This window comes from Impatiens glandulifera, chromosome 5 (genome assembly GCF_907164915.1).
Source record: "Impatiens glandulifera chromosome 5, dImpGla2.1, whole genome shotgun sequence".
Taxonomy (NCBI): Eukaryota; Viridiplantae; Streptophyta; class Magnoliopsida; order Ericales; family Balsaminaceae; genus Impatiens; species Impatiens glandulifera.
The window spans coordinates 11,948,838-12,020,926 of record NC_061866.1 but is presented as its reverse complement, the minus strand read 5'-3'; the positions used below and the strand labels follow the sequence as shown (position 1 = coordinate 12,020,926).

Below are 72,089 nucleotides of genomic sequence, written 5' to 3'. Positions count from 1 at the left end.
ATGAGTACGAGTTTGTTCGTGGATCATTGCTCCATTGTCATCCATTGCCTTCGTTAGACATAACTATGAAGGAGATCTCTTTTGAGGCTACTCGTCTTGCCATACTTCGATCTCCTACTACTGATTCTGTTATGGTTGTTTCATCTTCTCTATTCGTGTTTCCTCGTAAGAATGCGCAGAAAGATGCTCGATCAGATAAGTCTGTTAGATGTCGTCGTTGTCCGAATGCTGATCATGTATACACTCATTGCCCTAACATTGAGTGTCGTTATTGTCATCAAAAGGGTCGTGTCCTTCAGAAATGCCCAAAACTAGGTCATTCATCTTCTTCAGTTGGCTCTTCCTCCTCCATAGTCCCCGCCATAAATGATTTGCAGTCGCCTCAGTCCACTACTCCCACTCTTATGGATATTCATAAACTGCTCACTCGGGTTTTATCTGTCAATCCTTCATTAGCCACCACATTAGGTAATGAACTATGGTTCATAGACTCTGCTTGTTGTAACCATATGACATTTAACATTAATTTGTTGCATTCCTTAAAACCTCTCACCACCTCACCTCTCATTCACACAGCAAATGGTGCAACTATGCACATCATGTTGTTTTTGGCACAATTAGAATCCCACATCGGAAGATGATTGGAGTGAAAGAAGTTTCTTAGTATATAAAAGAAACTATATTCACAATTAGAATAAATCCCACATCGGAAGATGATGGGAGTTGGGGAAGTTTCTTAGTGTATAAAAGAAACTCTCCCCTCTTTGGTTTATTGCACCCAATATTTGTATCTCTTCTTCCTTATTAATTGATAGCCTTAGTGCTTGGAGACGTAGGCAACATTTTGGCCGAACTCCGTTATCAAATTCTGTTAGTGTTCTTTCAGTTTGTTTTCTTCTTTTGTGTTTCTATCAGGGTTTTTCCCAACAAATGGTATCAGAGCCTAAGGTTCGTCCTTGACATGGTGGATTCTTTAAAAGGGGCGTCAACTCCTTCGTCAACCTGGACGAGGACACCGATGTCGAATTTGAAGTTTGCGGTGGAGATCTTTGATGGAACTAGGCATTTCAGCATGTGGCAATGTGAGGTTCTAGATTGTCTTTTTCAGCAGGGTCTAGATGTTGCTATTGAGGTCGGAAAGCCAGATGGTATAGAAGAAAAAGAGTGGAGTATCATGAATCGGTTGGCGTGCGGAACAATTCGATTGTGCCTGTCCAGAGAGCAGAAGTATGTTGTGAAGAATGAAACTTCTGCACAGAAACTGTGGCAAACATTGGAGGATAAATTTCTGAAGAAGAGTGGTCAGAATAAGCTCCTTATGAAGAAGCGATTGTTCCGGTTTGATTACCAATCAGATACTACTATGAATGAACATATTACTAAGTTTAATGAATTAGTAGCAGATCTGTTAAACTTTGACGTTAAGTTTGAGGATGAAGATTTTACGTTGATGTTGCTATCGTCCCTTCCTGATTAATTTGAATACTTAGAAACAACGTTACTTCATGGGAAGGGAAATGTTTCTCTTGATGTTGTAAGTTCTGCTTTATATAGTCATGAATTGAGAAAGCAGGATAAAAGGAAAAACAAAGTAGGTACAACAGATGAAGCATTGATGGTCAGGGGCCGTCAGCAGAGCAAATCAAAAGGGAAAGGAAGAAGATCTGAATAGAGTTGCCAAAGATGAATGTGCTTTCTGTCATGAGAAAGGACATTGGAAGATTAACTGTCCAAAGTTGAAGAAGAAAGAGAAAGATTCTGAAGATGCAAATGTTGCATAAAACAAAGGTGATGCAGATTCAGAATACTCTTTATTGATGTCACACACAACATCACATCCTGACGCGTAGATATTGGACTCAGCCTACATTTATCATATGACACCAGTTCGAAAGTGGTTCTTTGACTTTAAGGAACTGGATGGTGAAGTTGTTTACATGAGAGATGCTAGTACATGTAAAATAAAAGGGATAGGTTCAATCAAGCTGAGAAATGATAACGGATCCACCAGAATTATCAGAGATGTTCGGTACATACCGAATATGAAAAAAAATCTTATTTCTTTGGGGGCCTTGGTGTTAAAAGGCCTACAGGTGAAATTGGAAAAGGGAATTCTTAAGGTAATCTTTGGAGTGCTAGTGATGTTGAAAGCTATCAGAAAAGTAATAATTTGTATTATTATCAAGGTAGTACAGTTAATGGGACAACAGATGTAGCAACTTCCGGGAGCAGTAAGGAGTTAGAGGCAACAAAGATATGGCATATGTGATTGGGGCATGCTAGTGAGAAATCTATGCAAACTCTTGTCAAGCAAAGATTGTTGAAAGGTACAAAAGTTTGTAAATTAGATTTTTTGTGAACATTGTATTCTGGGAAAACAAAGGCGAGTAAAATTTGGCACTGTTAATGCATAATACCAAGGGTATTTTGGACTATGTGCATTTAGATGTCTGGGGACCTGCCAAGACTCATTCTCTTGGAGGTAGACATTATTTTGTTACTTTTATTGATGATTTTTCCAGAAGAGTATGGGTGTTTATTATGAAGAATAAATGTGAAGTGTTTGAGATTTTTCTTAAATGGAAAACTCAAGTTGAAGAAGAGACAGGAAGAAAGATCAAAATTCTCCGAACTGATAACGGTGGAGAATACAAGAATGATCCATTCCAGAAGTTATGCCAAGAGTGTGGCATAGTTCGACACTTCACAGTCAGAAAAACATCACAGCAGAATGGAGTATCGGAACGTATGAACAAGACATTGGTGGAGAAAGTTCGATGTATGTTGTCTAATGATGGGTTAAACAGGAAATTTTGGGCAGAAGTTGTGTCATACGCTCAACATTTGATAAATCACATACCATCATCTGCACTTGGTGGCAAGACTCCATTAGAGGTATGGTCTGGAAAACCTGCAACTGATTATGATTTTTTTGCATATTTTTAGTTCTACTACATACTATCATGTAGTTGAATCAAAGTTGGATTCACGAGGAAAGAAGACTCTTTTTATGGGATTTAATACGGGAGTTAAAGAATATCGCCTCTGGTGTTTGGATGCAAAGAAAACCATTATCAGAAAAGATGTTACTTTTGATGATTATTCAATGTTGAATAAGGTAACACCAGACAAGATTGATTGTACTCCACAAAAGGTGGAGTTTTAGTAGATAAAGATAAGCCCAACTAGAAGTGACTCTCCGACGACAGACGAAGAGTTAAATGTGGAAGAGGTTCTGACCCAAGAACCTTCAGAACAACGTGAATCAATTGCTGTAAACATGCCAAGACGAGTTACTCAAAAACCAGGTCGGTTTGTTGACATGGCGGCCTATGCACTTCTAGTCGTAGATGATGTTCCATCCACATTTTTAGATGTCAGTCGAAGTACTGAAAATGGAAAAGGGAGAGGTGTTATGGAAGATGAGATGTAATCTCTTCAGAAGAATGAGACATGCAAGTTGACGCATCTACGAAAAGGGAAGAAAGCTATTGGTTGTAAATGGATCTCTGCTAAGAAATAAGGATTTCCTGAAAAGTTTGATGTTCGCTACAAGGCAAAATTGATAGCTAAAATCTACGCTCAGAAGGAAAGAGGTGATTATAATGAGGTACTTTCTCCTATTGTTAAACACTCTTCCATTGGAATTTTGTTGGCCTTGGTAGCGCAGATAAATTTGGAGCTAGCTCAACCAGATGTGAAGACTGCAGACATATACGGTCATTTGAACGAGGAAATCTACATTTATCAACAAGATGGATTCAAAGTTTCTGATAAAGAAAATTGGGTTTGCAAGTTGAACAGGTCATTGTACAGGTTGAAGAAATCGTCGAGACAATGGTACAAGCAACTCGACAAGTTTATGATGGAGCACAAGTACACAAAAAGTAGATTCAGTTCATTTGTGTATTTGCGCAAATTGCAAGATGAGTCTTACATCTATCTACTCTTGTACGTTGATGATATGTTGATAGCATCAAAGTGCCAATATGAAGTTGACAAATTGAAGGCTCAATTGGGTAAAGAGTTCGAGATGAATGACATGGGGGAAACCAAATCTAATTGTTTAAATTTGGTAAACATCTTCCGTGTTTGAGTCGGCGCTGAAGAGCGCCAATTGGAAGCACTGAAGGTTTATTTTTTTAATATTGAAGATTAGTATTTGGATATTGTGCCAAGGTGGAGATTTGTTGTTTTTGGCACAGTTAGAATTTCACATCGGAAGATGATGAGAGTGAAAGAAGTTTCTTAGTATATAAAAGAAACTATATTCACAATTAGAATAAATCCCACATCGGAAGATGGTGGGAGTTGGGGAAGTTTCTTAGTGTATAAAAGAAACTCTCCCCTCTTTGGTTTATTGCACCCAATATTTGTATCTCTTATTCCTTATTAATAGCCTTAGTGCTTGGAGATGTAGGCAATATTTTGGCCGAACTCTGTTATCAAATTCTGTTAGTGTTCTTTCAGTTTGTTTTCTTCTTTTATGTTTCTGTCAGGGTTTTTCCCAACACATCACACATACCGGTCATGCCATTTCACCGTCTCTCCAAGATATCTACTACATTCCTCGTTTAACATTAAACCTTGTTTTCTATTGGTCAGTTGGTTGAGCAGGAACTTACTGTTACTTTTACATCTTCTGGTGTACAGGTTCAGGATTCACAAACAGGTCGGATTCTTGGGACAGGATGCAAGACGGGTCGCCTATTTGAGCTTTCTTCCCTTCAACCTTTTCCTTCAATTTCTGTTGCCATTTCTCCTTCCTCTATTTATCAGTGGCATCTTAAACTTGGACATGCTTCATTAAATAAACTCCGGTCTCTTGTTGCTAAAGGTATTTTGGGTCCTATTAAATTTGAGTCATTTGATTGTGTGCATTGTAAGCTTGGTAAACAACCAATAATTTCTTTTTTGAATAATCATTATATTGTTGATAAACCTTTTTTGCTAGTTCACTCAGATATTTGGGGGCCCTCCCCTATTGGTACATTTCATAGTTATCGATATTTTGTGATATTGGTTGATGATTATTCACGTTTTACTTGGATTTATTTTTTGAAAAATCGTTCTAAACATGCCTTTAATTATTCAATTTTTGCAAAAATGATTCAAACACAATTCTCATGCCCTATTAAAACACTTCTTACCAATAATGCTCTAGAATGCAATGATTATACCTTTTTTAGTTTTCTTTCTGCCTAGAGTACTGTTATTCAGCGCTCATGTTCTTACACCTCACAACAAAATGGTAGGGTTGAACGTAAATATAGACACATTTTAAATACTATTCGTTCCATGCTTCTTTCTGCTTCATGTCCAGATCAGTTTTGGGGGGAAGCTACACTTACTACTGTCTATACAATCAACTAAATGCCATCTTCTGTACTTCAGGATGTCACTCCTTACCAAAAACTCTTTGGTCAACCACCAGATTACTCTATTCTTCGACCATTTGGTTATGTCAGTTTTTCCACCTCCCCCCCGCATGAACAAAACAAATTGGAGCCTCGAAATCGTCTGTGTTGTTTTTTGGGATATGGGGTAGAGTATAAGGGCTATCGTTGTTGGGATCTTGTGTGAAATCAGATTCATGTTTCTCGTCATGTCACTTTTTGGGAACAAAAGATGTTCTCTTCTAAGTTCAAGTTTGCCACTCCTTTTCAGACTGATTCCCCATTTTTGTTTTAGATCCATCCTTCTTGTACAGGTCTTAAGATCACATAAAATTCTATTGACACTATCGTTTCTTCCTAATCACCCCCAGGTGACCCACTTGCATCTCCTGAACAAGTACTTGATCCACCTGCGTCTTCTAAACAAATACCTGATGAAATACCTCAAGTCCTTGCTGCCACTGGTCAACATTCTACCCGGGTACGTTGTCTTCCTCATAATCTCCAAGATTACCATTGCTTTTCTGCCATTCTAGCTAACCATGAGCCTAAGACCTTTCATGAGGCAAATTGTGATCCATTGTGGTGTGAGGCTATTTCAGACGAACTACAGGTTCTTGAAATGACTGGGACTTGGGATATCATTGATCTACCACCTGACAAGAAATCTATTAGTTTCAAATGGATTTACATGATCAAAACAAATTTTGATGGATTTGTTGAGCGCTACAAAGCTCATCTTGTGGCCAGGGGTTTCTTACAATAGTATGACATTAACTATGAAGAGACTTTTGCTCTCTTTGCCCGTTTGACTTCTATTCTTTGTCTTTTGGCTATTGATGCTGCTCGTTGATGGTCTCTTCACCAGTTGGATGTAAATAATGCTTTTCTTAATGGAGATCTTTCTGAGGAGGTTTATATGAGTCCACCGCCGGGTTCAGACATTTCAGGGAAGGTATGTAAGCTGCGTCGTGCTCTTTATGGTCTGAAACAAGCACCACGAGCTTGGTTTGCCAAGTTCAGCTCAACACTTATTTAGTATGGGTTTACTGTCTCTCCCTATGACTCTACTTTATTCATTCGCCGCTCTTCATCTGGGATTATTATTCTATTATTATATGTTAATGATATGGTGATCACTAGCGATGATGCCTCTCGTATATCTAATTTACAGACATTTCTTTATCAACATTTTGATATGAAGAGTCTTGGTAAGCTGCGATATTTTCTAGGTCTTGAGATTTTCGACACAATAGATTCTATCTACTTGTCTCAAGAGAAGTATGCTTCTGACCTCATTTCCCGTGTTGGTTTGACTGATAGCAAAACTGCCTCGACTCCACTTGAGACAGATTGTCTTCTTACTCCTCTCGACGGAACCCCTCTTAAAGACCCTGCGCTCTATCGTCAGTTAGTGGGCTCCCTGATATATTTAACTATTACTTGCCTTGACATAGCTCATGCAGTTCACATAGTTAGTCAATTCATGACTAGTCCTCATGCAGCTCATCACTCTGTTGTGTTACGTATTATCCGCTATATTAAGGGCACTCTCTTACATGGTCTTTACTTCTCCGTTGATTCATCATTGGTATTTAGTGGTTACTTAGATGCTGATTGGGCAGACGATCCCACTAACTGACGCTCCATAACTAGTTATTGTTTCTTCTTGGGTGATTCTCCTGTTTCCTGTCGAAGCAAGAAACAGACTGTTGATTCCCGTTCCAGTGCTAAGTCAGAGTATCATGCGCTTGCTAATTCTACTTCCGAGTTTCTTTGGATTCGACGACTTCTCTTAGATCTTAACGTTCCTCAACTGCCAGCCACCGATCTTCATTGTGATAGTCAGAGTGCTATTCAAATTTCTAGGAATGAAGTGTTTCATGAGTGCACTAAACACATCGAGATCGATTGCCACTTTGTACAACATCATGTTAGTGCTGGTACTATACAATTACGGTACGTGTCTACTGAACACCAGACTGCAGGTGTCTTCACGAAGTCTCTCTTGTCGGGTCGTTTTTACATGTTATTGAGCAAACTCAAGTTGATATCTACTCTACCACCTTGAACTTGAGGAGGGGTGTTATAATATATTATGTGGCTCAACCCATCTACAAGTTACCCTAACTTAGGCGCTAAGATAAATCTTGTATATATATATATATATATATATATATATAATAACTATGTATTATCAATCATTTAATACAATCTTTTTTCTCTATATTATTACAGACCTAAGCATGGAAAAAAATTACAAGAATGACTTCAGATGTTTTAGAGATGGATCCTCTTGAGTGGAATTTTAGGGAGAGCGGTGTTAGATATATTTTCTTTTCTTGTTTTAGTCTAGATTATTTGATAGTTTTCTTTAGTCATGATCTATAATCATAAATATTATATTAGTGTTTATCTAGACAAAACAAGATCATGATTCTCTATGTCAATAAGTCAAAATGATAAACTAAGCGGAAGCGTACCTGATGTTATTGCCCGAAACTATTGAGTTACCATAGGTTGGACCTTCCAATTCTATAGACAGTCTCTTTTGCTTCTCTCTAACGATGGAGGTTATGAGTAATGAAACTAACGCATATGAATCGGGGACCACAACTCTATTTATAGTGTCTTTTGTTTATTATTTAATGCATCATAAATAATAAATAAATATCCGGTTTCCACACATAATAAATTATACCATACTAATAATCAAACATGACTTAACCCAATAACTAAAATAATTTAGTAAATCACTTTATTAATTGGGTTCTAAATAAACAATAGCCCAAACACATTATTTATATATACTAGGAAGATCCCCGTGCGATGCACACGGATAAAAATATATTGTTGCAACGTCCCGCGTTCATCAAATTTGGTGTTGAATTAAAAATATAAAGTGTTATTAGCCTAGTTGGTTAAAGAGTTGTACTTATTTTGTTAGGTTGCGAGTTAGAAAAATATCTATAGCATTTTTAATTTTATTTTTAACCGTTTTAAGTTTATGGGCGGGTCAACACAGAATCCGACTCAAGTATCTATTTACTCTCACATATATATTCAAATTAACCACAGCTCTCGACCCGACAATCCGGACACTTTCAAAATTAAGCATCATTATATCTATATAGATTAGTTAGTTAAAAAATTGAACTTATATTGTTACAACATCCTGCGTTAATCAAATTTGGTGTTGAATTAAAAATATAAAGTCTTATTAGCCTATTTGGTTAAAGAGTTGTACTTGTTTTGTTAGGTTGCAAGTTCAAAACATACCTATAACATTTTTAATTTTATTTTTAACCGTTTTAAATTAATGGGCGGGTCAACCCTGAATCCGACTCAAGTATCTATTTACTCTCACATATATATCCAAATTATCCACAGCTCTCGACCCGGTAATCCGGACACTTTCAAAATTAAGCATCATTATATATATATATATATTAGTCCAATAAATCTAACAATCTCCCACTTGGACAATATATGTAATTAAATGTGTTCCTCTTTATGTGCAAATATTTTAACTATCATAATTTAAAGTCACTTTAAATCAATCTCGTCCATTAATTATATAAACATTGGACCAAAACGATTTTAATTACATTAGTTTGTAATTCAACCCATCAATGATCACGAATATCATTATAAGTAAATGAAATAGATCATAGTATGCATGTGTAGCATATAAATGACATCTAATGTGATCAATCATGTCAATTTCTAACTGGTCCCTAAAGAGATCAAAGTTTTCAAGAAAACATAGTGTAACAAAATTCTTTATTATTCATAAATTGCAGTAATCAATAAATCTGTATTACATATATATAAAAACAAACTCCTACTAAAATTGAATATTTTTAAATGACATAACATCAATTTGAGCAGTATGCTCCAAAAAGACCTTAGGTGGTAGTCCCTTAGTTAATGGATCCGCAATCATAGAGTTTGTACCAATATGTTCTATATATAAATGACCACTCTGAACTCTTTCTTTAACAAATAGGAATTTGATGTCAATGTGTTTTTACTTGGTTGAACTCCTATTGTTGTTCGAATACATGACTGCTGATTTATTGTCACAAAATAACTTTAATGGTCTTTCAATTCCTTCCACAATTTTCAGTCTAGTGACAAAATTCTGCAGCCATATTCTATGATTAGATGTCTCATGACATGCTATAAATTCAACGGCCATAGTAGAGGAAGTTATGAGTGTTTGTTTAACACTTTTCTATGAGATTGTTCCTCCAGCAAGTATTAAGATATAACTTGAAGTGGATATCCGACTATTTTGGCATCCTGCAAAATTCGAATTTGAATATCCAATGATCTTCAATTGGTCCGATTTCTTATATGTGAGCATGAAGTCTTTAAATCTTTTCAAATACTGCATAACCCGTTTGACTCTTACCCAATGACCCGTACCAGGGTTACTTAGATATATGCCCAGCATTCCGACAATGTATGCAAATTTGGTTGAGTACAAACTTGTGCATACATCAAACTCCATATTGTAGATACATAAGAAATTTTTTGTATTTCTTTAACTTCAATATCATTCTTAGGGAATTGTTCAAAACAAAATTTGTTTCATTTAACAACGGGGTAATTCACGATTTATATTATTGCATGTCATATGTCTTTAGTACATTTTCAATGTAGTTCTTTTGTGACAGTCCAAGTAAACCTTGAGAACGATCTCGATTTTTCTGTATTCCTAAAATAAAAGAGGCATCACCAAGATCTTTAATCTCAAACTTAGTTGAAAGAAATCTCTTAGTTTCATGCAGTAAGTCAATATCATTGCTAACAAACAATATATGGATTTTTTTAGTTTACAAACTATTTTGTTTGGTTTTCTTCCAACACAAAATTTTCTGGTTGGATCATAAAAATTGTTTCATCAATGTTACCATTTAGAAACGCATTCTTAACATTCATTTGATTTAACTCAAGATCAAAATGCGCCACTAATGCCATAATCGTCCTAAATAAGTCATTCATCGAAACAGGGAAAATGTTTTTATAAAATCAATTCCTTCCATGTGAGTGAACCCCTTTGCAACAAGACGCGCCTTATATCTTTCTACATCATCCTTTGAATCTCTTTTGGTTTTAAATATCCATTTACAACCAATTGGTTTTGCACCTTCAGGTAATGATACTAAATCACAAACGTCATTGTCTTTTATGGACTTAATCTCTTCATTCATGACAATAATCCATTTATGAGAATTAGAACTATGCATTGCTTTATGTAAGTTGATAGGATCATCTTCCATCATCCGAAATAACATTTATCATTTCTCTTGTGGATCTTCGTAATGACATTTGTTCTTGAGATTGTTGAGTTTGTTCTTCAAGAATGTTTACCTCATTTTCAATGGAAGATTTGTATTAATGTCTTAAGTTCTGGAATTTCTTCTTGATTAATATCATAAATAAATTCATGATTATCATCAATAGCAATAATATGAATTTGAACAAATTCCTCTTCAAATACAAATTTCTTAGTATCTCTCCCCTCAAACTCAAAATCCTTAAAGAACAAAACGAAGTTAAAGGATACCATAAACTCTAATAAAGTGAAATGTTACCCTAACCTAAGTCAAGAACTATGTATCTTTAAAAATTACGATACACAAGCCTCTTGTGAGGCTTGTAATGTTTGATCTCTATCTTTTTTTACCGTTTTAAAAAAATAAAAATAAAAATCCGAATAAATTGGGAATTATAATGAAGTTTGTATTAGTCAAACTTAGATATTTGTTTTCCATAATGAAAATGTTATTCAAACTCTGTCTAAGATGAACATTTTATAGACATCTAAATTTTAAATCCCAATTTTTAATTAACAAACAAATAAATATAAAAAATATATATATTATTTATTTGTTTTATAAGAAGTTAATATAAAAAAACAAGACATGAGTCATTTGACTCAAACTGTATATGAACTGTCTTGGTAGATTGTATCTATAGACTGAATATCATATAAACCAGAAATCTTATTTTTAATGTACAATGAAATGTTGGAGTTCACATTTCTAATGCAACTTGAATAAGAGTACACAAACATCAATTTAAACAATGTTCATAACGTTTCTGAGGAGCTCATGTTATGACAAACTGTGTCCTCTCAAGTCCCAAATACTGACTTCAGATGGAATTGGCATCCAATTTTAATATCTCTTTACTTGAAAATTTGTGTTTATACATTAATTCTAAATCAATAATGGACATCAAAGAAAATTAAGCTTTCTAAGTGGAAATAAACTCTTTGATGAACATTATTGTAGAAACAATCACTATTCTCCATTGGTATTAAATCATTGTGTGAAGAAACAGATAAGATTAAGCAAGTTATAACAAAGTATATTAAATTCACTGTAAATCCGTCAATTGTTAAAAAATAAATTAAGGTCTAATTAAACTAGATATTGTTTATACAAGAAGAGCTCTAATCATTTTGTAAAGAAACAGGGTAAGATTTAGCAAGTAGGTTATAAATTCACTGTAAATCTATCAAATGCTAAATATTTTCAGTGTCCAATTAATCATTGTGTGAAGAAACAGTGTAATATTAAGCAAGTAAGTTATAACAAAGAATCTTAAATTCACTATAAATTCATCCACTGCTAAATATTTTCAATGTCTAACTAAACAAACAAGATAGAGTTTATACGTGAAGAACTCTAATCATTATTAGAATAATACCGATTGGTTTTAACATCGATCACAATAAATAAATCCAAAAAAATCCGGCAACTAAACGGGCCGACGCTCGCCAGCCTGTTTGCTGTTGACATACGTCGACCCGCGAATCAAACTGACCTGATCTGTGACCCGCCTCCAGAACCATATTCGAAAAAGCCCTTGGACTCATTAGCTTTGGGCCTTAAAAATATCTGAAAAAGCCCTTTGGACACATAAGTTCTGGGCTTTAAAAAAATTGTTTTAATTGTTGATATGGTAATTAATTAAAAAATAGAAAAATATTAAACAAAATAAAAAATGTAATATATAAATATATATTATATAATCATAATTAATAAATATATCTTGGAAATAGAAACTTTGAAAAGGTAAGAAATAATAATTTACCTAGGAAATAATGATTTAGCTATTTAATATTGATAGGTAAAAAATAATAATTTGTCTAGAAAATGATAACTAATTAATAAGAGATAAAGTTTTACATATTTTATTCTCTTACACTAAAATCTATAAACATTTATATGATTATAAATAAATATACTAAAAATAATAATATAAAAATTAATAATCATCTAAAAACTAACTTTTGTTAGTTTATTATCTTTCAGTTATAAAAATTGATCAAATTATATATCTTCATATCTTTATGAATTAGTATTTAAATTATATGTAAAAATTAAAAAGGTAAAATAATATATTTTAAATTGGCCAAAATTTTAAAATAGAGACTATCATCCTATGGGCACCGATGAGTAAACGTGAGAACTATTTTCCGAGTAAAATCCAATTCTAAAACAAAAACAGAATTTCTAAAACGTGTTTAGTTACACAAAATATTTTTTTAATATTAGAAAAATAAGGTGTCGACTCTATACTCCAAAGGTCAATTCCCGATTTGTTTAAAATATTCAAAAATGTTTCCTAAACAAATTCGGGAATAAAAAGACTAAATAATTTTTTAAATAAATAAAAAAAAATTATAGTGTGAAAATAATTCAAAAAATCAAAAAATGAGAATTAATATTTTATTTTTACGAATATGTTAATTAATTCAAAAAAAATATGTTAAAGTAAGAAGACATGTTCTTCATTTGTGATTTTTTTTAAATGACTAACATTATAATAGTTGGAGCCTCATATGGCTGTAGCATCCGGATATTCCTCATCTCGAAAAAAGCTTGAGATTTTAAAATTTTCGACATCGATTTACGTGTTGAAAATCTTCTAATAAAACATTATTTTAAAATTTTATTAAAAAATATATTTTGATATTTCAAATTAATTGTAACTTAATTATTGATCAATTCTAAACCATCTTTTGGATTTTAAAATAATTAAATAACAATTTAATTATAAAATTATATATATTAAATTAATTAAAAATAATTAATTTAAAAAATTATTTATTTAATGAAAAAAATCATCAATTAATTTTAATTTAAAATCAGTGAAACATATTATATTATATTATATTATATTATATTATATTATATTATATTATATTATATTATATATATATATATATACATATATATATATATATATATATATATATATATATTTGATCAAATATTACTCTGAGTTCGATGTTTAGTGATACTAGAAAAAAACTTTTGCACTATATCATCTGTACCCGTTAAAGAACGGTCTCTAATTTATAAAATTTTGGCTATTCATTTTAAGTTTGGACTTTATTATGTTTTAAAATTATTTTTCAAACTCTAGACATTTATGGGTTTTTTTGCTTTTAAAATTATAAAATTATATTTATATACTGGTATTTGTGTTTGATGTCGAGATTATTGAAAATATCACTTGAAAAATATTAGGTATTAGAAATTAAAAATAAATTCAAATAGACATTTTTCAAAAAAAAAATTATAAAATATCCTAAAAATATTTTTAAATTGTTTATATTTTGTGGATTTTTTAAAAATAGTTTAGGAAATTATTAAAAACAATTGGAAATTAAAATCCCAAATAAACAGGTCCTTAGGCAGGTGTCTAGATCGCGAACTAGGACAAATATGCGGGTTTTGACTAGTTTTAACCTGAAGTCAACGGGTATGGCTTCCGGTCAACACGGAGGCTGAGCTTTGGTCGCGCGTGTTGATCCTCGATTGAACGCGTAATTTTTTGGTCGAGGTCAAGATTTCCCGGTCGAAAACCAGACCCAAACAAAATCCTTAGTCGGATGCTTAGATTCCTCGGTCGAACGTCAAGAACACCAACTACAAGTTTTGAGATTTTGATTGGAGCTTTTATCCTTCGATTTGAAGGCATGAAAAGCTTCATCTAATCTTAATGATTATTTTTAATATTATCCTGATGTATCAATCGATCGGGAAGATGTTTCATTTGATCCGAACAGTTTTTGGGCAAAAACGGGATTTTGGTTTTTAAGATTCAATCGGGTATAAGGAGTTTTTATCAATAACTTCCTTATACATATTCAGATCAACTAGAAACAAAACATGAACACTATCTATCTGTTTTGACCAATTCAAAAATTGAATTTTTAGATTTTTGAAATTTTAGTTTTTAAACAAACATGCTTAAAAGTTATTGGAATTGATCCAAATTTACTAACCTCGTTTAGAATATGTTACGAAGCTTTTTAAACCATAATTCTTGATCTAGAACTCATGAATAAAAAACTGATTTTATTTTTTTTCAAAATCAAATTTGTGTATTTTATTTTGCTTATTTCGTTCAAATTGAATTAAGCATAAAAACTTTTAAATTATCTTAGGGTCGAATTCAAATCCATAAAACAGATAATCAATCATTATTCAAATACTGCAAGACTGGTCGAACTAAAATGTAAAAATTTTACTTTGAATTTGTAATTCAAATTACAATAAAAATTAAAGTTTACTGTGAATTGAAAAATACTCTTGAACTCTTTATGAATCTTTGGGATTATCCTAAAATGAATCTTAGTGTAAGAAATTTTTCAAAAGTTTGAGAAAATTTTAATTTTGAATTCTTTAAAGTTTGGATTATAAGCTTAGAATTCTCATCCTTGATTTTGTTTTGCCTGAGGGGAGTTATTTATAGCCAACTAAGGCCGATTGTATGATTAAGTGTAAGGATGACAATTTGAAACCCCCGCGGTAACCAAACTGGATTGCCCCGTTTGGGACGTTTTTTCCCCAAAATCGAACGGGCATGGGTGGGGTTGGTATTTGTGTCTTCCGCCCCGATATCACCATGATTCTGCCCCGAACACTATAAACATAATTAAATATATAAAATCACTAATATATTTATTTATTCATTATATTTTATAAGAGTTGTAAATTTTTTTTTTAAATAATATAAAATTTCAATATATTACAATATATATTATTAAAATATTTGTTTATACAATTTTATTGTATAATTTTATATTTTTTAAAAATATTTTATAAACGGTGTCCCGCGGGGATTTCTCAAAACCAAACGGGGCGGGAATGATATTACAAAAATCCCCGAAATAGAAATGGGGTAGGAATGATAAATGTATTTCATCAAGGATGTTCTTTAAGTATTGCATCTATGAACGTAGACAAAATGATCACCATGTTAAAGTGGTCATTTTAGTCTTTGAAACATGAAATTTAGTTGAGTATCAGTCGATTTCCACTTTTGAATAATCAAAAGTTTCGACTGATGTTCATAATATTCATCGCGAGGAAGAAGACAAGCTAAAGTTGAAACGTTGTCGTTTCAGGAAAAAGCGTGAATGTGCGTCTAGATGGAGCATTTTGTCTTCCTCCGTTGGAGATTGAGCATTCCATCTGCGTTCGAGCTAACGGCGTTGAGGTGCGCGTTAGTTGATTTGGTGTTACACGGAAGTTCTTAGTTTCTGTTGTAGCGGGTGATGCATCCCTCTGATGTTCGTTGGATGATGCATGGGCGCTCATCTAATAGTTGTGTGGTCTGTTGTAGCCGATTCTTTTATTTCTGTCTATCCTGGATCACATTTCGTTTTCTACCTTGGTGCTTGTTTGAAAATTGTTTTTTCTTCACTCCTTTTGACTTTATTTTTAACCTATAAAATACACAAAATATTTAAATAGGCATAAATATTTATTTGTTTATTATTTTATTTTATTTTTATATTTTTAGTTAATTTGAGATAAAATGTGTATAACATTGATCTCAAATTATTTATTTGATTTGCTTGAGCACTTCAAAACTAATTTGGGGTAATATTTATCCCATATTATTTTATTTATTTTTCCCGATCTTTGTTTTGATTAATTATAATTTAATTATTATAATAATTAATCCAATTAATTATTAAATCTTGATTTGGACTTAATTTTGATTATTTTAATATTTATAAATTAAGTAAGTAAAACTTTAATCCTTACGACACAATTCGTAATTCAAGCTCTATTAAATAAATAAAAAATGACCCAAGTTCGAATTCCAACTCACAATTGGACCTTTAAATAATTTACATTCTCATACAAATTAATTAAATTAATTTATTTATTAATTAAACTATTTTATATTTATTTTCCTAAATAAATATTAATACATTTTAAATTTTAGATAACTCTAATTTTCATAATAGCATATCAAACAATATTATTTAAATAACTTAAAAATTATTTAAATAATTCAAATTAAAAAAAAAAAAAAAACAGAATAGAAAAATGAAAAAGTTTAACTTTAAACAAGATAAATTAAGATTTGCAAAATATCCCATGTACTTTTAAAGTTAATTTTTTTTGAATCTAGCTTTAAATTCATCAAATTTGATTATACTAGTAATATAAATCAAATCAAAAAGTGTGAAAATGCACATAGAACGATCTAAAAGGAAATAAGTCTAAAAATTCCAAAATAATCTAAAAGGGCTTAAATCAACCAAATATGATTGCTGTTCAGAAGGCGGCTTATTCGAGTTTGAAAAAATTTTAATTGTGAATTCTTTGAAGTTTGGATTGGAAGCTTAGAATTCTCATCCTTGATTTTGTTTTGGCTTTGTTTTGGCTGACGGGAGTTATTTATAACCAACTAAGGTCGATTGGATGATTAAGTGTAAGGATAGCAATTTAAAATTCCCGCGGTAACCGAACCGAATTGCCCCGTTTGGGGCGGTTTTTCCCCGAAACCGAACGGGCATAGGGTGGGGATGGTATTTGTCACCATAATTCTGCCCCGGACACTATAAACATAGTTAAATATATAATATCACTAATATATTTATTTATTCACTATATTTTATAAGAGTGGTAAGTTTTTTTTTCTTTATAATAATATAAAATTTCAATATATTACAATATATATTATATTAAAATATTTGTTTATACAATTTTATTGTATAATTTTATATATTTTTAAAAATATTTTAAAAACGGTGCACCGCGGGGATTCTCCAAAACCAAATGGGGCGGGGATGATATTAAAAAAATCCTCAAAATAAAAATGGGGTAGAGATGGTAAATGCATTTCCACCCCGAATCGCCCCATTGTCATCCCTAATTAAGTGGATCGAATTCGAGACAAAAGATCATTAGTAGTTTTTGTTTGTATTTGGTCGTTCTCGTCCAATTAGGGCATCATTGTATCTATGAACGTAGACAAAATGATCACCATGTTAAAGTGGTCATTTTAGTCTTTGAAACATGAAATTTAGTTGAGTATTAGTCGATTTCCACTTTTGAATAATCAAAAGTTTCGACTGATGTTCATAATATTCATCGCGAGGAAGAAGACAAGCTAAAGTTGAAACGTTGTCGTTTCAGGAAAAAGCGTGAATGTGCGTCTAGATGGAGCATTTTGTCTTCCTCCGTTGGAGATTGAGCATTCCATTTACGTTCGAGCTAACGGCGTTGAGGTGCGCGTTAGTTGATTTGGTGTTACACGGAAGTTCTTAGCTTCTGTTGTAGCGGGAGATGCATCCCTCTGATGTTCGTTGGATGATGCATGGGCGCTCATCTGATAGTTGTGTGGTCTGTTGTAGCCGATTCTTACACTCACATTTCATTTTCTACCTTGGTTGGTGCTTGTTTGAAATTTGTTTTTTCTTCACTCCTTTTTACTTTATTTTTAACCTATAAAATATACAAAATATTTAAATAGGCATAAATATTTATTTTGTTTATTATTTTATTTTACTTTTATATTTTTAAGGTTTTATAAATAATTAATTTGAGATAAAATGTGTATAAAATTGATCTCAAATTATTTATTTGATTTGTTTGAGCACTTCAAAACTAATTTGGGATAATATTTCTCTCAAAATATTTTTTTTATTTTTTCTGATCTATGTCCTAATTAATTAGGATTTAATTAGTATAATAATTAATTTAATTAATTAATTAAATCTTGATTTGGATTTAATTTTGATTATTTTAAATTTATTTATTTAAAATAATTATTTTAATATTTATAAATTTAGTAGGTAAAACTTTAGTACTTATAACACAATTCGAAATTCAAGTTCTATTAAATATAAAAAAAATAACAACTCCGAATCCCAACACACAATTGGCCTTTAAATAAGAGGAGTGATAGAGTGAGGGAATTTAGTGAGGGAATTTGGTGAGGGAATGACGTGGCATTACCCTCATTGGTTGGAAAATGTAAAAGTGGGAGGAAAGAGAGAAAATAGAGAAATTATTTGATTTTTTCAGCGAATAAGATTATGCCACATCATTCCCTCACCAAATTCCCTCATCAAATTCCCTCACCTAATCATTTCTCTTTAAATAATTTACATTCTCATACAAATCAATTAATTTATTAATTCAACTATTTTATATTTATTTTTCTAAATAAATATTAATACATTTTTAAATTTTAGATAACTCAAATTTTCATATATCAAACAATATTATTTAAATAACTTAAAAATTATTTAAATAATTCAAATTAAAAAAAACAGTCAATAGAAAAATGAAAAAGTTTAACTTTAAACAAGATAAATTAAGATTTGCAAAATATCCCATGTACTTTTAAAGTTAATTTCTTTTGAATCTAGCTTTTAAATTCATCAAATTTGATTATACTAGTAATATAAATCAAATCAAAAAGTGTGAAGAATGCACATAGAACCATCTACTAAACCGAAAAAGAGCACAAACCATTTGAAACATTTTTTTTCTTATTTTTATTAAACCGCATATAATAATATAGTAATACATGAATCCGCCAAGATATTACGCTTACAATAAGCATTAGTTATGCAAAGTTTATACTAGATAACATATTATAAAGACATACTATAGAGAAATTAGTCCCACTGCATATATATGATCTTAGATAATACTTATAAGCAAATTAAGAAGTTTAACAACAATTTCATCATTTGGTGCCTGTGACTCCGATCCTCATTAGGGCAATATACGCAATAACTCTATAACCAACCATCATTATCAACAAGGCCACCACCGGAATAACTGGATTTCCAAGCCCAACCGCCTTTATAGATGGAAAATCGCGAACAAAACATCTCCCATTACCAGAATTGCATTGGTAAGTTTCTTCTAAACTGAATTGAGAATCCATCAAAACCTTGTAAGTATAGTTACTCAAGGAGATATACTTGACCCATGCAATAAATTTTGGCACATGTTGAACATAAAACCCTCCAGCTAGAAGAAACGCGAGCATTAGGACTGAGCCGACAGTCGCGGCTGCCTGCTGGTCCAACACAAGTGCCCCAATGGCTAGACCAAGCCCGCTTGAAACCACCACCGAGAGTAGTATGGAGAACAATGTCGCAAAGAAGTGTAGGGCTGTAGGTTTGAGCCCGGCCATCCAGTAGATTATGGTGACATAAACTGTGGGAAGGCAGATCTCCATCGGCATGTCTCCCATGGTCCTTGCCATAAAGTAGGACGAGAGCTTGTACATCCCCGATGACCTTTCTTTCTCCAACATTGCACGTTCTTTAGGAAACGTGAAGATAGCTTGAAATAACGGGTAAAATCCCCAAAATCCCACTATAAAGAAGAGTAGACCAGCCTGATTCAAAGAGTGAAATAAAAAGACATATTATCTTCTTTTCTTTCTTTTTTTGTATATATAGTGTACAAATATTTATAAACAAAATTTTGTGTTAGTAATTTGGATGTCAATATTTACCTGGTCTTGTATATTGTTAGGATTAGTTTTCCACCATAGGAGCCCCGCAAGTAAAGATACCAAGATGATTTGAGTAATAGTAAGGGCTGAAAATGCCTCGTGCCTCTTTTCCTTCATCCCTCGTCTAAGCAACACTGTGAATTGTTGCCACCATGTCGTCGCCCACCTTCCAAATTTATCCTTTTCTTCCGATTTGTCATGGAAATTGTTCTCCGACATTTGAACCTCTGCCCTCATATCTTGTTCGTTATTCTTGAAGGCTAATACCAATTCTTGCTTAACAACATTAACATCCTTTTCAATTTCATCGGGTGGTATGCCTAAAATTTTCAAAAAAAATATATTAATAAGAAGCAATAAAGAAAATGTTTAGTAATTAAGATTGAGATTCGATATTACCATTAGCGATATCTAGCATAAAGTCAGCAGGATTCATGGCAAGCGAGGGAGCGTAACCAACCCTAGCAAAGTATTCCATTGCATTACTTCCTTTACCATAGTACATGAGATTTCCATCGGATAACAATATCACCTTATGAAACATGTAGAAAAGCCTACTCGAAGGTTGATGGATTGTCATAAGAATGGTCCTCCCACCACCATTAGCCAGCTCCCATAAGGTTGACACAATCCTTTGTGCCGTGGTTGAGTCTAGGCCAGATGTGGGCTCGTCAAGAAACATAATGCTCGGATTGATTAGCAATTCTTGCCCTATACTAACCCTCTTCCTTTCTCCCCCGGAAACTCCCCTAAGAAAAGGTCTTCCAATTATGCTATTCTTGCACCTTTTTAGGTCAAGTTGTTCTATGACAGCCTCGGCATGGGCCGTCTTTTCTGCTTTCGTGAGAGTGTTGGGCAGCCTGAGTAGGGCAGTGAAAACTAGGGTTTCTGTAACCGTGAGGTGGGGATAAAGAACATCGTCTTGAGTGACAAAACCAGTGTTCCTCTTCATACGATTAGTGAATGGACGCTCATTGAATGCGATCTTCCCAGTGAGCCGCCCAGTGCTGAGGCGGCCACCAAGGGCAGTGAGAAGCGTCGTCTTACCACTGCCCGAAGGGCCAAGCATGGCCAACATTTCACCAGGACGAACAACTCCACTCACTCCCTTCAAGATAATTTTCTCTTCTGATTTTTGTTTCTTTAATAATCCACCACCTCCAACCTTAATCTTGTAAACAACATCTTCAAACTGCATAAACAATAATCATGTATTGCAGATTAATAACTCAGTAGTAAAACACAAAAATTCATCTCCGCCTTTCGAGTTTTACAAAAGAAAACTTTAACATAACTTTCAAGTTTAAGTAATCGTGATTTTTATTTAAAAAAGAATTAACAATACTATAGTGGTTTGAATTAATTTGATTATCTTATAAGATATTTAACTTGTATTTGATTACTTTAATTTAATTAGATTAATTCATGTCAAATGAAATAATAGTTTGGATTTTCAACATATTTTATCAAATAAATTAAATTATAATCAGTATATAAATTTAACCAAAAGGTTTTAAAGTAATAGTTTATTTTAAACTTTTTACACATTTGATAAGTGTAATTATATATTTTATATTAAATAAAATAAAATAATTTTTCTGTTTTTAAAAGTGATTAATTAGAATTATAATAAAATATACCTATAAATCAAAATCTTATAGAAAAAATGGTAATTACTTATAAATAATCAAACAATATTTGTAAATGATATTTTCCATAAATTAATAAATATACTACACAATATATGAAATCGATATTTTATTATGATTTTAGTGATCAACAAAAAAAAATCTTCACATTCATTTCTCAATTAATTTCTATTAAAATTACTTAAAATAAATATATCTTTCTATTATTAGTCTATGAAGAATAAAGAAAATTCCATCTTTCTTTTTATTCTTTTACACTAACAAGGTAAAATTTTTATTACACTTCTCAGCAAAATAAGAACAAAACAAAACATATAGTAATTGTATGAACAATCAATCTAATGAAAAGAAAAACAAATCAAACCAAATTTTGACACGGCTTCGATCATTCACACAAAATTGCAAAAAAAAAAAAAAAAAAAAACTAAGAACAGATTGAAGATTTACCTTCAATGTCACAGGCTGTTTTGCTTTCTTGAAAATGGTGGATCCTTCAACAACATCTACAGAAACCTGCTCCATTCTCTCTCTCTCTCTTTGAGTTTTATTTTAGAGAGAGAGAAAATTTCAAGAAGAGGAGAGAGAGATAATTAGATATGAAGATGTTCTATTAAATAGAAAATGAATTGAGGCTAGCTATGAAAAAAAGATTTCATGAATCCAGAAATTTAGATAGACAAGAGGCAAATAAAGCATATTTATAGGAATATCAAAAGTCACATGTATTCAATACAATGTATGTAATATATAGGACCTATAATCTAAATAAAATAAATGCTCGGTTTGTCTTTTTAGACCTTGTTTGATTTTGGGTATTATTTTATTTTATTTTATATGGGATTTAATTAAAAAAAAAAATTTTTTTTGTTAAAACTAGATTTTTAAAATTTAATAATTATTTTTATTTAATTTATATGATATAGGGAAAGATGAAAAATAAAATATTAAATAAAAATAAATAAAAAAATTATTTCATGCACTTTTATATATACATCCATTCTTTAAAGTATAAAAAATTATTTCATACACTTTCTTATCATTCACATAACTAATTCATTAGTTAAAATAATAAAAGTTGTATTATCAAATTTGGGTGAAATTGAATTTCGAACATCTTATTTTAAATCTTTTAACGTTTTGACTATTGAAACCAAGTTTACAGAGTTTAAATCATTAGTATAAAACTTGTTTTTGTATAACTTTAACCATAAGATTCTGAAATTGTAAGATTTAAAAAATATATTACAAATTCTAATGGTTCCCAATAAAGAGTCTAAATTTGAAGATTCAATTAAATATTAAAATACACTAAATTTTTTCTTTTTTTAAACTATTTTAACATATTAAAATATATTAAATATATATTTTTTAAACTATTTTAACATTATGTATTAATATTTTAAGTTATTTTATAAAAATATATATATTTCCTCAAAATCACTCTATTTACATTTTTTAAATAACCTTTAACTAAACAACAAGGTCTATGTTTGTAATCTTTATCTACTTTGTAGCACATATATCTTAAGACGCCACGCAAGTGTGATAACGATTGGCATGCATTAGGATTGTGATTTTTTATTTTTATTTTACCTATATTGCTTAAGGTTATTTTTAATAATTTTATATAATTATTCAAATTTAATTGTGTTAGTCAAACTTATTTACATTAAAAAGTCTTGGGAATATTATATATAGTTAAAGCATAATTAAAAAAAGATTAAGGTAATATTGGATAGTTAATTAAAAATAATCTTGAAAAACTTAATTAAGTACAGCTTGTTAGCAATAATGCTTCTGATTAATTTTTATCTTGGAAATTGAATTTATTTTTTATGGATTGTTTATTTAAGGTAAATTATTAAAATATTATTAAGAATATTTTAATTCTTAAATGTAATAATAAAATATTATATTAATATATATATATATAGATATATAATGGTGGGAGTCTAACTTTTTCTCACTCACATTTTATAAGGAAAGTTTATTAAAATTAAATAGAATTTTATATTTAGAAAATTATATAAGATTGAGTGAATAAATGAATGTCACTACTTTGTAATATGCTCATAACAAAACAAAATAATTTTGATATTTTATATATTATTTAGAATGATTTATAGTAAAAGAATTTATTATATATTTATTTATATGAATTAATGACATTTTTCAAAGAGCTATTTTGTTAGGTGTTTCACCCAAAAATGAAATCATCATTAGCTAAACCATTTTTTATCACAATAAAATAATTTGAAAATATATAATACTTTTTACCTACTCAACTAAAATAATAAAGCTCCATTTAATTTAATATTTTTCAAACAAAATTAAATAAAATTATTTTTACTTTTTTATTTTTAATAATTTAATAATTAAAAAAATATTTTTTTAAATTATTAAAAAAAATTTAATAATATGTCTTAAATTTGTTTAGCTTCAAACATTATTTCACTCCACTTTTATCAATTATATCACTAAAATCATTATCAAAAATATTAAAATACTTTATATTTTAAATTATTACTTTATATTTTATTATTATATATTAATAATCTTTAAATTATTTATCAAAATTATTATTACTTTCTTAAAATCATAACTAATTATTATTTATTTTGTTGTGTACAGCTGGTCCATTCTAACCGAGTGTGAGAGAAAAATAAACCGGTCCAAGACCGGTCTACAATTAATGGGCCCTGCCTGGATCAACAGCTTATGTGTAGGCAATATGCTTTAAAATTTAATGGGCCACAAACTGCCTATTGGACTTTCTCTTCAAGTACAAATCCAACCGAATCATTTTAAAATTAACTCAAATCGCATTAAAATTGGAATATAATCTAATGTCACTTTTTTTTGGTACACAAGGTTCCATTGCTCTTGAATGCTTCACAAATAAACTCACAAATCCAACTTAATTCAAGGTGTAATAGAAAAGTTAACCTAGTAGTGAACTCACCGATATAAATGGGAATGAGTCTTAACTATAGGATGTAGATAGAGATGGTAATTGATTATAAACTCAATATCCGAAGTACCCCTACGGTTGAGTTTGAATAATTTAAATCGAGTTCGAGATTGGGATTGGGACGAGGAATGTGGGAAACTCACCCTAAATTGTGCATGTTAAATTTTGGTGTTAGTGGTCTATGGTTTTGTTTTTCTCCCTTTTGTGAATTTTAATTTTATTTAGTTACATTTCAACCTATCTCAATTACATTTTGGAGTGACAAAAGAGATAGAAGGAGAAGGTGAAACTATAAAAAGAAATACAAATTTCTTTTAAAAAAAGTCCATTGCATTGGGCTGCGGGAAAATGGGCCTTCCCAAACCCGTAACCCATGTGTTTGCTCTTGTTATTATTAAGAAATTTAAATATTTATTTTCTAACTTATTGTTTTAATAAAAGGAAAACTAGGATAGTTGAGTTTTTATTATTTTGTCACAATAATTGTTGGAGATTCTTTTAGAATATATATTTGGATGAGTGTAATTCGAATTAGAATTCACATTATATAGAGATTTTTTTAAGTTTCGATTTTTATTAACAAAATTTCAGTTTAAAATGTTAACTTCATAAATTAAAAAAAAAAATAAAAATTGGTTTGACATTTAAACTTTTCTAAATTCAATAACAAAATATCAATTCAAATGTTAACTTTTTAAATAAAAAAAAATAGTTCAAAAGGTTAACTTACTAAATTAAAAAAGAATAAAGACATCGGTTCAATATTTTAACATCCTAAATAAAAAAAATAACGAATCAAAATTTTTAATCGTATTTTAAATAATAAATAATTTTGTTTGAAAAGACATATAAATAGAATTAAAAATTACAATTGTTGTATTGCTAGTTAGAGTCTACATTTAATGAAGTTATGGAGCTAGGAGTAGGAGTAGGAGTAGGAGTAGGAGTAGGAGTAGGAGTAGGAGTAGGAGTAGGAGTAGGAGTAAAAGTAGGAATAAGATCGAGTAAGAATAGGATGATCCATAATCTTAGAAACACATTACCCATTAATGTGATAAGTCAATATATATAATATATGTAGTACACTAAACATGAACCAACCATCTAGGGAGCCATTGCCCTTAAAGTTTTCAAACAACTCATATTGTGACACTCAAAACCATATATATTTGTGTGTTTACTTATGTGCAATTGTGACTATTTGAAAATTACTATATATTTTTTAATTTAACATAATTTGTTGATGTTAAAATGTGTTTGGTATATATATATGTTTTCATATTATCTAAATTATAAAATGTTAAATTTTATTTTATTTGATATAGAGATGATTGTTTAGTTATGTCATAATTCAAATTATTGTGTAAATTTGTATTTTAATTTATATAAAAATTGTTTTTAAATTATTATGATTTTTGACAACCAAAATAAATGTATTTATTCTTATATCATGGTTAGGATAATAAAATGTTATAACAAATATGGTCACATACAAAATAAATTTCGTGTTCTCTGATGTCATGGGTTTGAGCCCGTCAGACTACAAGTTTTGTCTCTGGTTAAATTGGTTGAGTAAATTTACAGGTTATGTGTTTAATCCGCAGGAATTAGTCGCACTTCGAAGGAGTTGTGTGGAAACCCAACATTCTAAAAAAAGTTGTTTTCGTGTGTAAATGTAATATTTGTCTCGGTAATGATGTTGTGATGCTTTTTTTTTTCTAGGAATATAAAACATAAGAGCATCTCCAGCGCATGACCTGTGCCCGCATAAGACAACTTGGAATGGAAAAGGGCAGGTCATTGCTTTTTTTCATTATTTTCTGCACTGTAGATAAAAGCAAAAGGAGGGCAGTACCCTCTATAATATAGAAATATAAATATTAGTTATATATTTAATTATACTAATATTAAATAAATATATATTCTAAAATTTTACTATAATATATGGAAATATTAATTATATATTTAATTATAAAAATATTATAATATATTTTAAATTATAAAAATATTTTATATTTTATTATAATATAGAAATATTAGTTATTATAGGAATATTAGTTCTCAAATTTATTCTTGTAATGTTTTTAATATTATAATATATTTTAAATTATAAAAATATTTTATATTTTAATTTATTTAATATTAGTTATATATATATATATGTATATTTAATTAATATATATATATATATTTAATTAATAAATATATATTTTAAATAAATTAATATATTTTTCTATTAATTATATTGACATATTTTATATATGTTAATATTAGTTTTTATGATGAAATATGTTTTATATTTGTTAATATTAGTTTTTATGATGAAATATTTTATTTATGTATGTCATTTTTAATATTATAATATATTTTAAATTATAAAAATATTTTATATTTTTATTAATTACATTAACATGTTAACATGTTTTAAGGATGAATTTTTCAAATTTTCCTATAATATATATAATATAGGAATATTATTTATATATTTAATTAATAAATATATATTTTAAATAAATTAATATTTTTTTTATTAATTATATTAACACGTTTTAAAGGTTTAAATTCTCAAATTTTCCTATAATATAGGGGAATATTAGTTATAATAGTATAAATTAGTTATTAATTTAAAATAGTATAAATAAAATTCATATTTAAATTATTTAAATAAGAGGATTTAAATTATTTAAATAAGAGGGGCGGAAGCATTGAAGTGTTTTGCCCAAGTACAACATGTGTCTGCATTATGTTGAGGTGGAATATTAATTTGATAGAATAAGAGGGCAGAGGTCTTGTGCACTGCTATGCTCTAAGAACATGGTTGGAGATGTCTTTTTATTTAATTAAATGAATTGAACTTTATTAGTTTAAAATAAATATGGTTATTTCCTCCCTTTTCTTGTTTTTTCATGTCCTATGAGGTTAAAAGATGACACTTAAAATATTAGCAAATAAAGAATAACTAACCAACATATAAGTTTGAAGTAAACCGTTTGATAGATTTGATAGAGAACAAAAAAAAAAAAAACATACATATCTTGAGTCAATTAATGAATGAGAGAATTATGATGAGTGATTTGTTTGCATGCATTCTTTAGTGCGTTTTACTTAAAACAATATGAGAAATTTCAATGACAATGCATCTAAATGTAATCCTTTAAAGGTTCATTTATAGTGAAGTCAATGGTGAATTAGCAAACTCAAATTAAATGATGGAATCTGGACAATTTATTCAATTTTGGCTATAAGAATTTTTTTTTTTTGTGTGTTATTTTGAATTTTATTGTCAAAATATTTTAGGTTGTGGAATTAGATTGGAATTTAGATGTCATTTTCATTATTTGGTAGACATCTTATAAGAATTAAAAATTAAAATTAGAATTTTAATAAATTTTAAATAAATTTAATTTTATAATTCTCAATTCTATTATTTTTAGTTCGAAATTTTAATTTTAATTTTTTAATGTTTTAAAATAAAGTACCTTATTATTTCATCATTTACAATATGTTTTAACGGGTTGAACCAATTATTTTTTTTATTTAGGAAGTTAAAATGTTGAATCGATTTTTTTATATATATTTAGGAAATTAACATTTCAAACCGATTTTATTTTTAAAAAGTTAACTTTTTGAACCGATATTTTTTATTATTTTTAATTTACAAATAAAAATATTGGTTTCACAAATTAATAAATTAATATTAGATGATATTTAGACCTAGTTGAGCAAACTTTGATATAAAATATATTATGGCAGCATTGTTTATGGATAAACTTTAAAGAATAATTAATTATTGTAAGTATGATATAATTGAGCTGAATTTTGAATAGAGACTTAAATTGAATGTAGGTTTTGTATATTTGAATTGGCTCCATTCATCTACTTGAATATAGTTGGAAGGTGGGTCCTTATGCTTGTACCTTATAAATGGAATTGGTAATATTTGTTTGAGTTCATGTATTTTTATCCAATCTTGAGTTAATTTTATTTAATAAACATTTTTGAAACTTATCTTTTATTTATAAACCATAATTTTTATGAATTTTTCGTTATTTTGACAATCTTTATAAATTTTCAGGTAATTCTTCTTGGGCAAAGACAAATTTCAATACATCTTAAAAATTTTGGGTAGAGATTTTTATGACGTCGCTTAATTGGTTTATTCAACTTGTTTTTTTTTCACGACTCATTGTTATATAACTCACATCAGTTCCTTTTAAGAATGACAAAGAAATTGTATGATTGTTAAATGATTTTCATTATAATTTTAATATTTGCAAATTTGTATTATTTAATTTATGTTATTTTTTATTATTTGTAAATTAATATTTTATTTATAACTATTTATTTTAATTTAATAAGAATTAATTTTTTATAAATATAATTTGAAGGTCTAAAAAAATGAAACTTAGAATTATATATATTTTTTTAAGACTTTTGGTGAATTTTGGACTACTGGACGAGGTTAGAATCAAATAATTATATTTTATTTGAGGTTACCCACCCTCACATATAAATTAGGGTAAATATTGTGATACTAATAAAAAGTACATAATACAAGTTGACCATAATTAGTCCAACTTCATTTTTACGAATTAATATACTTAGGAGAATAAATTTTTAAACAATAAATTTTAAATATTATTACTTACAAATTAAAAGAACTTTCAGTATACATACTATGTTAGGATTAGGATCCATATTTTTGTTTGTATAATTAAGATACATTATTATGTTTATATAATTATGTTTATTAACACCCTGGTAGTATTATTTTATTTTATTTTTTATAATAACTTTTTACAATCATCAATCAATAAATAATTTTAAATAAATATATATAATCAATATATATATATATAATCAATATATATATATATATATATATATATATATATATTATAATTTTTTTTTTCCATTTTTTACCCCTCCTTAATCATACAAACTCTCTCATTAAATTCTCCTTCAAGACATCTTCTCCAAACTCATACAATGACTGTTTTCATATACGTACTCATATTTGATTTACTTGGCTTAGTTTGGATTCAGGTTATTTAAATTGTTCAGTTATTTAAATGATATATTATAATTTTGATAAAGGTATATTTATGGTAATTTTTTTTAAAGAGTATTAATATATAATGATAAAATAAAAAATAATAATTTAAGATAAAAAATATTTTAATATTTTAAATAATAAATTAAATAACGGAATAAAAGAGAGGAATGATACAATGCTTTTGAGGTATAAGTTATTTAAACAAAACCTTATATCTTTTATCTTAAGTTAAAATAATTGAAATTACACTCATGAAGTTTTGTTTTATATTTATGATCATTTTTATATTTTGAATTGATAAAATGTGAATTCCTTCCCTTTATATTCATACATGATTTTAGTTTATTTTTCCAGAGTATTCACATTTTTGTTTTAAAATTTCAATTTTTTTCTTTTTTTTATATATATATTTCTCTCTTTTACTTGAATTAATTTGTGTCTTGTAATGAGTCAAATAAAATAGACTACAGTTAACAAAAATTATAATTAAGCTGCTAAGAAAGCCGATAAGAATCAATCGGAGCAATCCTTGCAAATTCATACAAATTTTGAGCCAATTCAGAGCATGGCAGCAGAGTCTGAAGAAATTTCATCAAATGAAGAATCCTCTGCCGAAGGAAATAAGATGTTAAAGTCTATGAAGTTTGTACTCTTATCTCTTCAGAAAAGCATGATAAAAGTCATGAACACCCAGGAAGAAGAAAGAAAGGGTTTTAGCGAGATTATCAAAGTCCTTACTGAATTGGATAACACTATGAAGAAGAACACGTATGAGACTCATGTCTCAAATATAAACTACTCCAAGTTTGAAAAGCAACTTTTCAACCGTCAAACTGAATTGTTGGACATTGAAAGGCAAATCAATGATGAACGTCATAAGGAGACTTTGGAAAAATTCAGTCTGGTGAAGAATCAGATGGTAGAAATGCAGGGTTGTTTGAATAGAAATGATTGTGAACGACAGAAATTTGCTGACTCCATTGCAAGGAAGTTTCAAGCAAAGGAGAACGCAAAGGTTAATGTTGAAAGAGAACAACCTCGACTCTCCCAAGGCGAGTCAAGTAGAAGAAGTGACGGTGTGTCAACCGGAACTAGATCCAGACGAGCTCCAAGCAACGATGATAATCCTAGGCCAACCAAGAGAGGTGGAGGTCGAAGCGGTAATGATCGTGGAGGCAGAAACAGTGGTGGTGGCCGTAGTAGGCTATCCAATGTTGATCAAGGAGGTCGTGCCAGTGGTAATGATCGTGGTGGTAGATCAAGTGGAGGCGGTCGTGGTGGTCGCGGCTATCCTCCTTATCTCAACATGCTTCCCGGCCAAGACATGAGCCCAACTGATCCTCGAGTTAAAAGGGAAGAACAATAATTCTTTTTTTCTACTCTATTTAAGTCTTTCAAACAACGTTTCTTTGATGGTTTTCTAAATATTGGTTTTGGAAGTTTGATGTAAGTGAATAAGGATTTGTTTTATTTATATGATGAATGCATATTTTGGTATATGTATGCAGGTTTTCAATTTCTTCATCAAAAATGGGGAAATTGTTGGGTCAAATTATTTTGACTAAGTGTTGAAATAATTTAACCATTGAGATTTTGATGATGAAATAACTTATGAGTTTTGATGCAGGTGTATTGAATTCATATTTCATAAGACTTGGCTCTAATGAGAGTCATTAGACCGATTTTGGCATTAGATGCATAGAATTAGACGTGCAGTCTAACTCAACGGAGTTAGACGTGCAGTCTAATGAATGCATAGAATTAGACATGTAGTCTAACTCAACGGAGTTAGACGTGCAGTCTAATGAATGAATAGAATTAGATGTGTAGTCTAACTCAACGGAGTTAGACGTGCAGTCTAATTAATGCATATAATTAGACGTGCTGTCTAACTCAACGGAGTTAGATGTGCAGTCTAATGAATGCATAGAATTAGATGTATGGTCTAATATATATTCGGAATTAGACGCAAGTCTAATGTATACGGAATTAGACGTGCAGTCTAACTCAACGGAGTTAGACGTGAAGTCTAATATATTTTGTAATTAGACGGATAGTCTAATAATGTGCGGAATTAGGCGTGCAGTCTAACTCAGCGGAGTTAGACGTGCAGTCTAATAGAAAGTGAAAGTTAGACGTGAGTCTAACTCCTTCAGACAAGTCTGAGGTAGAACCGGAATTAGACGTGCAATCTAACTCAGTGGAGTTAGACGTGCAGTCTAATGGTTATTGGATAATTAGACATGTAGTCTAATGAAGTGAAAGTTAGACGTGAGTCTAACTCTTTCAGATTAGTCTAAGGTAGAACCGGAATTCGACGTGCAGTCTAACTCAGTGGAGTTAGACGTGCAGTCTAATGGTTATTGGATAATTAGACGTGTAGTCTAATTAAATGAAAGTTAGATTTGAGTCTAACTCCTTCAGATTAGTCTGAGATAGAACCGGAATTAGACGTGTAGTCTAACTTAGTGGAGTTAGACGTGCAGTCTAATGGTTATTATAATTAGACGTAAGTCTAATTCTATTAGACCAGGTGGTCTAATAGACTCTGTTATTAGAAGGGGATGTTTGATTTCATTAGACTGATTTTCACAATCCGTCTAACTGAAATACGTCTAATGCTCAGCTTAAGTAGTATGATTGAAGTTAGCATTTGTCTACCTACGTGCTATAGCTGTACCCTACTCCTGCTCTACTTTCTAGTGAAGATCAGTACAACAACTATATGCATCCAACCAACGAATGCCACGTAAGAGAATTTTCCTCACATTACTTGTTTTGCAGGTACATCCCTGATGGAATATTCGGCGCACTACCAGTGAGGTACGACCACGATCCTTGTGCTCAGAACCTACTGTGTACAATGGAGGCTTTCCAATGGAAGAGTGCCACATATCATTCTAAAAGATTCGGCCGTTAGCTCCTGCTCAGTATTTAACAAATCTCAAGGACAACGGACAATCTGCCTTAAGAGAACCGCTAACCTTACGAATTTGTTGATCTTGAGAGAATTCAAACTTTTGAATATTTATACTGTGAAGCTGCTTTCTGATTGTACTGTGTGTGAATCAAGAGAGAACTAGAATCAAAAACACCTTTAGCTGAGTGATATTCTTCATCTTTTAATTGAACAGAAAGTGTTCTGTTCAATAGTGAACTAAGTGTGTGTAAACTGTATTTGATTCGAATCATATTATAGTGAATCATTCCGGTGGTTGGAAGAAGGGGTGACGTATGAGAGTTTCTCCGAACATCCATAAACAAACTGCTGTGTTCTTTCATTTCTGTCATCTTTTCATATTTCATCTTGAGCTTCAAACTCAAGTAAACAATTCCGCCTTGAATCTGTTTCAAGTGTTTACAAGTGTTTGCGTAGAATAGAAAGCGAATTAAATCCCTAACATGATTTCTTTCAAACCGTTTTTCATAAGCCTTCATCCTTAGCCAGACCCCGTCTCTATCGATAAAGCTGATCCTATCAGTTTCTATCTCTACAACTAGCATTTCAACGTCAACAAGGCTAGCCATACGAATTTGATCGTCATTATAAAATGAGATTGTCACTAAATCTTTCATTAGCCTTAACGAAGTCGACAACTCTAACCTAGGCATATTTGAATTGAAAAAAAAAATATAAATTATTAATTACACAATTCGATTTGATAATACACTATACATATAAATTGACAAATCATTACAAATTGATTTAATAATTATATATTTAAAAAGAAATAACTGTTAAAATAATTTTACAAACTTAAAATAATTTATTTAATTTAATATTTATTTATATTAGTGAAATATTTAATTTATAACTTACATAAATTAAGTGAAATGTTTAATTCAAAACATAAAAAATCAAATATAAAAGAAAAGAATTAATATAAATATTAAAAAACAAAATAATAATAATAAAGTCAAACAATCTAGTAAGATAGCACATTTGTCAATAATACTTACTAAGAGATCAAATGTTAGTCGTGGTCTATTCTTATTTAAAAAAGTTTGAAATCTTATATATATATATATATATATATATATATATATATATATATATATATATATATATATATATATATATATATATATATATATATATATATATATATATATATATATATATAACAGGACGGAAAGATTTTTGTAATGTAAAATATTTTCAATATTAACATTGTTTTGGGAAAGATATTGTACTCAATAAAATAGGAACATGATAATTTTTTTTTTTTTTTAAATAAGTTATTTTTATTTCTCTTACAAAATTCATTTTACCTTTAGATTAGGATTATAAATTTATTTTAAGTTTTTATTATTTAGTTTTTAATTGATTGAATTAATATCATATTTTTTTTATTAATTTTATAAAATAAATTTAAAGTATTTTAGTATATTGATTTATAAATTTAGTAATTTAACAGTTATAAAAAGATAAATGAAATAGTTAAATTTTGAATAAAAAGAAAAAATCCAAATCAAACAAGTGAGGTTAATTTAGTAAAAATCATCCATTTATTTTCAAATAACATCGTGGGTTTGTTTCCCAACTAGAAACACGGCGCCATTTGGTAAGTGTTAGGTGAGTTTGTTTGGTGTTAAATTGGGTAAATTATTCTATGTGAGATTTTTTATGTTTGTATGAATTTGAACAAATCTAAAACAATAATATGTATTTATTTATATATTAAAAACAAATATATTTATATATATACAACTTAATCTAAACAGCTAATTATATAAAAATTTAAACAAACATACAAATTCAAAGTGACATAAACGAATTTATATTAGAGTGATATGAGAAGATAATTTGATGTATAAAAGAGGGAATAATGTATCAATATATCACTGTCACTGGTTGAAAAAATTAGGAAAAAAATAAATTTTATTATTTTTATGGCCAATTAGATTACGCGCTATATCATCCCTTTCCAAAAAAAGTTTTATTGTCCCGAAAAACAAATCTAAGTTAGGACGTAGGTCAACTAAGTCATCCTAAATTTGTTTTACACTAAAATTGACATTAACTTTTAATTTTTTATTATTTTATTTATCTAATTCTCAAAATAAGTAAAAATATATATTGAATTCGTAATTTTTCTCAAAATAACTTCAAACCCACCCTAATTTAAATTCCTAAAATCGTCATTGTTGTCTATTTGTGCTTTCGTTTTTGACTTTATCCGTTATAGACTAATAAAATTTTACTAGTGCTCTTTGAAATAGTGTTCATCGGTTCGGTTTTCGAGTTCCTCGGTTCGGTTTATTCGAATTTTTATTTTTTTTTGCCAATTTGAAAACGAACCGAATTCGAATTTCGAATACAAACCAGCCAGGAATCGAACCCGGGTCTATACCATAGCTAAGTATTATTCTACCACTAGACCACTGATGCTTTTGTTTTCTTTTTCTTTTATTATAATTTAATTATTTTGAACTTTTTCTTAAACTAAGTTTGGAAAAATAAATAATAAAAAATGGAAAAATAAATAATAAAAATGAATTCGGTTTTCGGTTTGGTTTTCGAGTTGAAACCCAAACTCGAAAACCGTATTTGAATTCGAATTGGTTTGAAATTCGATTCGAAAACCGAAAATAAAATTCGAATTCGGTTTATTCGAATTCGGTGAATTCAAATTCAGTCGAATATTCGGTTCAGACCAAATATTGAACACCCCTAGTTCCTCTTGACTACGTTGGCCATAACGACAAACATTCTTTTGATCAACGTTTTGACACATGGTTAATCTTTCTCTCGTCGTAACAATTTTATTTTGTTGGAATTTTTTTTATTCTTTATGTTTTATGAAATAAATTTTTGTTAAAAAAACAAAAAGAATTGTTAAAAAAAGTAGACTAATTAGTTTTGTTGTAAAGGGAATTTGACGATACTAGTATATTACTCTCTCTCTCTCCGTCTCTCTCTGTTTTCCTCTTAAAGAAGCATGAACAGCTAGCTGTGGAAGAGAGGGACTGCTAACTGACTCTCCATTGGAATCCTTAGGGTTATTCATCTGTATCATCTAGGGCAGCATTTCTATTTCAGATGGAAATCTCCCAAAGATGAAGATAGCCAGAGACGATGAACACGACGACGACGTGGCTTTTTACGAGTCTCTTGACCGCCTCTTATCATCGGCCTCCTCTTGCACTTCTTCTTCTTCTTCTTCTTCTTCTTACACTTCGTCAGATAACGATGACGACGATAGACAACTGATTTTCACTTCTTCTTCATTCAAAACAGCCTTGGAGCGAAATTTCCATGTCCTTGAGTTTCCATTGGCACTTTACAATGACTACAATGTCTGGATCTCCGATCCTTCCTCCGTCGAAGAACGTCGTATGCGGCTTCTCACTCTTACGGGACTCACTAGAGATCCTGTAGTTGTTCAATCCAAATTAGACTGTGCATTGGATCATCACAAAGATAGCACCGAATCTCATTCAATCGAATCGTTTTTTCCATCTTCCAAAGAAACTGGAGTTGTTTATGCTTCATCCATGAAATTGGATGCGTACACAATCAAGGATCTAGACAATGGTAAGCAGTTTGTGATCAATGAAATTAGGGAAGACGGGATGTCAAATAAGCTCAAGGAAGTCGGTACGGGAAGACAGTTGACAGTAGAGGAATTTGAGATGAGTGTTGGCCATTCACCAATTGTCCAAGAACTTATGAGGAGACAAAATGTGGAGTTAGGGAATATCATCAATGGAAGTGTTGGAACTGGAAGTGTATCAAAATTGAAGAAGAAGAAGAATGGAAGTTGGTTAAAGAGTATGAGACAAGTGGCTAGTAATGTGACAGGACGAAGCAGTGATGAAAAGGATACTTCGTCTGAGAAGGGCGGAGGAGGGAGATCAAGCTCAGCTACAAATGATAGTCTGGACAACACTACCTTCCACGCATCTGAAAGAGTTCGAGTTCGGCAGTATGGAAAATCGAGCAAAGAACTCAGTGGGTTATACAAGAGGCAGGAGATACAGGCTCACAATGGTTCCATTTGGACCATCAAATTTAGCTTGGATGGAAAGTATCTTGCAAGTGCTGGTGAAGATTGTGTGATTCATGTCTGGCAGGTGGTGGAATCAAATTGTAAAGGTGATCTGCAAATTGAAAGAACTGGAGTTGGTAATTTGAATCAAATGGAAATGTCCATAAGTCAGAAGTCTGAGACAGTTGAATCAATTGCGATGCCGGAGACTGTCTTTGCACTTTCAGAGAAACCTATTTGTTCATTCCAAGGACATCTTGATGATGTGCTGGATCTATCATGGTCAAAATCTCAGGTAGAGACAATATCTCTTTCTATTCATTTATGTAGAAAGGATATTCATAAATCTAGTTTGTTTTATATTAGATGGATGTCATAATATGTTGCAGTGAAGAATAACTTTGTTTGCTGTAATCTTAAGACAGATGCATCAGTTTGTACTCCCATACGTGTTCATGGATTTTTATGCTTAACTGAATTGGCTAGTTTTTGGTTGTCAATTCATCACTGTTTCTGCTTGCTCTAGTTTATGTGAGAAAATATTAGATTATGAAAAGTTGGTATCTAATCAATCAATTCTAGATTGATTCTTAATGTCTTCTTGTTGGATTTTGAAATGGTTAGAGAAAACGAGACTTTTGATATTTTATTCTCATAATAGGTTGTGCTTATTTATACAAATTTAGAGCCGATTCTCCTTCATTAGGATTAATTATTTATACAAATTTAGAGTCGATTTTCCTCCATTAGGATTAATCAGAATGACTAAAATATCTTAACTTATTTAATATATCTTAAAATAAATTAGAGAATTAGTAAAAAAATATAAGCACAGTTTGCTATTTCCTCATTCCCTCCCAAACTGCATACTCTCCAAACCAATGAGACCATGAGGGACTTGATCCAGCCCAAATGAGAAGGACGGGAAATACTCTCCTAAAAACAGAGGGTTGAGACTCTCGCAGTGTGGCGTCGTATACACTTCCTAGATGATTGTACAACACCTAGATGTAGAGTCACTAGTAGATCCTACCCAATCTTCTGAGCCCCCCAAAAAAGATCCTGTCCAATCTGCATCATTGTACACTTCTAAAGTTAGGTTACCTTATTTTCTGAACATATGAGGCCTTTCCCTGGATCCTTTTTCACATATTTCATTATAAGAGTACAATTTTCTTTTTATATAATGATACTACATCATAATTGGATATAGAAATATATACATAGGTAATTCCTTAATTTAGGGATTGAGTATCACCTAATATCTTCTATACATATATAATTAGCTTAACTAATTACTTATGGTCTCTTTTAACATAATCAATCAAAAATAGATTGATTCTCTAGTAACAACTCTTATGAGTGCTATTCACGGACAGATACGCCCTTAGTTGAAGAAGGAGCTATACTAGTTTTTAGTTGAAGAAAGCTCCATAAAATTGTTTTTTGGGTTATACACATTCTTACCTGAGGAAAAAATGAAGAAAATGAATTACACAGAAGAAAATTTGAAATTGTTTAAAGCACAATCTAACTAAGCTTTCTATGTTAGTCCCGAAATCTTGTGTTTGTCATTTACAAGTTATAATTGGAGCTAGGATAAAGATTCTCTCAAGACTAAAACAAATATAACTCTGGGGAGTTAATGAAGTTTCTTTTGATGGAGATCCTTTTGTAGCATATTCGAGTTTTTGTCCTAGATATATCTTACTTCTGATATTTTTGTTCCAGTATTTGCTGTCGTCATCAATGGACAAAACTGTGCGGCTGTGGAACATGTCTGAGGATTCATGCCTGAAGATATTTTCCCACAATGATTTTGGTCTGTGACAACATTGCTTGCTTCTTCTTACATTATCTTCGACTGTTACTTAGCATTCATAAAAGAAGGGCAGGATATTTTTGCTTTTATTACTTGTATACTTTTTTGATACATAGTTATCTGGATATGTCAAAGCTTCTTGTATTTGTCTTTCCTACAGTAACTTGTATCCAGTTTAACCCCATTGATGATAGATACTTCATCAGTGGATCCTTAGATGCGAAAGTTCGAATATGGAGTATTCCTGATTGTCAAGTTGTTGATTGGAGTGATCTTCATGAAATGGTTACCGCTGCTTGCTATACACCAGATGGTCAGGTTTGTTTTTTTCACTTACTGTCCGACTTTATTTAGTTCCTTTCCTACCATTGATAGAAATGGGGAATTCTTTTGCTTTTTTTCTTACCAAAACAAATGATAAATGTTGAGTCTCTAGGGTGCATTGGTTGGTTCACATAGAGGAAGCTGCCACTTGTACAATACATCAGGTATGAGACAAGCAACCATGTGGAGTCTGAATTTACTGATAATATATTTTTTCTGATATTTTTTGCTCTAGTTAATGTATTCTTGCTTTTGTTACACAGAAAATAAGTTGCAACAGAAAGGTCAAGTCAATCTACAGAATAAGAAAAAGAAGTCGCACTGCAAGAAAATAACTGGTTTCCAGGTAATTAATTGGGTTGTTTTGGTTTTGAATGTTGATCATGATTCGGAGAAATCTTTATTTGTTATGTTTACAAAAATTACAATGATCTAAAAATAAGTTGACCATGAACAAGAAAATAAATTCTATATCAAATGAAGCAAAAAAATTACATTATCATTTGAATCATAATCTATAAATTAATTGTATATCAAATAATACAATAAAAATCACACTATAATTTGGATCATGATAAAAAAATTATAATCACAATTTTCTTTTAAACCAAATGAAAAATAAATCAATTCCAATTTTAATTTTGACAAATTTCTAATGAGTTTGTGTAACAAAATATTAGTTTCATAGGCTCATGTGTCCTTCATAGGATTCAAAACTTCATGTTTAATTGTGGATGTATGTATGTGTATGAACTTCCTTCTTTTCTTACAGTTTGCTCCAGGAAGTTCATCGGAGGTGCTAGTCACTTCTGCTGATTCACGAATACGTGTTGTTGATGGAGTTGATCTTGTTCACAAGTTCAGAGGCATGTCTTTACTTCTTCCTTTTCAAAAGTGAGAGATTTAGGCCTTGTTTGATGTGGGTTATCAGAGTTTAATTTCAAATAACCCACTATCCAATAATAGTCTACTAATCAATCATATTCAAATCATCAACCAAAATACTCTCTATTTTAAAAAAAAATTAGTTATACCCCTAATGTCTATATACCCTAATAACTTGATTTTCTATAACCTACATCAAACAAGATTATTTAAAAGTTTCAAATAACCCCAGATCAAACAAGGCCTAACATTTATTGCAACAATGTATAAAAACCACTGTATTTTCCAAAAGTTATTTGATCAACCATGTTAAGGGTATTCAAATTCCATTAACAATATTAACAGTTTTGGCATTTGGGGCATGCAATTCTCTCCATTTTTTTCAAAGTAGTATGAGCATTAGCATCAACTAAGATACATGTCGATATGTTGGTTGGGTAATGATATAGATGTGTTATCATATATTTCTGTACCGGCATTCATTTTCTTACAGGCTTTCGCAACACAAACAGTCAAATCTCTGCCTGTCTAGCTGCAAATGGAAAACACATTGTATGTGCAAGTGAGGATTCACAAGTGTACATTTGGAAACACAAAGAAGTTACTCGATCTAACAACAAAGCCAAAGGAGGAGTCACTATGACTCAGTCTTACGAGCACTTTCATTGTCAAGACGTTACAGTTGCCATTCCTTGGCCTGGCATGTCAGATCCATGGGGATTCATTGACTTGGATGATCCACCTTTAGCCAATCATCCACCCACACCAGTTGAAGACTTGAACTTTGGTAAACAAAATCCATTACTAGAATCTGAGTGCCAGAATAGTAGCCCTCCTCTTAACAGAATCATTTCTAGATCTTCAAATAAATATCTCTTCGACAGAATCTCAGCAACATGGCCAGAGGAGAAACTAGTGTTAAACACAAAAAACCTCGGCCCTCATGGCAAGCTGGAATTCTCAGACGGGTCAAATAGAAGTAGGTCGTCTGCCTGGGGCATGGTAATTGTTACTGCTGGACTTGATGGAGAAATAAGGACATTTCAAAATTTTGGATTGTCAGTGGGGAAGAAGTTGGACACTTCAATCCATTGGAAACTTGCCAAATCTGTACAGATGTAAAATTTGGAGAGATTTCTAATATATGAGCGCATTTGTTTCACGTATCAATGTGATGTATCCTTCCGGAGTATGTATGTATGTGTAAGCTTGGTTTCAAAACCAAAGACAATAATAGAAATCATGCACTAAGCTAATCCAAACACAAACTTAGGGGAGAAGTAGTTGTTTGTTGTATAGTGTGTGGTCCAGCAAAATTATTTCTTAGGGTATTATCGTTTAGGCCAGATCCTGATTAACGTTAAGAAGATGTATTATTATTTTTCTTTGATTAACTAACTTATCACTTAATTTAATATATCCGTTACTATTTTTTTAATGAAGTCTATTGTATTAAATCAATTTGAAGCAAAGGTAAAGTTGGTACACTTATAATTTATTTTGGGAAGTAGTTTTACTTCCGAAATTGCCCGTCCTTTTTTTTAGTTATTACAGGTGGACATGTAAGCTGAATCAGGATTTTCAATGGGATCACGTCTAGACTTGTTCTCGTTCATTTCTCCTGCTCTTGTTGTTGATATGATTCTCTGGCTATCCCGGGTTTTGATTTCTTTAAGGTATGTGCTGGTGGAATATTAAACGATTTTTTTTCCTGCGACTAGTTTTATTTTCCTCTGGAAGAGGCTAAAACATCTTTACCGTCATAGCCTCCCATTTCAATGTGGCAAACATTAGAACTCGGCCTCTTAGTTCACGACTCTTACCATTTGAGTTACCATATATAGGGAATAAAATGATTAAATGTGTAAATTCATATAACATATATTATCGTGCTCTTGATTTTCTTATCTGTTGAAGATTTGAATGCGTCAAATTAAAGACTGCATAGTGAACTTCTCAAGTTGTAAACTTTTTTGTTTTTGTTTTGTGAGAGTCAAAATGAGGATTGGATTGTTATAGATATTATGTAGGTGACTTCTATTTCCTTATAAAGGAACTTTTATGATTATTGGGGATTATCTTTTGTGGGATGGATCTGTACAAACTACAAAGCAAAAGCAGAATTCTGAAGCATGCAACCTTTTTGGCTCTGGCTATAGTAGTGAGGCTAAGGAAACATTGAATTAGCTGTTGGCTGTATTGGTTCATTGAAACAATTTTTTTTGACCCGGATTTATTCTCGGGGTGGCTAGCATGACTGCATGAGTCCCTTTAAATCAAAGTATTCTTAGTGGGAATCGAATCTGAAACCTTTAACTTTTTTTAGGTAAGAGCCTTTCCACTTGAGCTACATCATTGAAACAAATTTGAAGATAGTCAAATAGTTTTATTCTGTTATATAAGTAATACTAGATCATATGTGCCAATGTCTAAGAATGTTTTACATTTTGGTGATTTTCTCAATCACTTGTAATTGTATATTATTTGGTACACTTCTTAGGTTTAAGTTAGGGTTTTGTAAAGATAAGAGATGGATTTAAAGAAAGAAATGAATGAAGAATGTTCTAAGCCTCTAAATGAGAAAAACTTGAAGAATCTCAATAGCTAAAATGAGTGTAATAAACTATGGGTGCTCACCAATCTAACAACTCTAATAATTTAGGGATAATGTTAACTAATATAATAAACTTAAAAGCCCGACTAGTAACCCTAACCCTACTAATATGCTACACTATTTTTATTACAATTATTGAGTTTTGATGTTTACATATGCAAGGTCCATAGATAATGTGAGAAAATATTTGCTTTATGTACTTCTTACATGAATTGAATTTATCATGGTATAGTCAATCATGTCTGTTATGAACTTATTTCTTTTATTGGGACAACTATCAATTTTGTAGGATAATGTAGGCATCCTGATTCCTGAATAATGTCAGCCCAAATTGTTTTGAAATTATATATTCTCGCGGTATATAGTTATAAATACAAATTAAAAAACGACTCACTTAGGTAATTTGTCAAGAGGTTTGGACTAAGAAGTTTGCTTAGTTCAGTATTTTTTTTTTCAAGGATTAGGTAGTTGATCTTATTTTCTTTGCTTAGTTTGCAAGCTCTTGGCTTGGTTTTTATGTTATAAAATGCCTATGTTTGATTCTAAGCAGCAATACCTCAAACTGCATCATCAACCAACCCGCGAAAGATCTTCATTATTTTATCGATATTAGTGGAGTCTTGTGCTCCACTTTGGATGAAGCTATCGAAGACATCATAGCCTCCTTTGGATTGATGTTGGGATTATTATTTGTAAAGCGTTCCGAAAATTGGAGGTCTTTTAAGCCTCATCAGGGAATGCAATATGGAGAAAATGACATATAGCTGCTACCATAGAGCATAAAATCGATATTACATATTTATTTTTCCCTTGGTAGTTTATTTCGATTGTTTTCTCGAACTGTTACCTTTTAAACTTAAATATATTGTGGAGCTCCAACGGAATTCAGTGGTTATACCATTGGAGGATATTGAGATGTTTGGACTGGAGCGGGTTAAAGAGGCGGGAAGCCTTGTTCCAAACCCTCACTCTCTTTTTGAAGGTTCATATCGTGTTCTCGTGACTCATATGGTTTGAACGAAATTGCAGAACTTTTAACTATAGTAACAAACTTAATAGATTCATTCATAGGGTGATTGTTGTTAGAAAAACTTCCCATATATTTGATATTTTTAATCTTAAGTTTTTGTTCTTATGTATTTTATTTTCTAAACTGTCATATCGTGTTTTACTGTTTGGGTTAAATCAAACTATTTCAAAAGGTTAACTAGGAAGGAATTAGACCCAAGAGAAAAGAATAAATTCATTTTCAAGATAAAACCATTTAACATGACAAAGGACAATTTTTTTTTAAGAATTCGGTTTAGTTTAGTTGTTTTTAAAATTCAATTATAATCAATTTTTTTTATTGACTTACTCATCTTAATTTATTAATTAAAATACTAAAATGTCTTATATATTTATAAAAAATATATTTTGTTATTATATACTAATACTTTTTAAATTAATTTTATCAAAAATATTTACGTTCTCAAAATTATTATTGATCAACATTTTTTAAGTTGTTAAATTGACTTTTAAGACTTTTTCTTTAACTTTATTTTTTGAATCAAAGAGAACTAACCTGACATTTTACAACCATGCCCCCATTTCAACTCAAAACGCTTACAGATGAAACCCGGAATATTTTGGTCACTTAAACCGACTCTTATCACTGACCTACTTTGATGTAGGGCTACAAATGAGTCAAGCTACTCATGAGCCACGGTCAAAACTCGACTTGAGCTTGACTTTGACCAAGCTCGAGCCGAGCTCGAGCCGGCTCGTTTAAAATTCGAGTCGAGCTCGAGCTCATATAATGATTTCTCGATGGCTTGTAGAGCTTTTTTGAGCATAAGTATATAATGTATAATTTTTTTATTTAATATTAAAACTCAAATAATATATTTTTTCCATCTCTTTCTCTTAAAAGCCCATATGAAGGTCCACAATCCATAAGTAAAATCCTAATTTCTAACATATCTATTATCTACGACTCTTCATCTAACCTAATCTTCTTATCTAATCGTTTATTCTTTCATTCTCATATAACCTAATCTTCTTCGTCTAATAGCATTTTCTTTCATTCTTCCTTTTAATCTTCTTCATCTAATCAACTCTTCTTTCATTCTTCCTTCATTTTCTCTTCCATCTTCACCATTTCTTTCTCTCACTTTTCACTTCTTTCATTATTCCTTCTAATATTTTTCATCTTTTTTCATCTAATCGCCTCTTTTTTTATTCTTCCTTCATTTTCTCTTCCATCTTAACCATTTCTTTCTCTCACCCTTCACCGTTTTTTCACTCTTAATCTTTTCTTCATTCATTCTTTAGCTCTTAATCTCTTATTCTTTAGTCTTCACATATTTTTCACTATTCATTTATTCATTTTCTCATTCAGAAGATAGAAGAGGGAAGATGCTTACAGGTAATTAAATTTATTTTCACTTTTATGATAACTATTGTTTTTGCTTTTTATTTAACTTTGATTTTTTTTACCTTAAGAAATCCAATAACAATGAAAGGAAAAAACTATTTTATTTGTGAACTCAGTGGTCAGGTAATGGTCAGGTAAGTCTTGTTCATCTTTTTTTTTCATGTATTAAAAGAAATTTATGCTTATATATCCTTTTTTTTCCATGTATTAGTTTTATCCATGTATTAGTGTATTAGGATAAACTTAGACTTTGATTCGATCATTCTATCCACAAGGATGAATATATATATAGAATAACACTTATTTTTTATAAAAAAAAAACTCTTTATAAAAAAAGACGAAAATAAAAAAAATCAATAAATTATATATAATAAAAGTATATTATATATAATATTGTAAGAGATAAAAAAAGGTTAATATATTATATATAATAAAAATAATATTAAGATATAATAATTAGTTTAGTATAAAAAGAAATAAAAATAGTTAATATTTTATTTATAATAAAAGTATATTATACTTTATATTTTATATTGAAAAGAGATAAAAAAAAAAGTAAATATATTATATATAATAAAAATAAATATTATGAAATAATAATTTGTATATTATAATATATAATTATTTACGGATAAAAATAGTTAATATATATTTATGCTTATATATCCTTTTATTACTTATTTAATTAATTTTTCATTTTTTCAGAAAGAGAAGACATATCAAGAAATTTTGTTACCGGTATCTACCTCTTAAAATAAGTTAAATTTTAGTTATTTGTTTTAACATTTATTTTTCATATTAATTATTTTTAAGATTAAACATTTCATATTATTGAATGCAGGTAGTTGTATGTGTGATATGATTGAAGAACATGAGTTAAAATTAAATGTTCAAACAATTTTTATAATTTTGTACTTTAATTTTTGAATTTTATATTTTAGAATTTTGATTAGTAATGGTGATTTAATGTTTTGGATTATTATATTTTAGAATTTTCAGTTTCATATTTTAATTTTGAAATATCATGTTTTAAATTATTAATATGTATGAAAGTTTGATATTTTAATTTTATAAATAAATTTGGTTCGAATCGAGTTCGAGCTCGAGTTTGAGCTTGAAAATTAAATTTTTGTTCAAACTTTCGAGTCGAGTCGAGCTTGTATGTAATATAGTCGAGTCGAACTCGAGCTCAAATTTATAAGCTCGTTCAAGCTCGAGTTCGAGTCGAGCTAATAAATACTTAATCGAGTCGAGCTCGAGCTTCAGCAAGCTTGAGCTCGGCTCGGCTTATTTGCAGCCCTACTTTGATGGGTTAAAGTTATAAAAAGTGGGATTTTATTTTAAGAGTTTTAAAACGCTATTAACTTATTATTTATGTAACATTTATAAATAAATAATAATAATTTAACTAATAAATTGAGCATTTTGACTACCAAATTTTAAAATATTGGTAGTCAAAATTTTAACTTTGCTGAAATTCGATAATTAAATTACTAACATGAATATTTTATTATTTATAAATGTCACATAAATATAAGTTAAAGAAAAATTATAAAAATAAAATTAGTTTTACAATAAAAAGTCTGAAATGATCAGGTTCAAAGAAAGATATCCAAAATCTGGAACAGTACTATAAATTTAACATTTTTTAATGTAACAAGCTCTAAGATAATAAATTCACCTTTGGGACATTGTTGGATGGAATATCAATCTTGAGTTGCAGTAAGTCTCATTACTTTGTCCTCTATGTTCTGTCTGTCAGAAACTTTCAAAAAAACATTATCCATTACCATTCCCTCTTTTTCTTCTCTCAAACCCATACTATTGGAGATGGTCCATCTTAATTCCACTCCCTCTCTCCCATAACTATTGGAGATGGGTTACCTCGATGCATGAACCCTAACCCTAGATGATCTGTTCTTATATGAACATGGGAAATCCATTACTCGGATCCTTATTGGTTGCTTCAATCTGACGTGGCCTACCAAATATCATATCCTAAATATCTATATAACCCTTTGTGGGTACTAATTCTTTTCCATCATCATTCTATTCCCAACTCATCTCATGGCTCTTCAAGCTGCTGCTCTCTTTCCCACTACTTTTTCTGTCACCAAAGAGGTTCAATTATTTTTCATTTTTTTTAACCAAACAATACAAAAACACTTCATAATATTATTTATGTTTATTTTGTAGAACAAGAAATACAATGCATCATCATCATCATCCAGTCTCTTCGGAATTTCCATCAACGATTTCTCCTCCTCCACCTTAAGATCAATGAAGGTAGTGTATCTCTTCGTACTAAGACGTTTTAAATGAAAATCGAATAATTAATGTTTTTTTCTCAGTGTCAAAGGAATGTTGGTGCGGTTAGAATCCAAGCGGTAGCAACCACCACTCCTGGTTTTACCTTAGCAACTCCGACAACCAAGAAAACACTCAGAAAAGGAACCGTTGTAATCACCGGAGCATCTTCCGGGCTCGGTCTAGCCACCGCCAAGGCATTATCCGAAACCGGTAAATGGCACATTATAATGGCATGTCGAGATTTCCTGAAGACCGAGAGAGCAGCTAAGTCGGCTGGGATTTCAAAGGAGAATTACACTATCATGCATTTAGACCTATCTTCACTCGAAAGTGTCCGACAGTTTGTCGAGAACTTCAAACGTTCTGGCAGACCGTTGGACGCTTTGGTATGCAATGCAGCCGTCTACTTGCCAACAGCCAAAGAACCGACGTTCACGGCTGAAGGGTTTGAACTCAGTGTTGGAACTAACCATCTTGGACATTTCCTTCTTTCGAGATTAATGATTGATCTCTTGAATCAATCTGATTATCCATCAAAGAGACTCATTATTGTCGGTTCAATTACAGGTAACCTATAAAACTAAAGAGTAATGATATATGTCCGAGAATTTTTGTAGAGAATTTTAACATGTGCATCCATTTCTGAAATGACACATCATTCTCTTCATGTATCGTTACTCAAAACTAAAACTCATCAAACTTGTTAGATGATACTAAGTTGGATTTGGTATGGAACAGGAAACACAAATACCTTGGCTGGAAACGTACCTCCAAAAGCAAACTTAGGTGATATGAGAGGACTTGCAGGAGGATTAAACGGTTTAAACAGCTCCGCAATGATCGATGGTGGAAATTTCGACGGTGCGAAAGCTTATAAAGATAGTAAAGTGTGTAATATGTTGATAATGCAAGAATTTCACAAAAGGTATCATGAAGAAACGGGGATCACCTTTGCTTCACTCTACCCTGGTTGTATTGCCACCACGGGTTTGTTCAGAGAACACATTCCGTTGTTCAGGTTGCTCTTTCCTCCTTTTCAGAAGTATATTACAAAAGGATTTGTTTCTGAAGAAGAATCTGGAAAGAGACTTGCACAGGTAATTAAAACTTACATTATTAACTTAGTAGTTTAAGTGACAATAGTCTGTTCGATTCATAGTTAAACAAGTCATATGTTAGCATCTTACATTAAAAAAATAAAAAGGAATAAGTTGGTTGAACCTGATTTTCAGGTTGTGAGTGATCCAAGCTTGACAAAGTCGGGTGTATATTGGAGCTGGAATAAGGACTCGGCCTCGTTCGAGAACCAGTTGTCTCAGGAAGCAAGTGATGTGGAAAAGGCTCGCAAAGTTTGGGAAGTTAGCGAGAAACTTGTTGGTTTGGCCTAGAGCAATTCGATCGTTTTCAACCTTTGTAGTTGGTTTTTTGTGCGGTTATTTGCGATTACTCCCTTGTAAAATTGGGTGTTAACATCGTGACATTGTAGAAATAAAACATCGCGCACCTTAATAAAACATCGCACACCTTAAAACATCTATTTATCTTCCTTACTAACTCACTTGCTCTACTTGATATGGGTTAATTTGAAAACACTTACTTGCTCTACATGCATGATATGGGTTCATTTGAAAACATTTGCTCTATTTCATTAGTTGAATATTTAATCAAATATAAATATGTTTGATACATCTAATTTATTAAAATATTGTTGTTTTATATTTTACATAGTTAAATTTAATTTATAAAATGTTAATATCGAGTTATATGTCGTTTTCAAATTCGATTTTTATTTACTACACAATCCGAATTCGACAGGTATCTCTATTTTTATCACAATCCTCGGCTCATTGAGTACCCTATTATAGACACAAGAAATTGATTACCCGACTAAATATGTATAAAATTATAGAAAGTGAAAAAAATATAACTTTATTAAATAATAAATTATCTTAAAACTAATAATATTGAAATTTTTAAAAACAAATAAAATCATTATTTAGACTTATATTATATTGGATAAGTGGAAGAAGATATCAACTTTGTTATTATTTAGAGTTTAAGAAGAAATTATAGAGTAAATGTTGAAAAAAATTAAAAAAGAAAGTTAAATATGAAAAGTGATGCGAGAAATAACATTTTGTTATTAAAAAATAAATTAAAGAATCATTATTTATAAGTGATAAACACTTTTTTATAAACGTCCTCATAGTGTTTTGTTAAACGTACACTTAAGGCTCACTCAATTTAACCAGATAAGGACTCGAATTCAGGACCTCAGATAAATTGATATATTCATCTAAGCTAGAAGAAAACACGATAAATACTTGTTTGCTATTAAATATTGAAGTTGACGTGTGAGTATGGATAAAAAAGGAAAATAAATTGTGTATTTTGTTTTGTCATTATTATAAAAATAAATAAATATATTTTTAATATTAATAGAGTCGATTTGAAAAAAAAGATGTTAGTTTTAGTGACAATGTTACTCAATTATCATATATCTTCTCTACACTTCTAAAATTATAATTTGCTTTTTATATTATTAATTACAAACAAGTTGGATGTAATTTTTTATGTCTCAAAGAATTTTGAAGTTAAATATATTTTGTATGTAAAAAAAAAATATTTGTTGAATTTTTATTTAAAATTAATGAAATCTTACCAATAAATATGTCATGAGAATTTTCAGATTTTCAAACTGAATATAACACATAAAAAAATACTTACACACATTAATAAAACCAAACAACGAGACTGAATCGAGGAGGAAGCTGTTGTGATTTTTGAAGGTTAAGATCCAGTAGTCACTTTGAATCGACGGGTGGATCAGGAGTACGAAGATAAAGGTGATTTGATTACTGTAGAATCTGTTTTATTTTTCTTTACTTTTGGCAGTTTGAATCTGATAAATGATGAACAGTTTCCCAAACTAACCTTGTTTGACGTTCACTTTCCCAAACTAACCTAGTTTGTTCATTTATTTCCAAACTAACCTAGTTTACTATTCAAACTCATTTATTTTTTTATTTTTTATTTTTTATATTTTTACATTTCAAATTTATTATAGATATATATATATTTAAATTATTATTTATATAAACTAAATTATTTATATTTTGATATATATTTTAAATTATTATTTTTATAAATTTAATTATTTATATTTTGATATATAATTTTAATTATTTTTTTATAAACTTAATTATTTATATTTTAATATAAATATTTAATGGTTCATTAACTTAAGACATATTTTTTTACAACCCTTAAGTTAGGAATACAACACATTAAAAATTGATAAAAAATTTATTGTGAAATTATATCACAATGAAAAGTCAAAATTATTTTAATAAAAGACAACCCAACAAATATAAATAATAATTTGAATGAAAAGTTGTCAAAATTATTTTAATAAAAGACAACCCAACAAATATAAATAATAATTTGAATGAAAAGTTGTCAAAATTATATTAATAAAAGACAACCCAATAAATATAAATAATAATTTGAACGAAAAGTTGTCAAAATTATTTTAATAAAAGACAACCCAATAAATATAAATAATAATTTCAATAGTAAAATAAATAAATTTATGGGGATGAAAATCATACTGCCATATATATATATATATAAATATATATATATATATATAATAAATTTGAAATGTAAATATATATATATATATTAAAATATAAATAATTAAATTTATAAAAAAATAATTTAAATTATATATCAAAATATAAATAATCAAATTTATAAAAATAATAATTTAAAATATATATCAAAATATAAATAATTTAGTTTATATAAATAATAATTTAAATATATATATATATATATATATATATATATATATATATATATATAATAAATTTGAAATGTAAAAAAATAATAAAAAAAATAAAATTAAAAAACTGAGTTTGAATAGTAAACTAGGTTAGTTTGAGAATAAATGAACAAACTAGGTTAGTTTGGGAAAGTACACGACAATCAAGGTTAGATTGAGAAACTGTTCATAAATGATTGATAGTGCTGGAAAATGATGATTCAATTATCGGATCAAATTGCTCTGTTACCAAACAAAAGTGATTGTTCATTCTAATTTCTGCAGTATTGAAATCATATATGTTTTCTTCAACTGGAAATTTTAACTATTCGTGCAAAGAGAGACACACCATTGTTTTGCTCTGTCGTAAGGGCAGGACTGTCTGTGTGATACAGATTTTCCTTTTCCTGTTGATTGTTTGAATTTTCAGACCCATGAACAAGCATTATCCAACACAATCTGTAAAATCCTTTTAAGGGTTCTTGGTTTGATGGATTTGATAGATATAAGATTAGGGTTGATTGTGGATTCACAAGTCTATTCATGATTATTGCTTTGCTCTGTTGTAAGGGCATGACTGTCTGTGTGATACAGATGTTCCTTTTCCTGTTGATTGTTTGAATTTTCAGACCCATGGGCCATGAACAAGCATTATCCAACACAATCTGTAAAATCCTTTTAAGGGTTCTTGGTTTGATTGATTTGATAAATGTAAGATTAGGGTTGATTGTGGATTCACATCATGATTATTGGTTTCTGGTAAAGGAGAATCTTGTGTTTTCTACTTCTTGTAATAAACACTCTAACTAATTTATTGTTAACTTTCGCCAATTCTTTGTGAAGAAGCCCATTTCAACTACTTAATTTTCGATGACATGTTTTCTTAAGCACAATTGATTTTATGTAGGTTATGGAAGAAGACACTTCAAATTCACGTGATCTTGAATATGAAGATGAGTATGTATTGCTTGATTTGGATGAAGTTTCTGCGAAAGTTTGTATTCCCCCGTATGCACCGTATACTCTATTAGTATGTATTGAAACTGTAATATGCTTATTTTGATTTCTTTGCCAAACTTTGACTGCATAATAGTGGCAAGATTCTAGTAGTTGCTTTGATGCGATTATTTTCATGCAAAATTTCAAGTGAAAAACACGATTAAGATTAGATATTTTTCCTCTTTTTCCTCTTATAATTGTTAATTTTTTTTCAAATATTTGCAGGGATTAGACACATTGCACCCTGTGTTGATTATTCACCAAAGTTAAGAAAATCTTTTACTATAATAAATGAAACTCTTAACATAATTTTTGTGGTTTGTGGGTTGTAATAACAGGTTGGGGAATACGAAGAAACAATTGGAACGTGTGTCGTCTTTAATGAAGACAAAAAATCAGGTGTTTTTTCACTTCTAACCTCTTGAGCCTCATACCATAAGAATTTAATTTGAAAACTAGTATTTTGTTACACTCAACTTTTACCTTGATGAATCAGTCATTTTTCTTTTGCATTCGGTAAATGAAACTTCTTTGTATAAAAGTGGACAAATTTCCTTGTATCCGACATTAATATGGATCAAATAATTCATTGGTTGTACTTCTAATATGCCAAAATGCGTTTTCTAAGCCCATGTCTATACAGTGTTGAATTCATATTTAAAAGTTTAGAAAGTTTGTCTACGTTTTCTCTTTAAATTATTTATTTTCGCAGATCCAAAGGCAAGAGCAACAACCCAAAAGAAATTGGGAGCTTCTGGAGCCAAGACTTCAAAGCAACTAGTGATCAAGGAAGTTAGGCCTGTTGGGAGTCTCCATAAGATTCTCAAGTTTAGACTAGCCACACAGAATGAAGATGGAGCAAATAACACCATGAAAAAGGCCAAGGCATTTTAGTACACACTAGTTTAAAAAGTTAATTATAGAATAGAACATGTATTTATTTGATTAACTTTAACACTATCCTCATTCCACCACAATTTATTGTAGATAGTGCATCAAAAGATGGATATAATGAAAATTGCATCTCAATTTTAAATATTTTCAGTTTCTTATAAAGATTATTAATTTAGTATAAATTTATATATTAGAGAGAAATTGATATTTTATAAAATAATCAAAGTTCACGGGTGTGTAAGCTTTCTTAAGTTAAAGTGGATGTCTTTACGCTAGGTAGGACTAATTTTGCATTTTTTAAATATATTAATGTAGGATTAACAAAGAAATTGTAAAATATGTAACATTTTTTCATTATGTTTTTGATTAATAGTTAATAAATTTAAATATTGTCTTATTATTACTATTTGTTATACATAATAAACCTGCCAATTAAGAAAATTAAGAAAATTGAAGTTATGAATTATTATGGGATATGTATTTATTTAACACTTCAACCTTGCAGGAACAATTGTAAGATTTTATTTGGTATTAATTGTTTTCAACCCATTTTTATTTTTAAATAATCCATATGAAAGACTTATAACTTTGAAAACATTAGTTTTTGTGTTTTACCACTAAGTTATAAATAGCTCAATATCACATTAAAATGTCCAAACCATGGTCAAAACCTAAGTAACCATAGTCAAATTCTAAGTAACATAGGGGTGAGAAAAATTACCGATATTATAGGTATATCGAAAATATCGTACCGCAATATATCGAAAAAATCGATTTTTAAAATATACCGTAAAAAGGGTAAGGTATATATATAACTATATACCTATATACCATGTTATATGTTTGTGCCAATCAATGTATTTATTTTGAATTTTTAGTTTACCTATACATTTATTTATAAATAAAATACTAAAAATTTGATAACCTATTGGTTTATTTGTATATAAATATTTGAAGAAATGACACCATTATTTAGGAACCAAAGTTCAAATCTCATTTATATCTATGTGTGTGTGTGTGGAGATTAAGGTTTAAATGTAACAATTACAAATTTGAGAAAGTTATTTAAAAATTATAAAAAATTAAATAGGGGAGTGAGATGATATTTGTAGGTGAAGGAGTTTATTTCAAATATTATATATTATCTTTAATGCAAATTTGACCCGACAAATGATACAAAATTATATATATGTATATATATTTGAAAAAGAGTTTTATTGTATTCATATGGAGTGAAATGTGATCTATAAAGTATATCAATTTTTCTTTTAAGAGTCTTGTATTTTGTTTACGTATAAACATGTTAGGTCTAAACCAAAAAGTCAAAATAAATATAATTGTGTTAGGATTTGTATCTCCCAAATTCAACCTGCTTGAAAACAATCTATAAAAAACACAAGAAAAAAGAACACAAGAACACACAGATTTATAGTGGTTCACTCAAATTGAGCTACATCTACTTCAGCCATTACCAGATTTCACTATGAAGAAGAAGAAGTAATACAGAATTTTTGCCTTACACTTTATCTCTCTAAAATTCTGTTTTCACCATATAAACCCTTAATAATCACATATTTATAGGGTAAACATTCAAGTAATAAACCTAAATAACTTTGGTCAGGCCCAAGCCCAAAACCAAAAAGAAAACCCAATAAACTCTAATTAACAATGTAGAGTTTATTATAAGTGTAAGCTCCATAACTCAACAATCTCCCACTTAGAGACTAACTTCATCATCTCTCGATCGGTAGTGGCTTTCATTCGGTGTCTTAACGAAGAAGACCAACTGAAGTTGCACACAACTTCAGTTTCTCATTTGTCACAGCTTTCGTCAACATATCAGCTGGATTCTCACTCCCGAGAATCTTCTCAAGAGCTAATACTCCATCTTCTAAAGCTGACCGGATGAAATGATAACGAACCTATATATGCTTAGTCTTGTCATGATAAACATAATTCTTTGCCAAATGAATGACACTCTGACTGTTTGCATCGTAACACACTTCCCTCGTAGTCTTGACCCAATTCTCGCAAAAAGGGTTGTAACCACATCATTTCCTTAGCAGCTTCTGTCACAGCAACATACTCTGCCTCACAACTAGAAAGAGCAACAATCTTCTGCAATTTTGAAACCCAACTGATTGCAGTACCTCCCAGAGTATAAATATACCCTGTTGTGCTTTTCCTACTATCAACATCACCACCAATGTCAGCATCAACATATCCTTCCAACCCATATTAGACTTTCGAAAATACAAAGCGAGACCCGTACTTCCTCTTAAGTATCATAGTATCCACTTTACTACTTCCCAATGTTGTCTATCCGGACTGCTCATGAATCTGCTAACAACTCCCACTGCATGTGCTATGTCTGGTCTTGTGCAAACCATCGCATACATAATACAACCAATGACAGAGGCATACAGAATAGTTGCCATGTAATTTTTCTCCCCCTCTGTTGAAGACGACTGATCTTTAGATAGTCTGAAGTGACTAGCTAAGGGGATAATAACTGATTTTGCATCATACAAGTTGAACATGCTAAGAACTTTCTTCACATATTCTTCTTGTAAAAGCTTGAGAACTTCTTCATCCCTGAAAATTCTCATCTCAAGAATTTGTTTAGCAACACCCAAATCCTTCATTGCAAACTTTTCAGACAACTCTTTCTTGAGTTTGTTAATCTCATACAAGCTTGCTCCAGCAATCAACATGTCATCAACGTAGAGAAGAAGAATAATGTACAATTTATCAAACCTCTTGATATAGCAGCAATGATCAGCTTCACACCTAAAAAAATTGTTACTTTTCATGAAGCTATCGAACTTCTTGTACCATTGCCTTGGAGCCTGTGTCAAACCATACAGACTCTTCTGAAGCTTACACACAAACTCATCTTTTCATTTGATTTCAAATCCTTCTGGTTGTCGCATATAAATCTCTCCATCTAAATCACCACGAAGAAAAGCAGTTTTGACATCCATTTGTTGAAAATGAAGGTCTTCTTTCACAATAAAACTCAAAATAGTTCTGATTGTCATCAATTTAACTACTAGAGAAAAGATTTCATTGTAGTCAATACCTTCTTTCTGTTGAAATCCTTTCACAACCAACCTTGCCTTGTACCTCATGGTTTTATCATGTTCTTCTTTAATCCTGAAGATCCATTTGTTGTGAAGTGCTTTCTTTCCCTTTTGCAGCTCAGTGAGCTCCCAAGTCTGATTCAACGTCAAAGAGTCCATCTCATCTTTCATCGTAGACTCCCACTTAACCGATTCATCAGATTTTATTACTTCCTCAAAACATTCAGGTTCACCTCTACCTGTCAACAAGATATAGTTCAGAGATGGAAACCACCTCTCAACTGGTTTTCGATTCCTTGACAATCTTCTCAACTGTATAACCGGTGTTTACTGATTTACCTCTAGGACCACATTCTCAAAACTTTCATCTTCAACAACATATTGTTCTTCTTCGACAGTCGGTATATATTCAGCTGAAAAATCTCTTAAATTGACTGTATCAGTCTCTTCCAACTTGGAATCACCATCTGATGTCTTTCCAACACAATCTTTGTAGAGAACCTGTTCATTGAAGATAACATTTCTGTTACGAATGATCTTCCGATTTTGATTATCCCAGAAACGATAACCAAACTCGATATCACCATAACCAATGAAAAAACATTTATTAGACTTTGGATCAAGCTTGCTCATATCACATTCATTAATATGAACATATGATAAACAACCAAACACTTTCAAATAAGAAAGGTTTACCTTTTTATTGCTCCAGGCTTCTTTAGGAATTCTGAATTCAAGAGGAACAGAGGGTCCCCTGTTTATCAAATAGGCAGCAGTATTAATAGCTTCTGCCCAGAAGGTTTTAGGCAGCCCTGCATGCAATCTCATGCTTCTAGTACGCTCGTTCAATGTTCGATTCATTCGTTCAGCTACTCCATTCTCTTGAGGCGTTCGGGGGAACAATCTTCACTATACTGATCCCATTCACATCACAATACTCTTTGAAATCTAAATTGATATATTCAACTCCGTTGTCGGATCTCAAGCATTTAACTTTTTGATTTGTTTCATTTTCAACCAAAGCCTTCCATTTCTTGAAAATAACAAATACTTCAGACTTGTGCTTCATAAAATATACCCATACCTTCTTGTCAAATCATCTTAAATGTCACGTAGTATTGTGATCCGCAAATAGAAGAAACAGGTGCAGGTCCCCACACATCAGTGTGTACCAACTCTAGCCTATCTTTCTTGAGCTCCTTCCCAATTTTTAAGAAACTCACCCGTTTCTGTTTTCCAAGAATGCAGGTTTCACATAACTGATGTTCAACAGACTTCAGTTTTGGAATCTGTCCATTCTTCAAAAGAATTTGTATCCCTTTTTCGCTCATATGGCTCAACCTACAATGCCACAGCTCACTGTTATTCGAGTCATTAACTACAACAACAACTGATTCTCTGCAAGTTGAAGTCGTGTATAACGTTCCAGTTTTGTGACCTCGAGCAACAACTATTGCTCCTTTAGTCACCTTCCACGCACCATTTCCACAACTGATATTGTGACCTTCTTCATCAAGTTGTGTAATAGAGATCAAATTGCGCATTAAACCTGGAATGTGTCTCACCTTATTAATCTTCCAAACAGAACCATTTTCCATCTTCAATTTGATGTCCCCATGCCAACAATATCTAGTGGCTCACCATCTGCGAGATAAACTTTCCCACAGTTTCTAGCCACATAATTCTCCATTAATTCTTTGTGGACAGTGGTGTGGAAAGACGCTCCTGAGTCCAAAACTCATGAATCTATCTGGCTATCAACAGATAGAAGTAATTAGTGACATATTCTGTAACAACGTTGGCTGCATCATTTTTATCATCACTATTTTTCTTCGGTGCTTTACAGTTCCTCTTTAAATGACCTTATTTACCACAATTCCAGCACTCAAATATCCGTCCAGACTTGGACTGACTCCTCCTGCTCCTTGACATAGATCTGCTCTTACCTCGGTTGAAATTTCTATCATTACCTCTTCCCCTATTTTCCACATTCAGAGCAGAACCTTTGAATGTTTCACCAGAATCAATTTTACGAACCTCTTCAGCAAGAATACGATCTCTAACTTCAACAAATTTCAGTTTAGCATTTCCAACTGAATTACTAATTTCTGCCCTCATAGGTTCCCAACTATTTGGTAGATATGCTAACAAAATTAGGGCACTAACTTAATCCCCAAAATCAATCTCAACATATAGGCAATTGATTCACAATTGTAATGAATTCATTCAAATGAGTAGTGACAGAAGTAGCATCAACCATTCTTATGTAAAATTGTCTTTTCATTAAGTGTACCTTGTTGTTAGCAGATGGTTTCTCATACATATCAGAAAGAGCTTTCATCAGACCCATGGTGGTCTTCTCCTTTGCTACATTGTGAGCAACCGTCTTGGCTAGCGTCAATCGGACAACTCCCAAAACCTGTCTATCAAGGAGTTTCCATTCAGCTTCATCCATCTTCTCTGGTTTCTCACTCAAAGGAACATGAAGCTTCTTTCCATAGAGATAATCTTCAATCTGCATTCTCTAGAAGTCATAATCTGTCCCATCAAATCTTCCAATCCCATGTCCTATACTGTTCTCACTTGCCATTATTTTCAATGCTCAGATCTAGCCTAGTTGCTCTGATACCAGTTGTTAGGATTTGTATCTCCCAAATCCGACTTGCTTGAAAACAATCTATCTGTAAAAAACATAAGAAAGAAGAACACAAGAACACACAGATTTATAGTGGTTCACTCAAATTGAGCTACATCCACTTCAGCCACCACCAAATTTTACTATGAAGAAGAAGAAGTAATACTCAGTTTTTGCCTTACACTTTATCTCTCTAAAATTCTGTCTTCACCATGTAAACCCTTAATAATCACATATTTATAGGGTAAACATTCAAGTAATAAACCTAAATAACTTTGGTCAGTCCCAAGCCCAAAACAAAAAAAAAACCCAATAAACTCTAATTAATAATGTAAAGTTTATTATAAGTGTAGGCTTAATAACTCAATAAGTTATAAATAGAAATATGAGTATTTTTTATTTTTAATGAGTAATGGAAGACTATTAGGTTATGCACAATTTTTTTTTTTATGTTCATGTCATGTTTGAGTACGAATTTATTGTGTTAATATGCAGATCAACGTGAATATTAAAATTTATTTATAAAATATATAAAGAAATACAAAATTATAACTAAAATTTAACATTTTAAGCGGTTTAATAGATGAAATATTCACACTAAACACTTGAGACCAAGATTCAAATCTCATCTCAATTGATGATAATATACGTGAGTGAGAATTTAAGAGATTTTAAAATTTTGTTGGTGTGAATTTGAGGGAATATATAATTAAATTGAGAATTAATGGATATAAAGTTACAAATATGAAAATAAGAAAAAAATTACAAACACGTTACTCAACATATTATCAAGCTCGTAGATCATACAAAAAAACGATTAAATCCCCGATCGGCTCTATCGACTTTTCGAAACAAATACGCGTCGGACGACTACGGTCATTGAAGGTTCGACGATTTCTCGTTAACCAGATAATTTAACATAAAATGATCGAATTAGTAACCAAAATATGTAAGCATATCACATCAATAGCTTCAATCCAAATTTCTCATTACCTACTCAATTATTCGTGCATCATTTAATGAATCCAAGTCATACTCCACAAAAGACTCCATATACTACTCACCTCTTAAAAATGAAAAAGTAAGTTAGACGCTGATTTCAACTTTTGTGACACATACAACAATAACTTAACATAAAATAATATTTTTTCTTCACATATCATTATTAAAATATTTATTATAAATATCGTTTTATTTAAACAATGAGATCTTGGATAAATACAATATTTTTTTAAGAACTTTAATTTTTTTTCTCAGACTTTAGCTTAATACAACCCTTATTTAGATCATCTCTTTGTGTACTTAAATTTCACACCTATGAACAACTTGTTAAATATATATATATATATATATATATATATATATTAATTAACATATTTAATTAGATTTTAAATACCAATTAGTAAAAGGTATCTGCAAATAAATTAGTAATGATAAAACTAAATAGATTATTCATATTGGTTAAGTAAAATATTGAAATATGTATCACATTACCCAATAAGACGTCCATTCTCTTCACTTATATAATAAAACATGGGTCATGTTGACCCTTTTTATAATTTATACAACTTGAACTATTATTACATATTTCTCTAAATGTTATTAAATTTTATAATACAAAGTTAAGTCTTTTAATAATATTAAGTTTCCCCCCATATACTAGCTTATATAAAATGCAGACTACATTTATATTTTTATCTTCCCTTCATATAAATAATTAGTGATCTATTTTAATATCTTAACCTTTAACCTTTATGTTTGTAATTTCATTAAGCAGATGTAATATTACTACTACATTTCATTAAACAAATGTAATATTACCGCAACAAAAAGTTGGTCAAAGGAATAAACAGTCAAAATGTAAAATAAGTAACGCAATAATTAGGTTGTATATATAATTGGTAATTGATGTAGTGAAGAGAGAATATACCATCATCATGGCAAATTTCTCTTCATTTTTCATCATCATGGCCCTTATTGTATCAAGTAAGTATCAACATACATATCCTTCACTAATTACTTCCTATTCCTTATTCCTTATAGTATGTTATGCTAATAATTAAAACAATGTTTATGATTATGGTTATTTTTTGCAATAATAGTGTTTGGATTAGTTGTGATCAAGACTCAAGCTGTACCCTACCGAAACTCTTATGATAGTAAATTGAGTAAGAAATGTTCAACAGAAGTCTGCTCACCAATTCAATGTTTAATGTATTGTAGAAGGAATTATCCACTCGGATTTGGAATATGTACTCGTAATAGTGTGATTGATCCTAACTTCATATGCACTTGCAGTATGTTAAACTAGTCAAGTTTTTTTCTTATATCTATCTAAATTTATCTCTTAAACTTTATTAATAATATCTTCGGTAAAAAATAATTAGTCACCAATCATAATATTATATATATTATAATGATTATTGTTATTTATTTCATCGATTAAAGATTTCAAAAAAAAAAAAAATTTAAAAAATTTAGCGAAAGATTGGGTTTTAAAATTAATTAGAATCTCAACAAATCAAGACATATAAAAAAAATTAATTGTAAAACCATAAATTAAATTAACCTATTGTTTCAACAAGTTACAAATTAAACACATCCCTGTAATGATTTTACTGTCAGAAGTCTTCCAATTTCTTTGATTTTAGAGAATGGATTCTATCAACCAAGAACATTTGAGGAATTCCAATGTTTCACAGTATATGAACAATATCATTTTAGAACTAATTTAGGACTATAATTTAGGAAGTCCAATTTTAGCTTTCAATCCATGTATTTTGTTAGAAGTCTTCAAAAATTATATTACATTACGTCATAAAAAATAATGATAGTCCTAACGTGCTTGCTTACTCTTCGAATATTGTAAAACAATATAGAATTTAACATTATTCAAAAATTGGTTCGTAAAATATATGAGAAATAAAAAAATAATGGTCACTTTTAGGCAGTTTAACTTTATAAGTGTTTGTACTCGATTTTCTTAATAAATATAGTAAAAGAATGATAGTACGTAGAACGCAAATAAAGAGAATTCGATTATGTTCGGTGATTAGTTACATTGAGAAAATGACATCAGTGTTATGTCCCTCGGATCTATACTTTAAATCTTTGACCGTTCTATGAAAATGCGATATTTATATTTTATTTAATAAATAAACTGAGATCTATCGTGTGTATATGTATGATATCTCGGCCTATCATGCAGATGCATGTAAGATATCTCGGCCTATCATATTTCTAATTATAATATTATTCATTCATTATATGCGTCTATGTACAATAATGATACATCCAAATCAAAATAGAGAAAATGAAATATCAACCTGATAGAAAAATATCATCAATGATTAGTGATCGAGATTAAAGATCAATATAGAATCAGTAAAACTTTATAGAATGATATCTAATATAATTATCATGGTTGTTTTTTGCAATAATAATATTTGAATTAATAGTGATTAAGACTAAATACCGAAACTGATAGAGTAGTATATTGTGTAGAGAGATTGCCCAATAGTAAATGCAATATATTATCATGTGCCTATTATCACAGCCCATTAGTGTCACGACTCGATTCAGGGGATATCGAGGCTCATTAAAGTCTTGGCCTCATAGTGCGCTAATGTTCTTAGCCCAAGGGGAAGCCTAATCGCTAAGAAGGTCCAATGAATCTTCTAATTAAGGAAGGGATTAGAAGATATTCTAAATAAGGAAGAGATTACATGATATATTCTAATTAAGGAAAATATATCATAAATTAGTGTAATTAAATTATAATTGGTAGACAATTCCTAATTTAATACGTTGTAAGTACTATAAATACCTTAGAGGTATTACACTGTAATTACCAAGAATTCATTTTAATACAATCTTATTCTCAAGCTTTGTTTCTCTCTCTAAGTATTCTTGCGTTTGAGTTCTTCTTGCATTGTGAAAAAGGCTTACTAGCTAGAATCTGAGTCGATCTAGCCTAGTGCCACACAGATCTAATTTTAGCCCGTGACAATATGGTCTCTTAAAATACAACTTTACAATAATATATTATTAGTTTGAACTCTTAACCTATTCATGGAGGCACTACTTGCTGGGGAGAAGGTTCATGGCCCGGACTGACAACGTAGCCACTAGCTACTTCCAAACACAGAAGAAGCTAACTCCTAAGTAGGCTAGGTGGCAAGAATTCCTAGCTGAGTTCGACTACACATTGGAATACAAGCCGGGAGTTACCAATCGTGTAGCCGACGCATTAAGCCGCAAGGTAGAGCTGGCCGCCATTAGTCAACCGGAGACCGATCTAAGGGAACACATTCGGGAGGGCCTAGAGAAGGATCCCAATGCACTAAGCCTAATAGAGTTTGCTAAAAATGGCAAGACTCGAAGGTTTTGGGTCGACGACGGGTTACTCATGACAAAAAGAAATCGAGTGTTCGTACCCAAGTGGGGAAGTTTACGACGAGATGTCTTGAAAGAAAGTCATGATTCAAAATGGGCAGGCCACCCAGGAATGCATCGCACCATGACGCTGATGGAGGATTTGTATTATTGGCCCAGGATGCGTGAGGATGTGGAAGTTTATGTGCGGACATGTCTTGTTTGCCAACAAGACAAGATCGAGCAACAATAACCAGGCGGTTTGCTCCAACCATTACTCGTGCCGGAATATCCATTCGAAAGCATCTCAATAGATTACATCACAGCCCTACCAAAGTCTGAGGGGTACGTGTCGATCATAGTGGTGGTTGATCGCTTCTCAAAGTATAATACTTTTATAGCGGCACCATCCAATGTTATGGCTGTCGATACAGCCAAGTTGTTTTTAAAGAACATCGTGAAGCATTGGGGAGTCCCAAAGACGATTGTGAGCGACAGGGATCCTCGCTTCACCGGGAAGTTTTGGTCCGAATTGTTCAAATTGATGGGGACCAATTTAGCATTCTCAACCAGCTTTCATCCACAAACTGATGGGCAAACAGAAATGGTCAATGCATTGCTAGAGTTATATCTAAGACACTATGTGAGCGCCAACCAAAAAGACTAGAGCAAACTTTTGGACACGGCGCAGTTCTCATATAACTTACAAAAGATCGAATCGACTGGACGGAGTCCGTTCGAACTAGCAATAGGGAGGCAACCGACGACTCCGCAAAGTTTGGCGGTTACGCTGGACAAAGTCCGTCCGCCTACACTTTTGCCAAATCTTTAGAAGAGGAGGCAGATCTTGCTTGAGCGTCCTTAGACAAAGCCACCAAGAGGATGAAGAAATGGGCAGATCTAAAGAGGCGTGTAGTCGAGTTCAAGGAAAGAGACAAAGTATTGGTGAAATTACTCCCACAACAATTTAAATCTCTACGATCTGTGCACAAGGGGCTTGTACGTAGATACGAGTGACCGTTTAAAATTGAATGGCGTGTGGGGAAGGTCGCATATCAGTTGGAGTTGCCACCCAAACTAAAGATTCATCTAGTATTCCACGTAAGTAAACTTAAACAGTTTCACGAAGATGTGGAGGATGTTGAAAGGGGACAATCTAGTCGGGCAGCAACCGCCGTCACGACCTCCTTCGACAAAGGCATAAATGAAATTATATCTCATAGGGAGATTAGAAGAAGAGGCGTTTCTCCTTTTACCGAGTACTTCGTACGATGGGAAGGTCTACCCGATGCCGAGAATAGCTGGGAAAGTGAGGATCACTTGTGGCAATTCAGGTAGAAGATTGAAGAGTACCGATCTAAGGTCGAGCCGAGGTCGGCCACGACTTAGGTGGGGGAGTATGTCACGGCCCATTAGTGTCACGATCCGATCCAAGGGATATCGAGGCTCATTAAAGTCTTGGCCTCATAGTGCGCTAATGTTCTTAGCCTAAGGGGAAACCCAATCGCTAAGAAGGCCCAACGAATCTTCTAATTAAGGAAGGGATTAGAAGATATTCTAAATAAGGAAGAGATTACATGATATATTCTAATTAAGGAAAAGAAATCCTAAATTAGTGTAATTAAATTATAATTGGTAGACAATTCCTAATTTAATAAGTTGTAAGTACTATAAATACCTTAGAAGTATTAAACTGTTATTACCAAGTAATCATTTTAATACAATCTTATTTTCAAGCTTTGTTTCTCTCTCTAAGTATTCTTGCGTTTGAGTTCTTCTTGCATTGTGAAAAAGGATTACTAGCTAGATTCTGAGTCGATCTAGCTTAGTGCCACACGGATCTAATTTTAGCCCGTGACAATATGGTCACTTAAAATACAACTTTACAATAATATATTATTAGTTTGAACTCTTAACCTATTCAAATAATGTTAAATTTGAATTTGTCGGGTGAGAGCGGTAGTTAATTGAATATATATGAGATTAAATGTATACTTGGGTCTATATAATTATTAATGAAATATTATTTAGTTTTGTATAAGTATAAAAATATATAAAATTATATATAGTTAATCAAAATGTAACTTACAAAAATATATGTAAATAAAAAAATTATAAAATTAATTCAATAATCATAAATAGTTTAGCGATTAAAATGTTAACATTTCATACTTAATTCAAATATTGTTGAGAAAACCTAAAGGTTCGTCCATAAAGAGTGATTCAGGATTTAAGATCATGTCGAAAGGTGTAATCCAATGTTGGGAATGTCTACTTAAGTAATGCAAACATTAGTGAAAAAACCTAAGGGTTCGTCCACGGATGTAATTTAGAGTCAAGAATCATGACTAAATGTGTAATCTAATGTTTAAAAAATGCGCCCTTGAAAACCGCAAAATTTTTCACCGAGGGTGAGTTAAAGCCAGAATTATACAAAACTATTAAACATTTTTAATAAATACTAGGTAAATTCACTGAAAATATTAAAACAAAATGAAAAACTATAATAATTTTAAAATATGTATTCAATTTGTCATATACTTAATAAATAATAAACAATTTTTAATTAGGATAATATATATATATATATATATATATATATATATATATATATATATATATATATATATATATATAAAAGATAAAAAAAATTATTTTTATTAATAAATTTACATATTAGGAAAAATTAAAAAAAGAAATTTGATTATTTTATTATATATATATATATATATATATATATATATATTAACAAAATATTTTAATTTAATATTATAATAAAAGATATATATATTTTTTTTTATTAAATTTTGTGTTTTTTTATGAATATGAAAAATTTATATAATATATAGTTATTAAAAATATTACTTACAATAAATATTTATATATATATACTAAAAATTATAAAATTATTTTTACAATCATAAGTGGTATAACACTTAAAGTGTTAACATTTTCTATAAAAGACCAAGGTTTTAATTCCTCTAAAAATAATTATTATATGTGAGTGACCGAAAATTGGAATATGTTTTAGATGATATATATGGGTGAGAGATTTTAATAATGCATTTTATTTTATCCTTTTTAGTATTAAAATAATTAATTATCCATAAAAATATAATAAGTATTTGTTATGTTAATTTATAATATTCATATTAAAAATTATAATAAAGTAAAAGTCGAAATAAACCCATCAGACATAAATATTTTTGTCATTACTATCGAATTAACTAATAATATTGAGTTAATGAGAGTCCATCCTTTAACTAAATATTTTAACTAAATACATGTCAATAAAAATTTGTAAGGATCATGTTGTTTGATCTGAGACTTAGTTGAGTAAATTAAAACTTTTATTTTAATTATATATTTTTCATATTGTTCGTACATATATAGATATATTATTATAAAAAAATATTATTAAGTTTGAACCTAAAATAAACTTATGATCCCAACTTACACATGCATTTGTGTTTTTTTTTATCATAGACGTTGACTATCATTTAATTTTTGTTATTTATGGAAATCTAACTTAAATTTATTAATATAACTTTGGTCAAAAATAAATTTAGCCACTCAACATAATATAAGATATTTTATAGGATTACTATGATTTAGTTCATCGATTGAATGATTCCAAAATAAAGGAAATCCAAATCTAAAAAGTTTATTCCTAAGATTGAATTTAAAAATCCATTAAAATCTCAATAATCTAACCCAATAATACAATAATTTTAATAAGTTTGATTGTAATAAAACCATAAATTCATAACTAAGAACACTATCTTTTCATTCATTCTTGGTATGTTGTAAGTGGACTTGAAGAGTTTCAATTTTAGTTTTAAATGTAAGCATTTTGTTAGAACCTCTTATAATGATATTATATTAAACTAGTAAGATTCTTGCAGGTTACCCAAATGGTAATATTATACTTATTTTGATGAACACAATCACATTAGACATTAAATATATTGTCAAAAACCAATAATAATTATTTTAAAATAAAAAATTCAACTAATTTAGACGTAATCGTGTAAAATCTCTAATTATAAAATTAATATAATAATTCGTCAATAATATAATGATAAAAATCTAACATCATGATAATTGTAACCTATGAATATTAAATGATTGTTAAGAACTGTTATCAATCTTTTGAAATAAAAAAATATCAATTTTCGTGAATTATTATATCATTTTTTTAAATAACATTTTTCAAACATGTTTTTAAATAAAATATCGTAAGCATTTTATTTAATACTATAACAAGTCGACTTATATTATTTTAAAATAAAAACCTTTTATTTGATATTATAATATGACTTAAAAGTTAGTGTCAACCAATTTATAAATATATTTCAATTTTTTAATTTAGACTTATCAGATTTATTTGTAAACAAAATATCAAGATTTTGAAAATTTGAAAAACTTCCTAGACAGATTGTGTAGATCAAGAAAACAACAGTATACTTCACAACACTTCACTTTATATAAATATTCTAGAACTCATTTTCAAGTATAGAGATGTTTATCATTTGTCCTATCAAATTTGCATTAAAAATTTATATATAAAATTATTTAAATATAACTCATTCAAATATTCAACCATCACACTAACCAATTTAAATTTTTATAATCTCTCAAATTTGTACTAGTTGAGATTCGAATATTTATGTTAGATAAAGGTTTTAATTAACTTAGGATAATTAATATAATCGATTTTATAAGCTATAAATAATTTCACTTGTTTTGATAATTTAGTTTAAATAATAAACAAATGGAGAAATTATTGAATTATAATTTATAAAATTACTTTGATAATGAATAGATAAAATTATGTTTTAATTATATATAAGTTAAATTATATATATATATATATAATTATTAAGTTATATCAATTATATTAATATATATAAAGATAATAACAAGTTGGTGTAGTATAGTGGTAAATACTCATGTCTGTTACACTGATGACCCGACTTCAAATTTCATCAGATGCAAATAATAATTGTAGTTTTATTATTTCAGGAAAGTGACCGAGAGGTCAGATTAATGAAGATGCGCGTCCGGAAGTGCATCCGGCTGGATGTTTGTAAAAACTGAAACAGTCACGTTTGCGCATCCGGCTAACAAAAATGAATAGTGCATCCGGAAAATCAAAACTGCCACGTATGCGCTATTATTCAAATTGCCCGTGTTGTACTATCATGTATACCACGTTCTCAGAAATATTATTTGATGTACTATCCTGGCACACATACAACGGAAGAAGGACAAGTGTCCATTGAATCCGACCCTTTCCGTGCTTTGAATATATAAGAAGATCAAAGGAAAATAGAAAGCAGGCTTTGATGCTCATGGCTCTCTTTTTAATTAAAAACTCTATCTCCACAAATATATATTAAACATTTTGCCTTAGCGTTTTTCTGTGAGAGATTGTTCGTACCAAAAAGCATTGTATCACTTTTCTTTAATTGTGAACTCTTTGTAAGTTGAATAGATATCATCTATTCAACAAGTGTTGTGTGAGCTAAGAGTTCAGAAACAGACAATGTTTAAGACCTGGTTTCTGACTAGATTTGTGTAGATGTGCTATTCAAATCAAATCTTCTAGTGGAATCCTTCTTTAGGTCGAGAAGAAAGGGTGATGTAGGAGAGTTTTCTCCGAACATCCATTAACAAACTAAACTAAAACTGCCACGTATGCGCTATTATTCAAATTGTCTGTGCTGTACTATCATGTACACCACGTTCTCAAAAATATTCTTTGATGTACTATCCTGGCACACATGACACATCCAACGGAAGGAGGACAAGTGTCCATTGAATCCGATCCTTGTTGTGCTTTGAATATATAAGAAGATCAAAGGAAAATAGGAAGTAGACTTTGATGCTCTAGGCTCTCTTTCTAATTAAAAACTCTCTCTACAAATATATATTAAACATTTTGCCTTAGCGTTTTTCTGTGAGAGATTGTTCGTACCGAAAAGCATTGTATCACTTTTCTTTAATTGTGAACTCTTTGTAAGTTGAATAGATATCATTTATTCAACAAGTGTTGTGTGAGCTAAGAGTTCAAAAATAGACAGTGTTTAATACCTGGTTTCTAACTAGATTTGTGTAGAGGTGCTATTCAAATCAAATCTTCTAGTGGAATCCTTCTTGAGGTCGAGAAGAAAGAGTGATGTAGGAGAGTTTTCTCCGAACATCCATCAACAAACTTTGTGTCTTTTATTCTTTACATTCCAAATCTTCCACCCCTTTATCTGTTGCTTTAAGTCTAAATAAACAGTTCCTCACTTGACTTCATTCAAGAGTTTGTGAAGAATAGAAATATATATTATCTTTTAACAAAGATAATATCGAAGTGAATTAAGTGTGGTTAACAAATCTTGATCAACCCCCTGCTATGGTTGACTCTTTTCCTAACAAGTGATATCAAAGCGAGGGTTTCTATTCTCAAGCAATCAGATATCATCATGTCTATCTCCAACAAACTCCCAATGTTCTGCAAGGAAGAGTATGATGATTAGAAGATTCACATGCATGTGCATCTGGTCGCCAAAGATGACGATATGTGGTTTGTTATCACTGATGGTCCGATAAAGATTGAGAAGCCAATATGCAAATAGACAACCGAAGATAAGGGAATGGCCAATCTAGACAACGTGGCCAAAAACATCATGTGCAAACTCTTGACAAGAACATGTTTAGCAAAATCAAAGCATGTTCCACTGCCAAGGAGATATGAGAGAAGATTACCCAACTTTGTGAGGGCAACGAACAAACCAGAGAGAATAAGCTCATGGTTGCCACTCAAAAGTTCGATAGCATCAAGATGCGCCCAGGGGAGTCGATGAACGAGTTTGACGAATGTTTCACCCTCCATTGTCATTGAACTTTCCACTATGGGAAAGGTCTATGGAAACAACGAAATCATCGTCAAGGCATTGAAGGCTATTCATAGTGCCTGAGACATCAAGTCAACGGTGATGAGGGAATCCAGAAACCTCTACACGATGGAGTTGCATAACATGTTTGCCGATCTGAAAGTCCATGAGTTCGAGATGAACTCTATGAATGAAGATGAGCCCTCATTCTCAACCACGACTAAGGCGCTAGTGTCTACTGTTGAGCCAGTTGTTCCATCATCCATCAAGTAAGTTGAGCAGATCAGCAAAAATGCGATGACTTTATTTGTCAAGAATTTTGGCAAATATATGAGGAAGAATCAATCTAACTCATCTTTCAATAATAACTCTAATGACTCTAACGCTAACATACGATGTTTTAATTGTGATACTCTAGATCACTACAAGCCCGAATGCCGAAAGCCAAGGAAAGACGACAAGAAGCCAGCTAATCAGAAACATAAGAAGGATCATAAAACATCCAAGCATAAGAAGGATAAGAAGATGTTGATGGCTGGAGAAAGTAAAAGTAAATGGGCCAAAAGCGATTCAGACTCAAGCTCATCCAATGACAGCAATGATGAGGACATCAAATGTTTCATGGTGAACGACGATGATGTATTTCATTTCTCCTCTAAAGAGTTCACTCGGGAAGACTTGCTTACTGCACTCAATGACATGGTCATTGAGTACAAGAAATTGTCTGATCTCGTTTCAACTCAACAAGATAACGTAATTGGTAAGATAAATAAACTATCCTCTAAGAACGAGAAGCTCAAGGAGACAGTTCAAATGTTGACTAAAGAAAACGAGAGAGCCAACTACGTGATCGATGCATGGAAAAAATTTGGGATGTAGTCAATTAGATGACAAGTCAACTAAGGCCTGCCAAATGCAAATTTGGTCTAGGCTATGACAACAGCAACCCAGACAAGTCCACAAAGAAGTTGAAACTCAACAAAGGCAAACTTTTTTCAAGGGACAGTCAAGTGAAAAGGGAATTGATCCAAGCTATGATGATTTGACTTCAAAGGATGAAGTGATTTATGTTAAGACAACTTCAAGTTAACTGAAACCTGAGAGAAGGACAACCAGTTTGTATGGCAAGGAAAAACTTAACAGGAAGTCAAAAAATGTTTACCAAAAATTATCCTTTAAAGCTAAAGAATCATCAACAAGCATTAAGAGATTTGTCAAATTTACCACACACACACACAATGGAAAATCCATAAGAATAATTAAGGTATGGATTCCCAAGGGACTAATCCATCACGGACCCCAAAAAATGAGTACCAAATTTGCTATTGTCTATAAATGCAGATAAAACATGACTGCATCGTGGAAGGTTATACATGACATCTGGACAGTTCACTGCTGATAAACATAGCATATGACAAGCACAAGTATGAAGTGGCTAACATCCTCACAAAGCCACTTCCCATGTCTAAGTTTTCTTACCTAAGAAATATTTTAGGATTGTTAGATTACAATAATGCCCAAACTAATTTAATTATAAACTCATATGATTTTGATAATTTAGTTTAACTCATCAAAAAGGGAGAAATTCTTAGAACGAAGTCACTAATTTTGATAATTTATTCTAAACAATCAAAAAGGGAGAAATTGTTAGATTAAGGTTTTAATTAACTTAGGATAATTAACATAATCGATTTTATAAGTTATAAATAATTTCACTTGGTTTTGATAATTTAATTTAAATAATCAAAAAAGGAGAAATTGATAGATTATAATTTATGAAATGGTTTTGATAATGAATTGATAAAACTAAGTTTTAATTATATATATAATTGTTAATTGTTAAGTCATATCAATTATATATATATATATATAAATATTGTTAGATTAAGGTTTTAATTAACTTAGGATAATTAACATAATCGATTTTATAAGTTATAAATAATTTCACTTGGTTTTGATAATTTAATTTAAATAATCAAAAAAGGAGAAATTGATAGATTATAATTTATGAAATGGTTTTGATAATGAATTGATAAAACTAAGTTTTAATTATATATATAATTGTTAAGTCATATCAATTATATATATATATATATATAAATATAGCAAAAATGTGTTATAGTATAGTGGTAAGTTCTTTCGCCT

General features: G+C 30.4%; 3 protein-coding genes and 1 long non-coding RNA gene across 4 annotated transcripts; 3 read left to right on the top strand and 1 right to left on the bottom strand.

Annotated features, from left to right (window-relative positions):
* Positions 1-19,424: 19,424 nt before the first annotated feature.
* Positions 19,425-22,378, bottom strand: LOC124939017 (ABC transporter G family member 9-like). The gene is made up of 4 exons (XM_047479534.1): positions 22,304-22,378; positions 20,607-21,399; positions 20,208-20,527; positions 19,425-20,087 (listed from the first exon to the last, which is right to left on the bottom strand). Exons 1-4 carry the CDS (start codon positions 22,376-22,378, stop codon positions 19,425-19,427), a joined length of 1,851 nt encoding a protein of 616 aa, XP_047335490.1.
* Positions 22,379-35,826: 13,448 nt separating this feature from the next.
* LOC124937495 (WD repeat-containing protein 44-like) lies at positions 35,827-41,341 on the top strand. The gene is made up of 7 exons (XM_047477762.1): positions 35,827-37,170; positions 38,607-38,697; positions 38,858-39,015; positions 39,134-39,185; positions 39,285-39,367; positions 39,794-39,887; positions 40,400-41,341. The coding sequence occupies exons 1-7, from the start codon at positions 35,944-35,946 to the stop codon at positions 41,026-41,028; spliced, it is 2,334 nt and encodes a 777-aa protein (XP_047333718.1). The 5' UTR covers positions 35,827-35,943; the 3' UTR covers positions 41,029-41,341.
* A 5,582-nt stretch (positions 41,342-46,923) lies between these two features.
* LOC124938752 (protochlorophyllide reductase-like) lies at positions 46,924-48,775 on the top strand. The gene is made up of 5 exons (XM_047479253.1): positions 46,924-47,057; positions 47,133-47,222; positions 47,288-47,813; positions 47,985-48,343; positions 48,479-48,775. The coding sequence occupies exons 1-5, from the start codon at positions 47,004-47,006 to the stop codon at positions 48,632-48,634; spliced, it is 1,185 nt and encodes a 394-aa protein (XP_047335209.1). The 5' UTR covers positions 46,924-47,003; the 3' UTR covers positions 48,635-48,775.
* A 1,217-nt stretch (positions 48,776-49,992) lies between these two features.
* LOC124940740 lies at positions 49,993-53,146 on the top strand. Its single transcript, XR_007099508.1, has 4 exons — positions 49,993-50,092; positions 51,980-52,102; positions 52,297-52,470; positions 52,784-53,146. It is a non-coding gene; the product is annotated as an uncharacterized LOC124940740 (long non-coding RNA).
* Positions 53,147-72,089: the final 18,943 nt, after the last annotated feature.

Coding starts and splice junctions, on each gene's coding strand:
- LOC124938752 (XM_047479253.1), top strand. CDS start 47,004: ATGGCTCTTCAAGCTGCTGCTCTCTTTCCCACTACTTTTTCTGTCACC. Junction 47,058..47,132: donor CTTTTTCTGTCACCAAAGAG/GTTCAATTATTT, acceptor TTTATTTTGTAG/AACAAGAAATACAATGCATC. Junction 48,344..48,478: donor CTGGAAAGAGACTTGCACAG/GTAATTAAAACT, acceptor CCTGATTTTCAG/GTTGTGAGTGATCCAAGCTT.
- LOC124937495 (XM_047477762.1), top strand. CDS start 35,944: ATGAAGATAGCCAGAGACGATGAACACGACGACGACGTGGCTTTTTAC. Junction 38,698..38,857: donor ATTTTCCCACAATGATTTTG/GTCTGTGACAAC, acceptor TCTTTCCTACAG/TAACTTGTATCCAGTTTAAC. Junction 39,186..39,284: donor CCACTTGTACAATACATCAG/GTATGAGACAAG, acceptor TTTGTTACACAG/AAAATAAGTTGCAACAGAAA.
- LOC124939017 (XM_047479534.1), bottom strand. CDS start 22,378: ATGGAGCAGGTTTCTGTAGATGTTGTTGAAGGATCCACCATTTTCAAG. Junction 20,528..20,606: donor TATGCTAGATATCGCTAATG/GTAATATCGAAT, acceptor TGAAAATTTTAG/GCATACCACCCGATGAAATT. Junction 20,088..20,207: donor CTAACAATATACAAGACCAG/GTAAATATTGAC, acceptor TCTTTGAATCAG/GCTGGTCTACTCTTCTTTAT.